Source organism: Mustelus asterias, chromosome 22, assembly GCF_964213995.1.
Source record: "Mustelus asterias chromosome 22, sMusAst1.hap1.1, whole genome shotgun sequence".
NCBI lineage: Eukaryota > Metazoa > Chordata > Chondrichthyes > Carcharhiniformes > Triakidae > Mustelus > Mustelus asterias.
In genome coordinates, this window is record NC_135822.1 from 7,315,048 (window position 1) to 7,387,136 (window position 72,089).

Consider the following 72,089-nt stretch of genomic DNA (forward strand, 5'->3'; position numbering starts at 1 on the left):
TATTGTCAGGACAGTAATTACAGTAGATTGCGCACAAGATCTCTATACAACAAACATGTGGCGTCAGTAATTCCAAAACTGACAGTAGGCACTAATGGCAGGTCCCCCAAAACCTGGACTGTTCCACAACCAGGACTGTCAGAATCAGACTGAAGATAATCTCTTCGAGTGTAACTTGCTGTTTTTTGTCCTTTTGCAATGGCATCTCCTTCATTTCAAAAGCAACTACAAAAGGTCGCGAATGTAGCCCAATCCATCACGCAAACCAGCCTCCCATCCATTGACTCTGTCTACACTTCCCGCTGCCTCGGCAAAGCAGCCAGCATAATTAAGGACCTCATGCGCCCCGGACATTCTCTCTTCCACCTTCTTCCATCGGGAAAAAGGTACAAAAGTCAGAGGTCATGTACCAACTGACTCAAGAACGGCTTCTTCCCTGCTGCCGTCAGACTTTTGAATGGACCTACCTTGCATTAAGTTGATCGTTCTCTACACCCTAGCTATGACTGTAACACTACATTCTGCACTCTCTCGTTTCCATCTCTATGAATGGTATGCTTTGTCGTATAGCGCGCAAGAAACAATGTAGAAATCAGTATAGAGAAAGATCAACTTAGAGCAAGGTAGGTCCATTCAAAAGTCTGACGGCAGCAGGGAAGAAGCTGTTCTTGAGTCGGTTGGTACTTGACCTCAGGCTTTTGTACCTTTTTCCCCCGAGGGAAGAAGGTGGAAGAGAGAATGTCCGGGGTGCATGAGGTCCTTAATTATGCTGGCTGCTTTGCTGAGGCAGCGGGAAGTGTAGACAGAGTCAATGGATGGGAGGCTGGTTTGCGTGGTGGATTGGGCTACATTCGCGACCTTTTGTAGTTCTGAGGTCATATTTTCACCTAGGCAGAGGTAAGATTACTGAATTGTACAATTCAGAACTGAAAATGCAGCACAGATTAAGGACTGAGTGATTTAAGATCCTATAAAAGTTAAGTTCAGAGCTCCAAATTGTTCATTTACAAGACAGGAATGGATAGGGTTGGCGCGGTGGCACAGTGGTTAGCACTGATGTCTCACAGTGCCAGGGACCCGGGTTCAATTCCGGCCTCAGATCACCATATGAGTGGAGTTGCACATTCTCCCCGTGTCTGCGTGGGTTTCCTCCCACAGTCCAAAGATGTGCAGGTTAGGTTGATTGGCCATGCTAAATTGACCCTTAGTGTCAAGGGGATTAGGAGGGCAAATGTGTGGGGTTACGGAAACAGGGCCTGGGTGGGATTGGGGTCGGTGTAGACTCGATGGGCTGAATGGCTCCTTTCTGCACTGTAGGTATTCTATGATTCTATAGTGAGCAATAAAGGACCAGGTGGATACATTTGCATTCAGATCACATGTTAGAAAATCATTAAATCCCTACAGTGCAGAAGAGGTAATTTGACCAATTGATATTGCACTGACTCTGACAGAGTATCTTACCCAAACCTTCTACCCCTGCCCTATCCCTGCAACCCTGTACCATGGCTAATTCCCCTAACTGAATCTTGGGACACCGAGGGGCAATTTAGCATGGCCAATCCACCTAACCTGCACATCTTTGGACTGTGGGAGGAAACTGGAGAACCCGGAGGAAACCCACGCAGACACGGGGAGAACGCGCAAATTCCACACAGACAGTGACCCAAGCCGGGAATCGAACCTGGGACCCTAGCACTGCGAGGCAGCAGTGTTAACCACTGTGCCATCCATGTCAGCCGTAGCCAAGTGGTAGCACACTGTCACCTCCGAGTCTGGAGGTTGTGGGTTTAAAAGGTCCCACTTCAAAGAGTTGAGTACAGAATGCAGGCTGCCATTCTACTGCAGCACGTTAGATCGTGGGTCTTGCCAGCATTCCTGGTGGCAGGCTTATAAGATACCTTGGGACAATTTTGAAGAGGAGAGGGGCCATAGTTAACGTTTACACCTTAATCATTATCGCAAAACAGATCATCTGAAAAGTGTTTAAGACGAGTTTGCCTTGCATAAATTGGCTGCCACATATCCTATAACGCAAAGGTTAGTACACTTTAAGATGCTTCATCGATTGTGAAGTGCTTTCGGATATCCTGAGGTCATGAAAGGCGCCATATAAATGCAAGTTAAAGGCAAATTAGTGCGGATGCTGGAATCTGAAACCAAAAGAGAAAATGCTGGAGAATCTCAGCAGGTGTGACAGCATCTGTGGGGCAAGAACAGAGTCAGTTTCAAGTCAAGCGTCCTGACTCAAAATGCTAGCTCTATTCTCTCTCCACAGGCGCAGTCAGACCTGCAGAGATTTTCCAGAATTTTCTGTCTCTGATAATAAATGCAAGTCATTGTCTCTCTCAGCCATGTCTCAAAACATTTCACCTGCAGTTGTTAAACTTGCATGTTGCATAAGCAAATGCAGCAGCTTACACCCGGCTTAGAGAACCAAAGGCCCATTCAGTTTTAACATTTAAAAGCCTGGAAACTTCTCTTCACCACGTCCTATTCAGGGATGAATCACCTGGCACTGAGAGAAAGTCAACCCAAAGTGTATTATACATGTACGATAAGTGAATAATCCAGGGTCGAGGTTAACTGGGCACGACACAAAAGCAAAAGATTCCAAATCAGGAACAAAACTAGACAATAGCAATGTCCCAACACAATTTCATATGGACAAAACACACATGACCAGATTGGCAACTTGTATACATCCTTCCCTCTGCTGGAGAAATATCCATCCTGTTCATGTTACTGACACAGTATGTTAGTTGTATTCTTCATTAAAATATGGCTCAGGGAACTGAACTGTTATCCTCCAAGATCAGATATAAATTGGCAGTTTCCGTGCCTCTATAACATTCAGTGCAAAGTTAGAATGCTTGGACAGCAAGTCTTGCTCAACAGGCCAATTTCAAACCCTGTGCTAAATCATCTGCCCTAAATATGAAATACTAAAGCTGAGTCAGCGTAGCTGTATGGTAATCGTATATTAATTATCTGTCGGTGATGGACGTGAACATAAATAGACGCAGACTGAAGCTGTTGTTGTTAGGAGGTGTGTGCTTGTAGCATGTAACTTGGTAAATAAAGATAAAACTGCCTAAGGATTGGCTCCAGTTCTGTCCAGCTGCCTTTCCAGAGTGGAACACTGCCCCCTATGTGGGTCAGTGATAGGGCTGTAACCCCCAAGGCAAACGCCCTGTGTCTGTATCCAGCATGTTTCCTTGCGAGCACAGGGGGGTTTCCTCCCCCCATTTCCTGAGATCTGCACTACATTTTGGCTCAAATAAATTTCCAGCGTTGAGTGCACAAACCACAATTCTGTGACAGCTAAGGCCACAAAGATTAAGTTGGTAATTTCGGTGGAGATGTTTAGGGCCTTTGCCAAAGTCCGCCGGAAGCACTGAGGGTCGGACAAAAAAACCCAGTGTGTTTTCTCTGTATTTTGTAACTTGGATTTATCTGTTTCTTCCCTTATCATTGCAGCGATGGTTAAATGTCTCTGGCTTCTGTTCAAAAAAAGGTATCCAAGTAAGAAGGCACATGGGTGACATTCATGTTCCTCTAATCCTGGTTAAATGTTCGGGACCAACTGGTTTGCAAAAAAAGCATCATGCTTAATTTATAGAAGGGGTACCATCACCAGAAATCTGAACCGCAAACACAGCTGGCCACCCGACGCTTCAATCATTCTTACACATGAAGATGGCGCCCATTTGAAGATTTAATAAAACACAGAAAAGGTTGTGGATTCATCGCTACCTGAGAGAGATTTCTGGTTTCACCACCTGGGTGTAGGGATTTGGTGAAAAGGACTATCAGCCTGCTATGAAGCGGACTCGAGTTTCACTCAATCAGGATCAAGAGAATGGAAATCAAGTGGGTTCCACAGCAAGCATTAATCTTTGCGAAGATAAAAATTGTACCCCAATCTATTTATTTGCTTGTAAAGTTATACTTAAAATTGTTTGCCAACCTGATGGTTATGCCCAGAATTAACACCCCACACACCACCAGAAAAATTAAAAATATCACTTCATTTGACAAAGAGTAACTTCAGAAAATTTGTTACACCAGGAGATTTGAACTTTGGAGGATAGGGCAGTGAAGATCCATCTTGTGAACCTTGGTCAACCAAACAGTGCATCATAGTCAATAAACCAAACCAGTTTACCATCTGAGGGCTGGACCATTGTAATGGGCCATCTCTGAGGTTTCTCCACCTCTTTACTCATTTTACTGACAATTGGATGCTTGCTCTTCCCGGTTATTAAGACGGCAACGTTTTTTGCTTTGTTTATCGCAGTTAAAGAGAGGGTCATCCTCTGGTGAGGCTTCTCTGAACTCTCTGAAAACAGCACCAGTGCGCCATCTGAGGTTAGAGCCTGGCTCTTTGGAAACAGCGAGGCCGTGTGGCCATCAGCACCCATCCCCAGTAAAACATAATCAAAACTCGTGCCATTGACCAACATCCTGATCTCATTTGCGTAGAGGTCTGCGCCATGGTCCTCCTCCACGCACAGCCTCTGGTTCATGTGAACAGGCATGGGGTGAATGTTGACGTAGGGAATCTTGAAGTGCTGCAGGAGGTGGTCGTGCAAGCTTCGGAAATTCGACTTGGGGTCATTGAGTGGGACGCACCGTTCGTCCACCATCCAAAAGTGGGTGCGTTTCCAAGGGAACGTGTGGTGGCGGGCGGCCAGCCTCTGGAACAGACTGATGGGGCTGGAGCCTCCCGAGACGGCCAGGTGGAACTTGCCAAATTCCTGTGTGGTGGCTTCAGCTGCTCGGTGCAGGTGGGAAGCCAGTTTGGTGATGAGCTCCTCTGTCTTGGCAGAGACCAACGCATTCCCTCGAAAGTTCGACTCCGTCACCTTGTAGTCGCCTATGTTTTGATGGCTCGGGTCCTGTGGTATGATCTGCACAGGGTTTGCCCTGCTAAACAATACCACCCTCCCGGCAACGGTGAAGTCCAGTAGGTCTCCATTCTGAGCCCCCCCAGGGTAAATGCGTGGGCTCACACTGGAATACTCTTTAAGTAGGGGCGTCCAGACTTTCCACGATGCTAAAAGATCCTCAGTGTTGACAAATGAGTCCCGTTTAGCCTGGAGAATTTGTGGTATCAACACCGCGTAGGCATCCTTTTGCATCGCAGGGGTGTAGATATAATAGTCCGACAATGGAAGGCCAAACATCTGGATATCTGGAAATTCCGTCACTTGTTTCCAGCCTGATGTTTTCATCACCGGTTTGAAGAGATTCTTAGTGACCAAAATAGCTGGAAAATTCAAGTCTCCGTGACCGACATAAAAGATGATTTGTCTTTGCTTGCACTGACTAGATTCAGCTTTTCTCGTTGACTCGTTCTGGAGGCAGAAGGCTTGGTTTTTGAACACAATTCGAGTGTAGCCAACTCTCTCATCCAGAGCCTTCCCAGCAGTCAGGATAAAAGGCACATTATCCCACTGAGGGCTGCCTAGGAACATCGCTATACCTGAAACACAAGACAGAAAATTGACAAAGTCACTACATACTGATGACAAAAGATATCTGTGAAAACAAGTGACATCATACACAGTGCCTCTCCTGATCCAATAATGTAATCAGTCCCGTTCATGGCCACAGGATGTCCCAAAGCACTTTACCATTTGTGATGAAGTTTTAAAGGGGGGTCCGTTTAGCTCAGTTGGCTGGACGGCTGGTTAGTGATGCAGAGTAAAGCCAACAGCGAGGGTTCAATTCCTGTACCAGATGAGGTTATTCATGCCTTCTCAACCTTGCCCCTCGCCTGAGGTAGGGTGACCCTCAGGCATAATTGCCACCAGTCAACCTATAGTCACCTGGAACTATGGCCACTTTGCACTTTACTTTTCACACAATGATGGGTAGCCTAGGCTAGTGAGTGGCCCTCCTTCATCTCAGTGGGCCGCAAGATTGAAATCGGGCTTGGTCACCACCTGTGACTCCATGGATAAGATTAAATACATTTAATACACGCCGAATATTTCATGACGAGTTATAGAAATTGCTGAATCATTTATATATTCATAGAACTCTCATCAATTACAAATGGTAAAAACCAAAGAAATATTGACGCTTTGGACACAGAGGGAGCGCACAGCTCTCACACTCAGTGTTGTGAGCGATCAGCTCACTCGCCCTTGCTTTACGTACGAATCACTTCACTTACACCGAAAGGAAAAAAACAACGCGGGTGGAAATCAGCGGAATGTGGCAACCCTGTGCATGGCCAACATTCAACAAAATGTCTGGTGGGGCTGCACTCAGGATCCAGATACGCCACATGTGGCCCCAGGGCTGTAGGTTGCTGTTTTATAGAATAGTCATTGATGCAATGTGGGCAACACAGCAGCCAATTGACGCACATAAAGAAATATGGTTAAATAGGAGCAGGAGGCGGCCATTCAGCCCCTCCAGCCCTGCTCCATCGCTCTATCACAGCCAACTTTCTATCTCAACTCCACATTCCCGCCCATTCCCCTTCAGGACAAAATCCATCCATTCCAGCCTTGAATGTACCCAGTGATGAAACATGAAAAGAAAATGAGTCAGCTAAAATGCAAGGCAGGAATGTAGATTACCACGCAGTAGCATGCCCACCGAGTGAGTGACTGAACATGTAATCCTGTAGGTAACAACGCACTGGCCATCTAAGATAAACAGCTAGCTCCCATAAACGACAATGTGATGCTGATGGGACAATCTGTCTTTGTGTTGCTGATTAAGGGCGATACGGTTCCACAGTGGTTAGCACCGCTGCCTCACAGAGCCAGGGACCCGGGTTCAATTCCTGCTTTGGGTCACTGTCTGTGTGGAGTTTGCACATTCTCCCCGTTTCTGCGTGGGTTTCCTCCGGGTGCTCCGATTTCCCCCCCACAGTCTGAAAGATGTGCTGGTTAGGTGCATTGGCCGTGCTAAATTCTCCCTCAGTGTACCCGAACAGGCGCCGGAATGTGGCGACTAGGGGATTCTCACAGTAACTTCATTGCAGTGTTAATGTAAGCCTGCTTGTGACAATAATAAATAAACTTAATGAACCGACCTTAGGGTTAGATGTAGCAAAGCTAACAGATCATTTTCCCCATCTCCATTTATCCGAGTTACTCCACACCCCACCCTCACAGCATCCTTTGATGGTTTTCACATACTGTACTATACACAAGACCAATGCAGTTAACATCACTCTTCACTTGATGAAATGTTCCCCAAGATCTACCCTGAACTTTGTGCCTATGCCGCACTGTGGTGTTGAAGTTTACACTTGTGGCTGTGCTTTGGGTGATTTTTATTCTCTCTATCCATAACCGGAGGTATTGTGGAGCTGCCTTCCAGAGCAACATCTACCAGCAGACACCCCTTGGATGAGGGAATGGGAAACGAGGGAAGTCACTAACAAGCTTATTGTGACAAACACCCATGTGTCGAAGGGCAGGCTTTGAACTCCCACAGCGAGAGTAGGCCTTGCTGAACAGGTTCAGGACAAGACAGGACCCCTGTACAGCCAACCACCACCACTGCAGCCTCAGTACAAATCACCAATGCATTGGTGCAGAGACACAAACAATGCTGCACGGTTACCAAGGAGAGCTCCCCCACCTTAAACTCAGCAAATGGTGAGGCTGTTTCTCTCCTTCAAGAGATTTTCACTTACTAAATATAAATGAAAAGGCTGGAAAGTTCCTAAATGTTTCTTCCAATTCATTCTCCTGACATGAAGAGTCTCAATTTTAACTCGAGTGGCAGTAGTGTGAGTAGAGGGACCGAGGCTGAGAGTGGACCATCCCAAAATCACTAGCTTGAGGTGTAGCGCCAAAGCCTGGTGGAGCTGCCGTTGGGGCTGTGGGAGAAGGCAAGATATTGGGCGGCAGGTAATGAAGGGGACACACCTGGCACTCAGGAGTGTTTGGGAGAGTTTCGGAGAGCGGAATTGGCAGGGGGAGGGGAAGGGGAAGGGGGAGGGGGAGGCCCGTCTCAGGGTTAGAAGCCAAACATTTAAGATTGAGAAGAGGAGAAATGGTGGCACAGTGCTTAGCACTGCTGCCTCACAGCACCAGGGTCCCGGGTTCAATTCCGGCTCGGGTCAGTGTCTGTGTTGAGTTTGCATGTTGGTCCCGTGTCTGCGTGGGTTTCCTCCGGGTGCTCCAGTTTCCTCCCACAGTCCGAAGATGTGTGGGTTAGGTTGATTGGCCATGCTAAATTGCTCCTTAGTGTCAGGGCGAGGTAAATATGTGGGGATTATAGGAATAGGGTTTGTGGTCGGTGCACTCAATGGGCCGAGTGGCCTCCTTCTGCACTGTACTATGATGATGAAATGACATTGAAAGGATTTTGAATCTCTGGAATTCTCTACCCCAGAGGGTTCCGGCTCCCATTGTTGGAGACATTTAAGGCTGGGATGGGTGGATATTTTGGAGCCTTGGGGAAGCAAAGGATCTGAAGAATGAGCAGGAAAGTGGAGTTAAAGCCCAGGATCAGCCGAGAGTGTATTGAATGGCGGAGCAGGAGCGATGGGCCGAATGGTCTATTCCTGCTCGGATCTCTTATGCTCTTGTGCGGATAAGGCTGAAAACTTCCTTGCCAATTGCTACATTCCGGCCTGCAGGCTGCCTGTTGGACACACCAGCTCCACATGTCATAGAATCCCAACAGTGCAGAAGGAGGCCACTCGGCCTATCGAGTCTGCACTGACCACAATCCCACCCAGGCCCTATCCCCATAACCCCACATTTTTACCTTGCTAATCCTCCTGACACTAGGGAGAATTTGGCACGGCCAATCAACCTAACCAACACACCTTTGGAGTGTGAGAGGAAACCGGAGCACCCGGAGGAAACCCACGCACACACGGGGGAGAATGCGCAATTTAGCCCATTGAGTCAGCACCGACTCTCCAAGCATCTTACCCAGACACTATCCCTGTAACCCGATGATGTATTTACCCCCTGACCTACACAAATTTGGGACACTAAGGGACAATTTATCATGGCCAATCCAGCTGAGCTGCACATTTTTGGACTGTGGGAAGAAACCGGAGCACCCGGAGGAAACCCACGCAGATACGGGGGAGGGGGGGGGGGGAGGGGGGTACTGTGCAAACTCCACACAGACAGTGACCTGAGGCTGGAATTGAACCCGGGTCCCTGGCGCTGTGAGGCAGCAGCGCTGACCACTGTGCCACCCAATAAATGCTCACTTAACTCTGGGCTCAGTGTCAACGTAAGGAAAGATCATGACAGGAAAGGGATATTTGATCCATTAAACCTCACCACTTCCATCCTCTTGATCTACCAGACGAGCATCCAACTGCACTTTGAACAGCCTAATGTAATTTAATCGATTAATCTGCCTGGCATTTACAAGCCTTGAGTAATGACATTTCTTCTCATCGTTTTACTCATTGAAATTCATGTCTTCCAGCTCAACCAGATTAGTTTAATGTGAAAGACTATTATTGTTTCACCCTGTCCATAACATTTAATACTCTTCAGTGAGGTATTCACTTAACCCTTTAAGCTGCAGTCCTCCAGGTATCTCTCTCTGACCATTGGCGCACCACCTGCCTTCTGTACTGCCAGTTGGTCACTGAAGCAAACTTTATCTCAGTCGAGGATCATTTGCTTCCTTGCTGAGTTGGCCTCCTCCCTGCGTACTCCGTGTAGTGTTCAACACTGTAGCATTTATGTTTCTAATCAGTTTGCTCATCAATCCCACCCCCCCAGCCCAAGACTAAGGAAATTTGGCATGTCCTCTACGACGCTCACCAACTTTTACAGATGCACCATAGAAAGCATCCTTTCTGGTTGTATCACAGCGTGGTATGGCTCCTGCTCTGCCCAAGAGCACAAGGAACTACAAAAGGTTGCCTCCCATCCATTGACTCTGTCTACACTTCCCGATGCCTCGGCAAAGCAACCAGCATAATTAAGGACCCCGCGCACCCTGGACATTCTCTCTTCCACCTTCTTCCATCGGGAAAAAGATACAAAAGTCTGAGGTCACGTACCAACCGACTCAAGAACAGCTTCTTCCCTGCTGCTGTCAGAATTTTGAATGGACCTACCTCACACTAAGTTGATCTTTCTCTACACCCCTAGCTATGACTGTAACACTACATTCTGCGCTCTCTCTTTTCCTTCTCTATGAACGGTATGCTTTGTCTGTATAGCACGCAAAAAACAATACTTTTCACTGTATGCTAATACATGTGACAATAATAAATCAAATCAAAAGCCCTTTCCTGTTGTGGATTTGCTAACTGTATGGAAATACTCGGACATGACTTTTGAATTTAAATGCCAATGGCTTTTCTGTGAACAGACGGAAAACACGGGGAGGCGATGGCCTAGTGGTATTATCGCTAGACTATTAATCCAGAAACTCAGCTAATGTTCTGGGGACCCAGGTTCAAATCCTGCCACGGCAGATGGTGGAATTTGAATTCAAATAAACAAATCTGGAATTAAGAATCTACTGATGACCATGAAACCATTGTCGATTGTCGGAAAAATCCATCTGGTTCACTAATGTCCCTTTAGGGAAGGGAATCTGCCGTCCTTACCCGGTCTGGCCTACATGTGACTCCAGAGCCACAGCAATGTGGTTGACTCTCAACTGCCCTCCAATGGCAACTAGGGATGGGCAATAAATGCTGGCCAGCCGGCGACGCCCATGTCCCATGAATGAATTAAAAACAAATCATGATAAATAAGTTTACGGGTGACACGAAGATTGGCAGGGTAGTTAATCGTGAGGAGTTTTTAAAGTTTATTTATTAGTGTCACAAGTAGGCTTACATTAACACTGAAATGAAGTTACTGTGAAAATCCCCTAAATCCAGCGCCTGTTCGGGTACACTGAGGGAGAATTTAGCATGGACAATGCACCTAACCAGCACGTCCTTTGGACTGTGGGAGGAAACTGGAGCACCCGGAAGAAACCCACACAGACACGGGGAGAACGTGCAAACTCCACATAGACAGTGACCCAAGCTGGGAATGGAACCCGGATCTCAGGCACTGCAGTGCTAACCAATGTGCCACCCATGGAAGAAGGTCTTAGGTTGCAGGAAGATATAGACGGGTTGGTCAGATGGGCAGAACGGTGGCAAATGAAATTTAACCCTGAAAAGTGCAAGGTGATGCACTTTGGAAGGAGTAACAAGACAAGGGAGCATTCAGTGAATGGAAGGATACTGGGAAGCTCAGAGAAACAGAGGGATCAGTGGGTGCTTGTCCACAGATCCCTGTAGGCGCAGGACCGGTTAATATGGTATTTAAGGCGGCAAATGGGACACTTGCCTTTAGATTATAAGAGATGGGAGGTTATGTTGAAGCTGTATAGAATGTTGGTTAGGCCACAGATGGAGTAGTGTGTGCAGTTCCTGCTCACCTCACTATAGGAAGGATGGGATTGCACTGGAGGGGGTGCAGAGGAGATTCACCAGGACGCTGCCGGGGATGGAGCATTTGAGCTATGAAAAGAGGCAGGATAGGCTTGGCTGAGGGGGGACCTGATTGATGTGTGGAAGATTATGAGGGGTATAGACAGGAGGACAGGAAGCAGCTGTTCCCCTTAGTTGAATGGTCAATAACAAGAGGGCATATATTTTGAGAGGGGCAGGAGGTTTAGATGGGATTTGAGGAAATTATTTTTCACCCAGAGGGTGGTGGGAGCTTGGAGTGCACTGCCTGGGAGGGTCACTGAGGCGGAAACCTTCGCAACCTTTAAAAGGTACTTGGATGATTCTGGGTTCGATTCCCGGCTTGGGTCACTGTCTGTGTGGAGTCTGCACATTCTCCCCGCGTCTGCATGGGTTTCCTCCGGGTGCTCCGGTTTCCTCCCACACTCCGAAGATGTGCGGGTTAGGTGGATTGGCCATGCTAAATCATCACTTAGTGTTAGGGGCACTAGCTAGGGTGAATGCATGGGGTTACGAGGATAAGGCCTGGGTGGGACTGTGGTCGGTACAGACTCAATGGGCCGAATGGCCTCCTCCTGCACTGTAGAGATTCTATAACAATGGGTTAATGCCAGAGGATTTTTAACCAAGGCAGCATGTTGCACAGTTGTTGAGGCAGCAGAGTGCTTTTATGCACATTTCCCATGACACAGATTCCTTTTAATCGACAGGCATGCAGGGTTTGATGCACGCTCGCACTGATTTTATGACAGATGTTCGAAGGGAAGATTGTGGTGACTGGCACAATACAAAGGAGCTTAATGCATTAGAACATAGAACATAGAACAGTACAGCACAGAACAGGCCCTTCGGCCCACGATGTTGTGCCGACCTTCATCTGAAACCAAGATCAAGCTATCCCACTCCCTACCATCCTGGTGTGCTCCATGTGCCTATCCAATAACCGCTTAAATGTTCCTAAAGTGTCTGACTCCACTATCACTGCAGGCAGTCCATTCCACACCCCAACCACTCTCTGCGTGAAGAACCTACCTCTGATATCCTTCCTATATCTCCCACCACGAACCCTATAGTTATGCCCCCTTGTAATAGCTCCATCCACCCGAGGAAATAGTCTTTGAACGTTCACTCGATCTATCCCCTTCATCATTTTATAAACCTCTATTAAGTCTCCCCTCAATCTCCTCCGCTCCAGAGAGAACAGCCCCAGCTCCCTCAACCTTTCCTCATAAGACCGACACTCCAAACCAGGCAGCATCCTGGTAAATCTCCTCTGCACTCTTTCCAGCGCTTCCACATCCTTCTTATAGTGAGGTGACCAGAACTGCACGCAATATTCCAAATGCGGTCTCACCAAGGTCCTGTACAGTTGCAGCATAACCCCACGGCTCTTAAACTCCAACCCCCTGTTAATAAAAGCTAACACACTATATGCCTTCTTCACAGCTCTATCCACTTGAGTGGCAACCTTTAGAGATCTGTGGATATGTGTGAATTATACATTATTACATTGGATTAGCACATGCAAACAGGACATTCAGCCTGACTGGCCGGTGCCTGTGACTTTCTTTATTATTTCATGTGATGTGGCGTCGCTGGCAAGGCCAGCATTTGTTGCCCATCCCTCGATCCTTTAAACCCACCTCACGGGCAGCTAAGAGTCTGTCACATTGACATGAGTCAGGAATCACCTGTAGGCCAGACCAGGTAAAATTTGGCAGATTTCCTTCCCTAAAGGGCATTAATGAACAGGGTGAGTTTTACATTAATTGAGAGTTGTCATGGTCACCATTACTGAGACTAGTTTTATAGAATCATAGAATCCCCACAGTGCAGAAGGAGGCCTTTCGGCCCATCAATCCTGCACCAACCACAATCCCACCCAGGCCCTATCCCCCTAACCCTCGCTAGACCCCCTGACACTATGGGGCAGTTTAGCATGGCCAATCCATCTAACCCGCACATCTTTGGACTGTGTGAGGAAACTGGAGCAGCTGGAGGAAACCCACGCAGACATGGGGAGAATGTGCAGACTCCACACAGACAGTGACCCGAGGCTGGAATTGAACCCGGGTCCCTGGCGCTGTGAGGCAGCAGTGCTAACCACTGTGCCACCGCACCACCTCCAATACCACCCTTTATACTCCTGTTTTATTAGTTAATTTTTAAATTCCACCAACTGCCGCAGTGGATTTGAACCCATGTCTCCAGAGTATTACCCTTGCCTCTGGATTACTAGTCCAGAGACATTATCACTACGCCACCATCTCCCTCTACAAGCTCCACATGAGCCTCCTCCCACCATATCTCACTGAACCCCAATCATCGTATTCTTTTAGTCCTTTCTCCCTCACGTACTTTGCTACCTTCCCCTTCAATACAGCTGTGCTACGTCCCTCAACTAAAGTTTAAAAAAGTTGATTGATTAGTCGCAAGTAGGCTTACATTAACACTGCAATGAAATTACTGTGAAAATCCCCTAATCCCCTGTTTGGGTACACGGAGAGAAAATTTAGTATGGCCAATGCACCTAAGCAGCACGTCTTTGAGTGTCGGAGGAAACCTACGCAGACGGGGAGAATGCGCAGACTCTGCACAGACAGTGACCCAAGCCGGGAATCCGACCCAGATTCCTGGCGCTGTGAGGCAGCAGTGCTAACCACTGTGCCACCGTGCTGCCCCAGGGCCAACTATTCCAGGGCCAGAATTTTAACCCCCACCCCACCCGGTGGGTAGGTCTCAGGCGGAAAGCTGCACCAATTAAGACCCTTAAGGGCCTTTACCCACCCAGCCTTAATCTTTAGGTTGGCAGATCAGGGGCAAACCCAGGACTGAACAAACTCTGATCTCAGGCGGGAAGTGTAGGTCAAAGAGAAAGGGAACATTGAGATTTAGAGCTGAATTGAGTGAATTCTTCCTAATGATTTCACGGTGTGTGTTGAGTATGCTGGATTGTCAATGTGCCTTTTGGAGCTCTCTATTGTGGACCAACGTTGGGCTTAATTATACGAGGCACAGAATTCTGCTAAAAAGTTGAGGGCAACCTGCCATCAACTGACCGTCAACAAGCTGGAGGCGGGATTTCCACCCTTATGGACCAGGAAGTCTCGCCTCAGAGATCGGCCGGCCAATCAGAGGCCAGCAGCTCTGCAGCACTTTGCGACAGAGGCTTGCGGCCAATTAAGTGAATTGTTTGGGGAATCCCAGCTCAGTGCCAAGCTGGCAAGGCAGGGCTGCTCACTCGCTGTGGGCCTCTCTCTTTAACCGCCGGTTAAATCCCGATGGCGGCATGACGAGGCCCACTGGTGGTTGGCCTGCCCGATACCACCCCCACCGGTGGCATAGTTGCGGTGGGTCACAAGAGGGAAAGCAAGTAAGTGGTGGGCAGACACCCGCTGGATTTCACAAGCCACCCGCCCCGCCATCAAACCTACCGGCGGGAGAGCGTTAAACCCAGCCCCTGGTTACCAAACACATCTCAGAGTCAGCTGTTTCAGCATTCCAATTCTTTTATTCTTTCATGGAATGTGGGCATCGCTGGCAAAACAGCACTTGCTGCCCATCCTTAAACTCTCCCGAGAAGGTGGTGGTGAGCGCCATCTTGAAGGAATCTGATTGGTTTCTTTGAAGGCGGCCTCCCATAGTCCAAAGGTGATGTGGAGTTGCCGGCGTTGGACTGGGGTGGGCACAGTAAGAAGCCGGGTTAAAGTCCAACAGGTTTATCTGGCCGGATAAGCTTTCGGAACACTGCTCCTTCATCAGGTGAGCCACTCACCTGATGAAGGGGCAGCGCTCCGAAAGTTCATGCTACCAGATAAACCTGTTGGACTTTAGCCTGGTGTTGTGAGACTTCTTACAGTCCAAAGATGTGTAGGTTAGGTGGATTGGCCATGCTAAATTGTCCCTTAATGTCCCGGGATGCGTAGGTTAGAGGGATTAACGGGGTAAAAATTGCCAGCATAGAGCCTGAGTGGGATTGTGGTCGGTGCAGACTCGATGGGCCGAATGGCCTCCTCCTGCACTGTAGGGATTCTATGATTCTATATTCGCACAGGCAAGGACATGTGCAACCTATAAGACTTTTATTTCCACAAATCAACTGACCTAAATTCTGGGAAACGCAGCACAACTCCCGCTGAAGATTGATGCGCGGAAGAATTTACCACTCTATCAGTAACACTGACATCATCTTCCAGATTCCCCAGTCCATTTCAGCCAATCCCGTGTACACAATAAGCGTCCAACCAGTAACTGCTTTGTAAGCTGGTGGGGTAATCAACAATCACCCCAGCAAACCTGGAAGTAATTTCCAGATGAAATGATAAATGGTAAATAATGATGAGTCTACGTGTAGTGATGGGTTAGGGCATTGTGTCTCCTCCGCCTGCAATCAAACTCAGCAGCACACCGCTGGGAGCAGTCAGCAAGTTCTGGAAATAATGATGACAGACAACCCGTCTCTTGGTGAAGAGCTCAGTGTTGGAGAGGCAGCCACCACCTTAGGTCAACCAGCAAAAGTGACACGCCAAGAGGTCGATCTACAAGGTTTCTATCCTCAGCAGGTAGCCCCGTGCCCAGTGAAGCTGCCATTTATAAAGCTCGATGAAAGGGCATGTCACATTCTTGTGATGTAGGCCCAAAGTGTTCTCTTGACAATCGCATACACTTTCACATTAATAGTCATAGAATCATACAGTGGTTCGCACTGCTGCCCTCTTTTTAGGTCAAACCAAACCAAGTAAACAAACTCAGATTAAATCAGGACAAAGTAAAAGGGGCAGCTCCCCAAAAAGGAGGGGGAACAGCCCGAACAGAAATCAAAGTACAAAGGAAACTTAAAAACATCAAATTAAAATGTGATTATTGGGGTCAATGATGCACCCCAACCCCTGCGGTGCCCAGCGGGCGCGGAAAGCGTCAACCTCGCCCGTGGACACCGCATGCTCCCTCTCCAGGGACACCTGGCCACGAACGTAGCCGCGGTAGAGGGGCAGACAGTCAGGATGGACGGCCCCCTCGATCGCCCGCAGCCTGGACCGGTAAATGGCGCGTTTCGCCAGGCCCAGGAGCAGGTTCACGAGGAGGTCGCCATCCCGACCCTCCCCTCTCCGCACCGGGTGTCCGTAGATCAGGAGCGTGGGACTGAAGTGCAGACAAAACATCAACAAAAGGTTCTTCAGGAAAACATAAAGGGAGTGCAGCCTAGCACCAGGGACCCGGGTTTGATTCCCGGCTTGGGTGACTGTCTGTGTGGAGTCTGCACGTTCTCCCCGTGTCTGCGTGGGTTTCCTCCGGGTGCTCCTGTTCCCTCCCACAGTTTGAAAGACGTGCTGGTTAGGTGCATTGTCCGTGCTAAATTCTCCCTCAGTGTACCCGAACAGGCGCCGGAGTGTGGCGACTGGGGGATTTTCACAGTAACTTCATTGCAGTGTTAATGTAAGCCTATTTGTGATACTAATAAATAAACTTTCAGACTTTGTACAATTCTGATTGGGGAGAGACAGTGAGACTCTACCATTTGATCAAATAATCCATCCCACATGAATGTTAACCTACACAGAGGTCCAATAACTGTTCATCCACATGTCAGCACAACGCAGCCAGCAGTAGTGTCCCAGTTCCTCAGGATTTATTTAACTCATGCAGTAACTGGTGAGCTTGTGCAGAAGTAACTTGGGTGGCACAGTGGTTAGCACTGCTGCCTCACAGCGCCAGGGATCCTGGTTCAATTCCGGCCTCGGGTCACTGTCTGTGTGGAGTTTGCACGTTCTCCCCGTGTCTGCGTGGGTTTCCTCCGGGTGCTCCGGTTTCCTCCCACAGTCCAAAGATGTGTGGGTTAGGTGGACTGGCCATGCTAAATTGCCCCTTAGTGTCAGGGCATTAGTGGAGTAAAGGTGTGGGGTTACGAGGATAGGGCCTGGTTGGGATTGTGGTCGGTGCAGACTCGATGGGCCGAATGTCCTCCTCCTGCACTGTAGGGATTCTATGATCATCTGGCTTCACTAATGCTCATGTGGAAGGGTGGTGGCTGGGAAGAAACATGTGCCTCTTTTATCTGGGTCCATTCTAAGTGAAGGGATGACTCTGCCAGCTCCAGCTCCCCCTGGTTCTGCCTCAGTCGCATACCCACTCTCACCAACTGCAGCAGCCCTGGCACAGGAAGTGAGCTGATACCTTGGCTTGCCGGTGATGGGTATCAGCGTCGCCCTGAGGGATCACTCGGAAAGGCATTCCATCACTCTCTCTGACAAGCTGCTGTAAGGAGGTCGCTGTAGGGTTTCACTGGCTCCGTGTGCTACTTTCCACGAAATCATGCAGTAGAAATTTAAAGTGAGTGCATTAACCAGTGCCTAACGTCTGGAGCTCAGTAGAAAGTAAACTGCTCCGTCCAGGGCTCTTGAGGCTGAGTCACTTCTGCGTTTACGAACAGTTTGCCAGGATGTTGCCTGGCATGGAGGGCATTAGCTATGAGGAGAGGTTGGAGAAACTTGGTTTGTTCTCACTGGAACGACGGAGGTTGAAGGGCGACCTGATAGAAGTCTACAAGATTATGAGGGGCATGAACAGAGTGGATAGTCAGAAGCTTTTTCCCCGGGTGGAAGAGTCAATTACTAGGGGGCATAGGTTTAAGGTGCGAGGGGAAAGGTTTAAAGGAAATGTACGAGGCAGGTTTTTTACACAGAGGGCGGTGGGTGCCTGGAACGCGCTGCCGGGGGAGGGAGTGGAAGCGGATTTAGTGACTTTTAAGGGCGGCTGGACAAATACATGAATAGGATGGGAACAGAGGGATATGGCCCCCGGAAGGGTAGGGGGTTTTAGTTAAGTCGGGCAGCATGTTCGGTGCAGGCTTGGAGGGCCGAAGGGCCTGTTCCTGTGCTGTAATTTGCTTTGTACACTGGCAACCCCCAAACCCCATTTCAGCTCTTGCGCTTCATCTTCTGGCGATGTCACAACTTATGTACCCCAAACCTTCCAGGCAGGAGTTTGTTTTTTTTGATGGGAGCATTATGGGCGGGCATGGCGGCACAGTGATTAGCACTGCTGCCTCCCAGGGCCAGGGACTCGGGTTCGATTCCGGCCTTCAGTGACTGACTATGTGGAGTTTGCACATTCTCCCCGTGTCTGCATGGGGGTTTCCTCCCACAGTCCAAAGATGTGCAATTTAGGTGGATTTACCTTGCAAAATTGACCCTTAATGTCCAAAGATGTGTAGGTTAGGGGGATTATCAGTGTAAATATCTGGGGTTACGGGAATAGGGCAGGGGGATGGGCCTGGTTGTGACAATCTGTTGGACAGTCAGTGTAGATTCGATGGGCAGAATGGCCTCCTTCTGCACTGTAGGCTACCCTGTAGGAATTCAATGATTTTATCATTTAAAATATTTGTTACTTCGCAAAAGTTTGCTCTTTGGGACTGATTTATGGGACATGGGCGTCGCTGGCTGCCCAGCATTTATTGCCCATCCCTAGTTGCCCTTGGAGGGCAGTTGAGAGTCAACTACACTCCTGTGGCTCTGGAGTCACATATAGGCCAGACCGGGTGAGGACGGCAGATTTCCTTCCCTAAAGGACATTAGTGAACCAGATGGGTTTTTCCGACAATTGACAATGAATTCATGGTCATCAGTAGATTCTTCATTCCAGATTTTTTTTTATCGAATTCAAATTCCACCATCTGCCGTGGTGGGATTTGAACCCGGGTCCCCAGAGCATTAGCAGAGTTTCTGGATTAACAGTCTAGTGATAATACCACTAGGCCACCATCTCCCCATTGATGACCATGCATTCGGCTGCCTAGGTCCCGGGCTGTGGAATGCTCTCCCAAAACCTCCTCTCTCTCCACTCATTTAGATCTCTCCTTGAAGCACATCTCGGGGGTGGGGTGGGAGCCTCATTATTACGTACCTTCCTCTTAGACACGTAACAAACCCTAGGCTTCCCTTCCGATGGTGTTACAATGGATTTGGAAGAGCGATCTCCGCAGTTTAACAACCGGCTTCATTCAGCCTTCTGTTTCACTTTGTGTTGACTCAACTCAGAGTCACCCTGTCTAACAGTGGGAGAGTCAGCAGCTAGTGCCCACAGATTGGACAGAATTGGCCAGAGAATTGAGGGGAGTGGAGGAGAATTATTTTTGAATGCAGCAAGTTGTTGAGATCTGGAATGCGCTGCCAGGAATATACACAGATTCAACAGGAACTTTCAAAAGGGAAGTGTTTAGATACTTGAACTGGGAAAATTTCAGAGCTGTGGGAAATGAGGACGGTCTGGCTCTTCACTGAGCTTCAGATCACCTGCTCTAATATCTTCTTCATTACTGTTAACCTTTATCAGATGAAGCTCTTTGTGAAGAGCCCGGTGATGGTTTTGCTGGATTAAGGCACTATATAAATGCAAGTTGGTGTTGTTGTTAACTTTGATCTGCTTCTGCCCCGCAGTCCTGGCTCTGCAGATTGGGTCTGACAACAAGGGCAGCTGGGTACAGGAAGCCACCATCATCAGTACTGCAGCAAACTGGGCGTAATAATGCTGGAATGCGAGCAACTCTATGTCCCCAAGGTCAGCAGCATATCCAGGTATGACGATACTGTGCCTTTAAGAAATGTATTTATTTTGGCAGTTTGTTGTATTATCAATGACGTTTTGTCTGCATCTGGCAGCCCCTGTTGATACTGCAGCAGCATAATTGTTCCTAATTACTTGAATGTTTGTTTTAATCTGGACTATTGCATAGTTGTTATTTTAGTCTTTTCCCCTGGGAATTTTAGTGTTTTCCCCTGGGGTTTTTCAGAGTTGGGTTTGATGAGATCACAGAGAAACCCAATTAAGTTACTGTTTGGGATCTTTAGAGAGAAGTAGCTCTTTCTCTCTCTGAATCTGGAAACTGGGATCTGCCAGAAACTAGATCTCTTTCTGTGAAGGTCTGCTGCTTGAAGGTAAATCTCTCTCTGGAGACTGCTGTATGGGAGTCAGAATATAGGTGTCTTTCTGTATCTGTCCAGAGGGGTTAAAAGGCTGGAAATCTAGCATCCACATGAACATATCTGTTTTTGGTGTTAACTGATTCTGAAGTAGGATATATGTCTATGGGGATAGTGTTTAAATTGGAGCTACAGCAATAGATAGCTAGCAGTTAAAAATTATACGTTGTCACATTTAAGTATTTTAATTGGTAAAAGTTATGCAAATTCATTTTGTTATATTCTAACTGTGTTGTTAAATAAAGTTTGTTTTAATAAATGCTTCCTAGTGGGTTAATATGGTTAGGTGCATTGGCCATGCTAAATTCTCCCTCCGTGTACCTGAACAGGTGCTGGAGTGTGGCGACTAGGGGATTTTTGCAGTAACTTCATTGCTGTATTGTTCTTTGTTCTTTGCAGTGTTAATGTAAGCCTACTTATGATACTAATAAATAAACTTTAAACTTTAGAATCACACCTGAGAGAAACACCTTACGCTCACCCTAATGCCAAAATCGAATAAAGGTTGGGGTTTAGGCTAACTTCGTAACCAACCTTGGGGTTTCTGATCTGATCCCTAACAGCAGCAAGAGAGTTGATGCATCCCACTTGTGTGCTGTGTTAGTCAGTGAGGTGGGGGTAGGTTCAGGGGTGAGCAAATAATACAATTACCAGCAAAGGTCGGGACGTTGCTTGTGTAGTCAGCTGGCTTCTTGAGCTCGTGCCTGACCTCAGCGTTGTACGCTTGATACTGGCCAGTGACTGCGCTCCTCCCGTCTAGCTTTTCCAAGCTGGCGTACACCTTCATTTTGTTGCGGTGAATCTCTTCCGAGTCGCTGATGTTCACCGGGGTCCCCATGGCGACAAAAGTCAGAATTTCGGTCAGGTGGTTCTGAATAACGTCACAAATGACGCCGTACTGCTCGTAAAAGCTGGTGCGACCTGGAGGAAGGGAGCAAGGCCAGACATTAATGATCCGCAATTAGACAGCTGCCAATTTACAATTAAGATACTGCCCCACTCGTGGCATTCGCGATTCGCTGCTTTGGAATCTGTTGTTGGGCGGTGACAAAAAATCTACTCAACAGCTCACGTCAACTTTGAGTCCAGAACTAGGGGGTCATAGTTAATAATATAATAGGATCATCTCTGTGATGACTTCAGCCAGGCTAATGAGGTTGGCTTGATAGAGTATGAACTGCCTGATGAGTCTTATTTGATGGTTAAATCAGGGAGCCTCATGCTTCCTATTTAAAGCAGGTGTGTCAGATACCCAGCCTGCATTCAGCAGGGAATCTGGAGAGCTGGCTGTGTACAGATGTATGGTGTAAATAAAGTAACTTGGTGACAGGACTTTCGCCTCCGTGGAGCTATTACCTCTCATTTGTTTAAACTCCAATGGGTACAGACTATAAAATACGGACTTTATGGTCATTATCACATCGTTGTGTGTTGGGTTGGCTGTGTGCAAATTTCTACACTACAACGGTGACTACATGTAAAAAAATATTTCAGCGGCTGTAAACCTGAGGCCATGCAGGTGCTATAAAAATAGAATCACAGAATCCCTACAGTGCAGAAGGAGGCCATTCGGCCCATCGAGTCTGCACCGACCACAATCCCACCCAGGTCCTATCCCCACAACCCCATGCATTTACCCTAGCTGGTCCCCCTGACACTAAGGGGCAATTTAGCATGGCCAATCCACCTAACCCATACACCTTTGGACTTAAATGTTTGCTTGACACCAACATTCCAGCTATATTCTAACCGTACCACACGCCAAGCAATCGGTTTGGGACAAAGAGCTTGGGGTTTAAAAAAGGAATTGTATTGACACGAGTTCCAGGTTTTCAACCTCCAAACCAAAGATTCCTTTAGAGATTTATTTTCTTGATGAGAATTTGAAATTGTCCCAGTTTATCCTCATCTTCTGGATGCCAGAGAGATTATTGTAATTTAGTAATTTATTAGCGGAATATTTATAGTACTAATTTTCTGAGGCGGATCAGGTAGAATAATTCATGATAATAAATTGCATTTGATTAAGATTCTGAAGGTATGATTCAAGCAATTTATTGGTGCTTAGTGATACAGGAGTATTTATGAAATGATTCATTTAGTAACAGGATAGTTATGTGGGAATATTTATTGAGTTAAGGTCAAAGCCATTAACCTTTGAAGGAAATGGAGGAAGTGTTCACTTATTGGAATAGACCAACCAATAATTTATTGGTGGGGTAGGGGGCGGGGGGGGATATAAGGTTTGCGTGAATCATTTTCCTTGCAGTTGGGAGAGTTGTAGAACAGGAAGTGTCGATGTCGGACCTGGCACTGAGCTGAAATGCAACCGGCTATCGGGGTGTCAACTGTGCTCAGAGCTACCACTCACGCCTTTCAGCCAGATGGATGTACACTTGAACCCCGCTGCAGAGATTAGAATGGATACTCTGTCACTGACACTTCTATGCGGTACTGAGGGTGTGCCGCAGTGCCGTGTGTGCGCCCCTTCAGATAAGTCACTGAAACACAGATTCTATCGGTCACTTGCGTGGACACAATGTGACATTATGAAATGGCCAAGCAAGCCACTCAGTTCAAGGGCAATTAGGGATGGGCAATGAATGCTGACACAGTCAGCGACGCCCACATCCCCTGAATGAATAAAAAAAATTCAGAGGAAAACAGAGGACGTCTCCTGGTAACCAGAATCTCATTTATTCCCCTGAGCAGCCGGCAATGGTCTAGTGGTATTATGATAATAGAACCATAGGATCCCTACAGTGCAGAAGGAGGCCATTTGGCCCATCAACTTTGCACCAACCACAATCCCACCCAGGCCCTATCCCCATAACCCCACGCACTTACCGTAGCTAGTCCCCCAGACACTAAGGGACTATTTATCATGGCCAATCAACCTAACCCACACATCGTTGGAGTGTGGGAGGAAACCGGAGCACCCGGAGGAAACCCACGCAGACACGGGGAGAACGTGCAGACTCCACACAGAGAGAGTGACCCAAGCCAGGAATCGAACCCCGGTCTCTGGTGCTGTGAGGCAGCAATGCTAACCACTGTGCCACCGTGACTATTAATCCAGAAACTCAGCTAATACCTTGGGAACCCGTGTTCAAATCCCGCCATGGCCGATGGTGAAATTTGAATTTAATAAAAAATATCTGGAATCAAGAATCTACTGATGACCATGAAACCATTGTCGATTGTCGGAAAAATCCATCTGGTTCACTAATGCCCTTTAGGGAAGGAAATCTGCTGTCCTTACCGAGTCCTTTTTTTTATTCATCCATAGGACATGGGCGACGCTGGCTGGGCCAGCATTTATTGCCCATTCCTAGTTGCCATTGGAGGGCAGTTGAGAGTCAACCACATTGCTGTGGCTCTGGAGTCACATGTAGGCCAGACCGGGTAAGGACGGCAGATTTCCTTCCCTAAAGGACATTAGTGAACCAGATGGGTTTTTCCGACAATTGTTTCATGGTCAATCAGTAGATTCTTAATTCCAGATATTTTCTTTATTGAATTCAAATTCCACCATCTGCCATGGTGGGATTCGAACCCGGGTCCCCTGAACATTGGCTGAGTTTCTGGATTAATAGTCTAGTGATAATACTACTAGGCCATTGCCTCCCCATTTGTAGGTCTGGCCGACATGTGACTCCAGAGCCACAGCAATGTGGTTGACTCTCAAATGCCCTCTGAACCAGGGCAACTAGGGATGGCCCAGCCAGCGACGCCAATGTCCCACGAATGAATAGAAAAAAAATATTTAGGTAGGTGTTTTGTTTGTGGGAGCTTGCTGTGCACAAGTTGGCTGTGCCATTTCCCACATTACAACCGGGACTGCACTTTATTGGCCGTGAAGCGCTTTGGGATATCCTAGGGTTAGGTGCTATATAAATGCAAGTTCTTTCCTTTAATTCAGCAAGTAAACGCGAATGGTTGGGAGAGCGTTACAGCCTAATTAGGGTTTATCACAGCCAAAATACAGTGGCAGCTTGGGTAATAATCACCAATTGAGCACATTAGCGCTGTTAATCACAGGATAGTCTGTTTGCCAAACAGGCAGTGATGATCACCTGAGTTCCTCATTCGGAAAAGATCCAAGAAAGTGTTGAACTGAGTTAGAAAATTAACAATGGCGAGGGGAGATGGATTCTACAAAGTGGAACAGTGCAGATTCACACCACAGGGACAGGAGGTCAACAGGATGCCAAGAACATGCGAGTAGTGTCTTTATTGTATCGAACAGGACAAAGCAGCACACTTGATTGGCAGAAAATCCACCACCTCAAACATTCACCATTCCCCACACCACCAGCACACAGTGACAGCAGTGTGTAACAAGATACACTGCAGCATCGACTGCACCTTCCAAACCCCACAGACGCTACCACCTGGAATGACAACAGCTTTTTTATTCATTCATGGCACATGGACGTCACTGGCTGGGTCAGCATTTATTGCCCATCCCAACTTACCCTTGGAGGGCTGTTGAGAGTCAACCACATTGCTGTGGCTCTGGAATCACATGTAGGCCAGACCAGGTGAGGATGGCAGATTTCCTTCCCTAAATGATATTACTGAACCAGATGGGTTTTTCCGACAATCGTCAATGGTTTCATGGTCATCGGTAGATTCTTAATTCCAGATTTTTTTTACTGAATTCAAATTCCATCATCTGCTGTGGTGGGATTCGAACCCGGGTCCCCAGAACATTAGCTGAGTTTCTGGATTAACAGTCTAGCCATAATACCACTAGGCGTCGCCTCTCCAGTAACACCACCGCTTCCAAGTGACACCATCCTGACTTGGAAATATATTGTTGCTCCTTCACTGCCACCGTGTCAAAATCCTGGAACCTATCCTCACGGCTCTAGGATGTACCGACATCACATGGAAGGAAGCGGTTCAAGGAAGTGGCTTTCCATCACCTTCTCAAGGCCAATTAAGGATGGGCAATGAATTCTTCCCCACAAGGTCCTGTTTTCTCAAGCCTCAAATAGCCAGTGTTCCAGGAGAGGATAAAGAAAATGCTTCAAAGACACACTGAAGCTCTCCGAAGTGTGGCAGCGTTGATGTTAATGACTCGCTAACAATAGTTCAGAATGTCCATCAAGCTGCCTCACTATCGAGTCCCGATGTCTTCATGACAAGGCAGAGCAGCGGCAGAGAGGGAAAGACAAGGAAGCGGATCCTATGCTCTGAATCCCACTGCGTCATGGGGCATCCTACCCCCTGTGCCCAAAGGTCGAGAATCGGGTGAATCACACAAAGACCTCGCGCAGAAACCCGCTACTGAGGTGAGGAGAAATTTCTTTACCCAGAGGGTGGTGAATGTGTGGAATTCACTACCATAGAAAGTAGTTGAGGCCAAAACATTGTCTGATTTCAAGAAGAAATTAAATATAGCTCTTGGGGCTGAAGGGAATCAAAGGATATGGGAGGAAGGTGGGATCAAGATATTGAATTTGAGATCAGCCATGATCAAAATGAATGGCGGAGCAGGCTTGATGGGCCGAAAGGCCTCCTCCTGCATCTAGTTTCTATGTTTGTATGCCATCCAGAGCAGATGTCATCCTTGTACTGAGGGAGAGCCGACAATGACTATGACGAACAGGCCATGTCTGGGGTAGTCAGGTCATTCATGGCTGCCTATCCAGGGCCACTCGAGATGCTGACCTATAGGTTGGTCAAAGGGTCGGTTATATCAGAGTTTGCCGGGAAACCAAAATATAGGCTGGAAATCTCGGCCCTGCCAAGGTCAGGGATGGAGGTGAACTGGACAAGTGATAAGACTGTTCACTGTGCCGGTTTCCAAGCTGTGTTCCCATTGTTGGCCATTTTGGCTGATACAGGTTCAGGGCCCAGCAAGGCCGCCCACCCCTACAAGCCGGAAAGGCATTTGGCTTCATTAAGAGTCTCATCGAGGGCTGGACATAAAGTAAAGTTTATTTATTAGTCACAAGTAGACTTACATTAACACTGTAATTAAGTTACTGTGAAAATCCCTTAGTTACCACACTCCGGCGCCTGCTTGGGTACACGGAGGGAAAATTTGGCATGGCCAATGCACCCTAACCAGCACATCTTTCGGACTGCGGGAGTAAAACCGGGGCACCCGGAGGAAACCCACGCAGACATGGGGAGAACATGCAGACTCCACACAGACAGTGACCCAAGCCGGGAATTGAACCCGGGTCCCTGGCGCTATGAGGCAGCAGTGCTAACCACTGCTAACCCCAGCTTAACTAACCCAGAAGCTAGGGCTGTTCTCCTCGGAGAGAAGGCTAAGAGGAGATTTGATAGAGGCATTCAAAATCGTGAAGGATCGAGGCAAGAGTAGATCGCTGGGGGAAGGGTCAAAGCCAGAGGATGCCGATTCAAGGTGATCGGCTAAAGAACCAGAGGGAACATGAAAACTTTTTTACACAGTGATTGGTTATGATCTGAATTGTACTACCTGAAAAGATGGTGGAGGCAGATTCAAGCTTTTAGGTGTTCAGATCGCCAACAACCTGTCCTGGTCCCCCCATGCCGACGCTATAGTTAAGAAAGCCCACCAATGCCTCTACTTTCTCAGGAGACTAAGGAAATTTGGCATGTTAGCTACGACTCTCACCAACTTTTACAGATGCACCATAGAAAGCATTCTTTCTGGTTGTATCACAGCTTGGTATGGCCCCTGCTCTGCCCAAGACCGCAAGGGACTACAAAGGGTCGTGAATGAAGCCCAGTCCACGCAAACCAGCCTCCCATCCATTGACTTAGTCTACACTTCCTGCTGCCTCGGAAAAGCAGACAGCATAATCAAGAACCCACACATCCCGGACATTCTCTCTTCCACCTTCTCCCATCGGGAAAAAGATACAAAAGTCTGAGGTCGCGTACCAATTGACTCAAAAACAGCTTCTTCCCTGCTGCCATCAGACTTTTGAATGGACCTACCTCGCATTAAGTTGATCTTTCTCTACATCCTAGCTATGACTGTAACACTACATTCTGCACTCTCCCCTTTCCTTCTCTATGAATGGTATGCTTTGTCTGTACAGTGCGCAAGAAACAATACTTTTCACTGTATGTTAATACATGTGACAATAATAAATCAAATCAAATCAAAAAAGAAAATCAATTGTGGAAACTTAGAGGGAATTAGATCAGTACTTGAAAGGAAAATAAATTGCAGAGGCTATGGAGGTGGTCAGCTGGATTGCTCTTGCGGACAGCTGGCATAGGATCAATGGGCTGAATGGCCTCTACGGTGCTGTAAGCGTTCTATGATTCTATATTTTATTTCACATCAAGTGCTGGTAAATGGGATTAGAATAAATAAGGGCTTGATGGCTAGTGCAGATCCGATGGGCTGAAGGGCCTCTTTTCATGCTGTAAAATTATTTATCTGTAAATGGTTTATTCCACAAGGCGCTCCTTGCATTTTGATATTTCCATCGTTCCAGCTAAACTGATGATGCTGCGTAATCCCACGTAAACTGCAATTGGCAATTTAACACATTGATTGTTAGGCCAGGATTTTGCGGGCAATTTCAAGGTTGTACCTTCTGAGAAGTACAGATGGGAAGTGATTTGCTCACAGGAAGCTGTGTGCTACCCAGTGAAAGGGAATATGATAAGTTTAAAGGCAACATGTAGGAACGGCTCTGCTGAGAGAACAACTTCTTAACACAAATCAATATTCACCCAGCCAATGTCTGATAATGAAAGCCCATCAACACTATATTTTGCACCCTCTCCTTTACCTTTATCCCTGTGTACTCTATGAACAGTATGATTTATCTGTATAGTGCACAATCATAGGACACGATCTGAAAGATTTTTTAAAGTTTTAAAAGTTTAAAGTTTATTCATTAGTGTCACAGGTAGGCTTAGATTAACACTGCAATGAAGTGACTGTGAAAATCCCCTGGTCGCCACACTCCGGCACTTGTTTGGAAACACTGAGGGAGAATTTAGCATGGCCAATCCACCTAACCCGCACATCTTTGGAGTGTGGGAGGAAACCGGAGCACCCGGAGGAAACCCACGCAGACACGGGGAGAACATGCAAACTTCACACAGACAGTGACCCAAGCCGGGAATCGAACCTGGGTCCCCGGCGCTGTGAGGCAGCAGTGCTAACCACTGTGCCACCGTGCTGCACCCTGAATACTAAGAAAAGTCTCTGTCACAGGGTCCTGCGACAACACATTCAGGTGAATAATCTACTTCCCACCGGAATAGATTTCTTAATCAAGGGTTCAGAGTTGATTTGATTTATTATTGTCACATGTATTGGGATACAGTGAAAAGTATTGTTTCTTGCGCGCTATACAGACAAAGCATACCGTTCGTAGAGTAGATAGGGGAAAAGGTAGAGGAGAGGGGGCAGAATATAGTGTTGCAGTTACAAGTAGAGTGAAGAAAAAAATCAGCTCAATATATAATAGGCCCATTCAAAAGTCTGATGGCAGCAGGGAAGAAGCTGTTCTTGAGTTGGTTGGTACGTGACCTCAGACTTTTGTATCTTTTTCCTGACGGAAGAAAGTATGTGAATGTTATCAGCAAATTTGTTAAGTTGTGTCTTGTAACGGGAATGTTTTCCGGAAAGATAAACATCTTCCATGCTGCTATTACTATGGTTTGTGTTGGGAAATAGCAAAAAGGTTAAACAGAAAGCAATGGAGAGTTCTGGGTTCGAAACAGAGCAATCCAGTCAAGAAATGTTCACTTCCCTCGGGCCAGCAGCTGACATAATTCGCCCGCCTGGATTGAACTGAATTCATGTGAGGTCTTAACTTTGGACAATATGTTTTTCAGAGCGAGTTTGATTATCTGTATTCCCCGTGGACAGCTGCCCATTCTGACGAATGGTGCATGGCGAGGACATTCTCACGTCCACTCCAATTTCCAATCAACATTCGTCCTCTTGAGCCATAACTGCTCATAAAGAACTGCCCTGGAAAATTGAATCCACCGAGTGTGTTCATGTGTAACTGCTTCCTCCCTGAACCTGTCTGAGGAACATAACCGGCACTCGGAGGCAAAGTGCACTGGACAAGTTAATGATTGTCCTAAACATTGGTAACAGCTCCTCGCTGCCTTCTTTCTGTCAGTTTTAAGACGCTGTTGAATCTCAAGCAATGGTTCCCAACCTGTGGCCCACGATGATACCATAATGGGTTGTTGGAAAAAAATCATCAGCCTTCTCCAGGAACCCGGTTCAATTCCCGGCTTGGGTCAGTGTGTGTGTGTGGAGTCTGCACGTTCTCCCAGTGTCTGCGTGGGTTTTCTCCGGGTGCTCCGGTTTCCTCCCACAGTCCAAAAGATGTGTGGGTTAGGTGCATTGGCTATGCTAAATTGTCCCTTTGTGTCAGGGGGACTAGCTAGGGTAAATGTATGGGGATAGGGCCTGGGTGGAATTGTGGTCGGTGCAGACTTGATGGGCTGAATGGCCTCCTTCTGCACTGTAGGGATTCTATGATTCTATAGCGAGCAAAAAAGGACCAAGTGGATACATTTGTATTCAGATCGCACTTGTGACACTAATAAATAAACAAACTCTACCCAGACCTTTCCGCATTCTGCAAGTTTCAATGAGTATTGGGAGTAGGTTTCCATTGCTTGACCCAGTTCCCATCTGTTGACTCCAATATCAGGATGTACATCAATGAGCAACACCATCTCTGGTTGGTTTTCACCCCTGCATTCCCAAACCCCCCCCGCCTACCCACTCAGAGGCACTGAGGCCAATTCCAGTGCCAAGACTGAAACCGTTTTTAAAGAATTGGATCTCTGTTTAACGTCTGCTAAAAACAAATGTGGAGCGAGTAATCCCACAACATTTACCCTCGCGTTAGTCGTTATCTTTAAGAGGTTTGCCGACCACCCAGTTTTTCTGGACTCGGTTCACCTTGAGAGAATCAGAAGTCACGACTTATTACTGTGTGGCTAATCGCAAACTCCACACTGATTCACAACATCCATGGCTTCACTAAAGTGCCTTCATTTCCAATTCAACATTTGTGCTTGCACTGTAACCTTACTGTAACCTTCTGTACTGAACAGAACAGAGTGCCATTTATCATGGGAGACCTTTCTCTGAAATCTGGAAAATACCTCTTTCACCTTTCCTCAGAGACAGAGAAACATATTCCTGATGCTACAAATGTCCGATTGGAATCATCACCTTGATCCATGATGTTCGAGTTCTGTCTTATTGTGGGATGTGGGTGTCGTGGCAAGACCAGCATTTATTGCCAATCCCTAACTGCCCTTGAACGGAGTGGCTTGCTGGACCATTTAAAAAAATATTCATTCATGAGACATGTGTGTCGCTGGCTGGGCCAGCATTTATTGCCCATCCCTAGTTGCCATTGGAGGGGAGTTGAAAGTCAACCACATTGCTGTGGCTCTGGAGTCACATGTAGGCCAGACCAGGTAAGGACAGCAGATTTCCTTCCCTAAAGGACACTAGTGAACCAGATGGGTTTTTCCGACAGTTGACAATGGTTTCATGGTCATCAGTAGATTCTTAATTCCAGATATATTTTACTGAATTCAAATTTCACCATCTGCCGTGGTGGGATTCGAACCTGGGACTGCAGAGCATTAGCTGAGTTTCTGGATAATAGTCTAGCAATGATAACCACTAGGACATCGCCTCCCCATGAGATATTTCAGAGGGCAGTTAAGAATCAATCATGTTGCTTTGGGTCTGGAGTCGCATGTAGGCCAGACTGGGTAAGGATGGCAGATTTCCCTCCCTAGGGACACAGGTGAACCAGATGGATTTTTGTACCAACTGATGATAGTTTCGTGGTCACCATTACTGTGACGAGCTTGGCAATTTCACAGCTGTTAGCGGAGTTTAAATTCCACCAGCTGTCATGGTGGGATTTGAACCCGTGTCCCAAAGTATTAGCACAGGCCTCTGGATTACTAGCCTTTTTTTTAATTCATTCGTGGGACATGGGCATTACTGGCTGGTCAGCATTCATTGCCCATCCCTAGTTGCTCTTGAGGTGGTGGTGGTGAGCTGTATTCTTGAATGGCTGCAGTCCACCTTTGACATTGCCACTACTCCATCATCTCCCAGCTACATCATATCCCACCCTCCAACATATCCTGTTGGTGTTCCTCTCTGCTCCTTGGTGTCCCACTACTATAGTCTCTGTTTTGAGCAGTCTGTTTTGGGGTGGGCACGGCGGCACAGTGGTTAGCACTGCTGCCTCACAGCACCAGGGACCCAAGTTCAATTCCAGCCTCGGGTCACTGTCTGTGTGGAGTTTGCACATTCTCCCTGTGTCTGCGTGGGTTTCCTCCGGGTGCTCTGGTTTCCTCCCACAGTCCAAAGATGTGCGGGTTAGGTTGATTGGCCCTAGTGTCAGGGGGATCAGCACGGTAAATATGTGGGGTTATGGGAATAGGTCCTGGATGGGATTGTGGTCGGTGCAGACCCAATCAGTCGAATGGCCTCCTTCTGCACTGTCGGGATTCTATGGAATCATTAATGAATAGACAGGATAAGTTGGCTGGGTCAAAACCTCTCCTACTAGCAAGGTGCAAAGGCTCTGTTGATGGCTCATCCAGTTTATCTAGTGATCAACACATGCTGGAAAAAGCCCTTCTTTCAATCTTTGATATGCACTGAGGTGGATGATCTCAGCTGAAGCAACAATAGGGGAGTCACAATTAGCCTCAGCACTTATAGGACAGGAAAAATCAGCATGATTGCAGCTCTTGAAAGTGTAGACATTCGATGAGGGAAGGACCGAGTTTGAATATAACGCTCAGTTCAATGCCTCCATGCCTGGCTGTGTCACAGATGAATATTGGATACTTGGCACAGATACCAGAGGACAGCTGGTGCTTTCAGAACTGAAGTCCATCGAGGATCAGTGTCTATCAAGAATAGTCGGAAGAAAGAAGGGCTGGAGGAGGAGGAAGGGATGTCAGCCTCCATATTTTGGTCATGGGACCATCAGTTCCTCAGTGTAAACTGGCTCTGTCTAGTCTGTCTCAAAATGAAGAAGCTGCATGGAAAATTACTCAGCAAATCTATTCAGGGAACAAGAGAAACAAAAGACTTTGATCCACCACCGCAGTTCATGCCAACAGCAAATTGATGCAACCTGTATCAATATGTTGTGCATTTGCCAAGCAACTTACAATGTATGTGCCAAACATTTCCTCCGAATAATGGCACTTTAATGTCCCCGGTTCATGGCCAATCTATTTCATTGCTCCTCCTATAAAAAAGCAATTTCCATAGGCAAGCCCACATGGTCTTCAATCTGGAACTTCATCTCATGTGTTCAGGGGAGATAGTTCCACCTGGGAAAACAATCCTTTTTATCATGGCAGAGTAGCACAGTGGTTAGCACTGCTGCCTCACAGCGCCAGGGTCCCGGGTTCGATTCCCGGCTTGGGTCACTGTCTGTGTGGAGTTTGCACGTTCTCCCCGTGTCTGCGTGGGTTTCCTCCAGGTGCTCCGGTTTCCTCCCACAGTCTGAAGATGTGCGGGTTAGGTGGATTGGCCAAGCTAAATTGCCCCCTAGTGTTAGGGGGACTAACTAGGGTAAATGCATGGGGATAGGGCCTGGGTGGGATTGTGGTCGGTGCAGACTTGATGGGCCGAATGGCCTCCTGCTGCACTGTAGGACTCTTTGATTATAGAGTAAAGATGTCATATTTCACTGTCTCACCACTGGGTACCTGTTGCAACAAACTAAACTACTCAAGTTTATTCCTGCAGGAAATTCTCAGAAATTCTCATTTTGACCAATTGGGCCAGTGGACTGACGAATGGCAGATGGAGTTTAATTTCGATAAGTGTGAGGTGATGCATTTTAGTAGATTGAACCAGGGCAGGACTTACTCAGTTAATGGTAAGGTGTTGGGGAGAGTTACAGAACAAAGAGATCTCGGGGTACATGTTCATAGCTCCTTGAAAGTGGAGTCACAGGCGGACAGAGTGGTGAAGGCGGCATTCAGCATGCTTGGTTTCATCGGTCAGAACATTGAATACAGGAGTTGGGACGTCTTGTTAAAATTGTACAAGACATTGGTAAGGCCACAGTTGGAATACTGTGTACAGTTCTGGTCACCCTATTATATAAAGGATATTATTAAACTAGGAAGAGTGCAGAAGAGGTTTACTAGGATGCTACCGGGACCTGATGGTTTGAGTTATAAGGAGAGGCTGGATAGACTGGGACTTTTTTCTCTGGAGCGTAGAAGGCTGAGGGGTGACCTTATAGAGGTCTATAAAATAATGAGGGGCACAGATCAGTAGATAGTCAATATCTTTTCCCAAAGGTGGGGGAGTCTAAAACTAGAAGGCATGGGTTTAAGGTGAGAGGGGAGAGATACAAAAGTGTCCAGAGGCAATTTTTTCACAGAGGGTGGTGAGTGTCTGGAACAAGCTGCCAGAGGTAGTAGTAGAGGCGGGTACAATTTTGTCTTTTGAAAAGCATTTAGACAGTTACATGGGTAAGATGGGTATAGAGGGATATGGGCCAAATGCGGGCGATTGGGACTAACTTCGGGGTTTAAAAAAAAAGGGTGGCATGGACAAGTTGGGCTGAAGGGCCTGTTTCCATGCTGTAAACCTCTATGGCTCTAAGTGAGCAGCAGTGGAAAAGGGAAATACTCCACCAATACTGTACAATCTCTGAGGTTAATCGGTGTGCGGTCTCAGAGTTCTTCTTGCAGAACCTCAGCTGAAGTAATTCCATGAAAGGACACATAGCTCAGTGGTACTGGATACAATCTCAATATGAGTTACAAGTGTTAAGGTTACAGTGTTCAATTCGTCACAACTAAAGGAAGCAGCTATGTCGGAGTCGGCAGTTTTGTAACATTTACTCCCAGGAACTGCCTCCGATTTGAGAGAGTTTTATTCCTAGGAACTGCCTCTGAGTTAAGAGAGTTTCCTTGTTCTCAGATTGCAATTGCCTGCTCTGAATTGGCAAATTCAGTCGATGGGCGATTCATCCAAATAGTTAGCAGGAAATAAATTGGTGATGCGTTAACTCGGAATACTTTGCTATTTAAAAACAAAACCTCAAAATAATTCATCCTCTTTAAAGAGGATCTGTGGCAGTAACACAAATATCTTGGGGCTGATTAGTGTCCCAGAATTGTGGCTGTGAGGACCATGTACAAGTATTGTGTGCAGATAACTGCAATTATCTAACTCATTGCTACACAGGCTGGCTGATTTGCAGGAAGTGATCTCTGCGCACAGGATAGGAAATCCACCCAGTCAGCAACTTTTAAAAAGCTGATCTGCACAATGAAAGATGAGCTTCACATTTTTTTTCCCCCGCTTCTGGGTCTTCCGAGGATCACTCGAGTGAGGCAGCAAAGGAGTGTGGGAGGAACAGGACTGCTGCTGTTGAGAATGATGTGGAGATGCCGGCGTTGGACTGGGGTGGGGCACAGTAAGAGGTCTCACAGCACCAGGTTAAAGTCCAACAGGTTTATTTGGAATCACGAGCTTTCGGAGAGCGCTGCTCCTTCATCAGGTGGGTCACTCAATGAAGGAGCAGCGCTCCGAAAGCTCGTGACTCCAAATAAACCTGGTGTTGTGAGACTTCTTACAGTTGAGAATGGTGTTGCTGCAGGAGGGTTTACAAAGGAGGGCTGCCTTTTTCAGAATTTCGTGGGTGGAAGCCTCGGCGTGAGTCACTGGGGTATCGCCCTCCCTCGGAGGGATATAAGATATAAGACATCGCGGAGGCTGCATGCACAACAGCATTCAAAAATCGAGGCTGGCACTCCAGCGCAGTACCGAGGGAGTGCTGCATCGTCTGAGGTGCTGTCTTTTGGATGAGGATTGAAACGAGGCCTCAATTGTCTGCTCGGGTAGATGTAAAAGGCCCCATCACTCCCACCAAGTGTAAACCTTCACATCCGTAAATCACCTCCAAGCATTCATTTCCGAAGATTCCAGAAACTTTTGCCAAAATGCCAAGGAGGAAGTGTGTCCTAAGTTACATTCTGCCGAAAGTGACCCAGTTTAAACAATGCGCGATTCCCACACTATCTAAATTACACTTAAGCACCATTTCATAGAGAAGCAGGCAACTTCTCCCTAGTGTTCTGGCCAATATTTATCCCTCAATCAACTCTCAAAAAAGAACCAGATGATCTGGTCATTATCACATCTCTCCTTTGTGGGATCTTGCTGTGCACAGATTGGCTGTCACGTTTTCTGCACTACAAGAGGGACTTTACCACAGAAAGTACTCCACTGGCTGTAGGGCGGCACAGTGGCACAGTGGTTAGCACTGCTGCCTCACAGCACCAGGGGCCCGGGTTCAATTCCGGCCTCGGATCACTGTGTGGAGTCTGCACGTTCTCCCCGTGTCTGCGTGGGTTTCCTCCGGGTGCTCCAGTTTCCTCCCACAGTCCAAAAATGTGCGGATTAGTTTGATTGGCCATGCTAAATTGACCCTAGTGTTGGGTGGGGGGGGGGGGTATTGGCAGGGTAAATATGTGGGGTTATGGGGATAGGGCCTGGGTGGGATTGTTGTCAGTGCAGGCTCGATGGGCCGAATGGCCTCCTTCTACACTGTAGAGATTCTATAAAGCACTTTGCGCTGAACTGTGGTCATGAAAATGCTGAATATATGCAAGCTTTTCCTTTCCGTTGACAAGTTCCCAGTCCAAGCCACTGGGTGAAAGGTGTGGACAAGGGGGACCCTATCTTGGTTCTGGGAGGGGTGGGGTGCAGGAAATGGGTCAGTCATGGTCGAGCACTCTAATGGAGCAGAAACCTAGTGGCTGGCTTAAATCGTATTCATCTGATAAACCCAAAGAATGGACACTGCCCTATAAGAGTTCTATGTCCAGAGAGTTAACCTGTTTCAAGTGGTCATGAGACAGCTTTAGCACGTCCAGGTCAATGGACACACAAAATGGCAGCAACACATCCAGTAAGAAAAGTACGATCATTATCTGCTCAGAAATAACACCGAGAGGTGCTCTGTGAGAAATGGGCTCACTCGATAATACAAGCCACCTCTTTGCCCAGTTAACGTACCTCTACCAGCCTGTCCAATCACATAACTTATCTCCCAGCAAATATGCTACGAAGGAAGTAAAAACTCGAGGGGTCAATGATAAAGTGGTCATTTTCAACCACAGGTTGCTCTTTAAGAGAACCCTGGGACAAGTTGTTATGGACTGCTTGACTGATTCACAAAGTACGCACACAAGAGGCAGAAAACACCAAGTGTAATCGTCATGATTGCAGCGACACCACCAATTGTAAACTTTCACATCCGTAAATCACCTCCAAGCATTCCTTTCCGAAGACTTCAGAAACCTTTGCCAAAATGCCAAGGAGGAAATATGTCCCCAGTTACGTTCTGCCGAAAGTGACCCAGTTTAAACAACGCGCGATTCCCACACTATCTAAATTACATTCAACCACACAGCAAGACTCCCTGAAAAATTCTTTCAATTGAGGGTGAGGAAGAGCTGAGAAAGCTTCAGGCTAAAAATGCCCAAAATAGATCCCACGGTTCTCGTCTCGACCTTCTGTTCAACGAAACTGAAGGCCTTGATAAAGTGTGGGCAACTGCCCTCCGGACCTGGGTACACTGAACTAGTGACTGGGGTGGCACGGTGACACAGTGGTTAGTACGGCTGCCTCACAGCGCCAGGGACCCGGGTTCAATTCCCGACTTGGGTCACTGTCTGTGTGGAATCTGCACGTTCTCCCCGTGTCTGCGTGGGTTTTTCCAGGTGCTCCGGTTTCCTCTCTCAGTCCGAAAGACGTGCTGGTTAGGGTGCATTGACCCGAACAGGTGCCGTTGTGTGGCGACTAGGGGAATTTCACAGTAACTTCATTGCAGTGTTAATGTAAGCCTTACTTGTGACTAATAAATAAACTTTTTACTTTAAGTGGCTGGTTTTGAATGAGACAGCGGTGGGCAACTCGTGCCCCAGTGGACAAACGCAGCCGATCAGGGTTCTGAGTGCGGCCCACAAGACATTTTGTTGACCACTGCCCACGCATAGAGTTGCCACATTCCACTGATTTCCACCTGCGTAACTTCTTTCCTGCAGGTGTGACTGAAGCGATTCCCATGTAAAATAAAGACGTGTGAAGTGAGGTGGGTGCTGATTGCTCACAACACTGACTGTGAGTGACCCAAGACTGTGTCCAAAGTGTCAATATATCACTTGTTTTTACCATTTAAAGTTGATCACAGTTCTATTAATATATAAATGATGAAGCATTTTCCGTAACTTGTGAAATATTCAGCGTGCATTAAATTATTTATTATTCATGAGTCATACTTTAGGCAAAATTTTATTGGCATGTCCGCCCGAGGTTCGTACGATCCTGCCCGAGGCCGACGGAGAATGCCGGAATCGGGACGGCGTGCCGGTAAAATTCCAGCCTCAATGTCCGATTTCAATCTTGGGGCCCAATGAGATGAAGGAGAGCCACTCGTGCAGCCCACTCGCTAGCCTAGGTTGCCCCATCACTGGGATAAAATTTAATCCCTGGAGTGGCAGGGGATAAAAGCTGGCTGTAGAGAGGGTGATGCCAGAGGCACCTCCCCAGCCAGTGGACACAGTGTTCCAGCCGTGGCTCTGAAGGCCTCATGTCGCTTTAGGGAGGGGACAGGGTGTCAGTGGGAAAATGCCCTTGTGCCTCTGGGGCAGGCAGAGCTTTCTAAGCCGGTTTGCAGCCACAGAGGCTGGGGAGCACCTGCCCATTGTCTCATTTGGTGTGAGGCCAAGGGACTGGACTGGACTGGACTGGACAGCACACACACACACACACACACAGCAATAATGAATTTTTCTGGCCCAGTTCTATGAAGTTCCCACTGTGCAGCAACACTGATGTATCACTCGTTTATCTACTAATGGGTTCTGAGAAAGGGAAATAGAGGTCAGCTCCACTCGGAACCGGCAATTTCTAACTCGGGGGAAGAATCGGAGATTGGCTGCGTGGTCAAGGACAGGGTTGAAGGAGCACTCTGGGAAAGTGCATTAACAGGGGTGTCCGTACATCACACTCAGTGACAGCGAACCGGACAGGTCAACAGAGCTGCGTGGCTCTGCAAGCGGGACTGCTGATACGGTGCCTCCTGCACTCTGCTCATTCACGTCAGCAGTCTGTGCTGCTTCCGTGTCACGGTCAATGCCTGAAAGACTAATTAAATTAATCAATACTGCGGATCCTCCAGTGCAGGCTGATTAGACACAGAGAGACTGACTCAGCACTGACACAGCCAGCCAAGCTGAACTTCCAGTGTTCAATGTGTCCCCTGAAGTAAGGCAGTGCACAATGTGCTTCCCGAGAAGCCGTTTTAATGGAAAGTGTGATTATCCTGTGTTCGACTTCAAGGACACAACTTGTAATTTTATTTTAGTACATTTTGATACTCCAGGGACCCAGAACATTTCTCAATGATACCGGACTCATTATAGAATCCCTGCAGTGCAGAAAGAGGCCATTCAGCCCATCGAGCCTGCACCGACAACAATCCCAGCCAGGCCCTATCCCTGGAACCGCACACATTTACCCTAGCTAGTCCCCCTGACACTAGGGGGCAATTTAGCATGGCTAATCTAGCTAACCCGCGCATAGAATCCCTACAGTGCAGAAAGAGGCCATTTGGCCCATCGAGCCTGCACCGACCACAATCCCACCCAGACCCCTACATATTAACCCGCTAATCCCTCAAACCTACACATCTCAGTACACTAAGGGGCAATTTTAGCATGGCCAATCAACCTAACCCGCACATCTTTGGACTGTGGGAGGAAACCGGAGCACCCAGAGGAAACGCACGCAGACACGAGGAGAATGTGCAAACTTCACACAGACAGTGACCCAAGCCGGGAATCGAACCCAGGTCCCTGGAGCTGTGAAGCAGCAGTGCTAACCACTGTGCTACTGTGCCGCATCTTCAGACTGTGGGAGGAAACCGGAGCATCCGGAGGAAACCCACGCAGACACGGGGAGAACGTGCAGACACCGCACAGATAGTGACCCGAGGCCGGAATTGAACCCGGGTCCCTGGCGCTGTGAGACAGCAGTGCTAACCACTGTGCCACCGTGCCGCCCTGTGCAAATCACAAGTGAAGCAAAAAGGGCTGAATTTTTATTTCCACGTCTCCAAGTTACCAGAATCGGAGGCAAGATGTCAGGTAACTGCTACCGAGTGGTTTGAAGCTCTGTCAAGGGTTCCATTACCTACCCAGTCCCTATCACCAACATCCGTGACTCCATCCCGCCCGAGGTCAGTGGACCTTTGCATGGTCAACCTCCCCCCACCGCAAACCCCCTTCCTGAGGATTCCCGTGACGGACGAGCGGGATGGGAGAATTCCGGCCTATGGGTGGAATTCGCCCAAAGCTTTTCCAAGTGACAGAAGGGCGAGGATAATGGAGTGATCCGCGGCGGCCTCTCAGGATCGCTCGGCAACGCAATCCTCCCACTCTCAGTCACTTTTCTGCATTCGGGATTCCAGTGCCGGGATTGGCGAGGCCTAAACACACCAGTGAGCCCAGCTTCAGAGCGCTCGGATGCCCGGACCTCACAGTGCACTGGGAGACACCCCCAGCCCCCTACAGACATTTGGACCCCCCCTCACCCTATGGACATTTGGACCACCCCCCCTCACCCCACAGACTTATGGACCCCCCCTCACCCCACAGACTTATGGACCCCCCCTTACCCCACAGACTTATGGACCCCCCCTCACCCCACAGACTTATGGACCCCCCCTCACCCCACAGACGTATGGACCACCCTCTTACTCCATGGACATTTGGACACCCCCCCCCCGCATCAGTGGCATGCCCACCCACCCTCTCCCTTACTCAGGTCGCTGGGGCCCTCCTGATGGGTCCCCCTGCCCAACCCCCAACATGCCCTCTCATCAGGACCCTCGACATGTTCCACCTCTGCATTACCCCTCCCATCATCGCCTCCCCCCCCCCCCCCCCCCCCCCCATGTCATAGCCACCTCCCCGCATTATAGCCCCCACAGGCCCCATCCTCCTGTCACTGCCCCGGCAAACTGGCAGTGCCCAACTGGCACTGCGGAGGAGTCCAGTGGCCACTGCCAGAGTGCCATGTGGGCACCGTCAGGGTGCCAGGTGGTCACTGCTCAGTCATCCACCAGCCCCACCAACCCACCCATCATGCTGGGTCTCTGCTTGTGGAGACCAGGAGTGATTCTTGCCTTTATCATGCCACACCCGAAGGCCGGTGAATTGCGTGCGTTGGGATTTGAACGGGCTCTGTATATTTCATCGCTACGTTAACATGCTAATTGGGAAAGGACGCGAGTCGGTTCGCACCATTCGGAAGGGGCTGGGAAACTCGCAAACTATTTGGCGCCGAGTGCGAGAGAGAAGTTTAGCCCACACATTATTCCCCGGGACCCGGTGCGAGCTAATAACTCCACACTGAGGTCGGAAAATCCCCCCCCCCCCTCCCCCCAATCCCTTCTGCTTCCTGCTCTCCCCCTGGATCTGTACAATTTCCTAAAACAAGCATCCCGTCCTCTAAATATGCAAATGAGGGGCCTGTCACCTGTTTTGGGCCATTTCCAGAGACATTGGAGAAAAACAGCCCAACAAGATTTCTGATTGGATGTTTTTTTGGCCGTCCTCAGGATGCAGGATGTTGATCCCTGAAATTGGGCTGCATTTTACACCAATAAAACAGGCACCGCATGGTCCCATTTCAACCTCATTGCCCCTTGGAATCTAACACTGTTCCTGTGAAACACTATTACCATTGTCCTATGCAGCCCTCTGACCTGGATATTAACACGGACACCTTTGGACCTTAACTGCAGCTCCACTTTGGTAGGAAGTCCTCCTACGTTGGATGGACGTGGCATAGTCGCTGAGGATTAGGAGAACGGTCGAATCAGGTTGGTACTTGTGGTGAGGGGGCCCGATGTAGGAACACTGTGTTGCCCCTGGAGAGAAAGCAGTCAAGCTCACATTTTTGGAGCCCAGATTGGGAGATGTGAATAATGAACAGGATTTGAAAAAGCAAGGGGAATGACATTGTGGGGGCTGGAGTGGAGGAAGGGAGCACAATGAGGAAAAGGATTCGAATTACCAGTAATGTGCTTAGGTAATGGATAGGGGATGATTATCAGGCTGAAGAGACCAGCATGAGGAAGTAGGATGCATAATGATAGAAATTATTGAGATATATGTGAGATGCAGAGTGAGTGCAGATGTCTGAAAGGGCAGGGATCAGCAAGTGGAAACGGGTCATATTGAGAAACTGCTTCAGTGGACAAGTAGCCTGGGGTGACATAGTGGCACAGTGGTTAGCACTGCTGCCTCACAGCGCCAGGGACCTGGGTTCGATTCCCGGCTCGGGTCACTGTCTGTGTGGATTCTGCACGTTCTCCCCGTGTCTGCGTGGGTTTCCTCCGGGTGCTCCGGTTTCCTCCCACAGTCCAAAGATGTGCGGGTTAGGTGCAGTGGCCATGCTAAATTGTCCCTTAGTGTTAGGGGGACTAGCTAGGGTAAATGCATGGGGTAATGGGTGAGATTGTGGTCAGTGCAGACTCGATGGGCCGAATGGCCTCCTTCTGCACTGTAGGGATTCTATGATTCTTCACAGAGGCTAACACTTGCTGATTTTCACCAGTACTTTGGTCCTTGTTTATTCCTGTTTAGATTGCTTTATCCGTTTGTAGTCGTAAGCTGAGCTAATTGACTTATGAACAGTCTGTACATTGAGCAGTTAATTTTAGGCTGAGGCCAAGCAACATTGATCATCTTGTCTTCAGAAACAATGAAAGGTGTTTCTTTACACACACACGTACGCACACATTATTCAGAGCGTGGCGACTTCTTGCAAGCTGTGCCCAGCATACCTTCTAATTCTATCTTTTACTCTCGTTCTACGCTTCTAAAACTTTATTCTAACTCTTTTCAACTCTCCAACAATGCTTTACTTACCTTGCATTAAGTCGATCTTTCTCTACACCCTAGCTATGACTGTAACACTACATTCTGCACTCTCTCCTTTCCTTCTCTATGAACGGTATGCTTTGTCTGTTTAGCGCGCAAGAAACAATATTTTTCACTCTATGTTAATACATGTGACAATAATAAATCAAATCAAAATCAGTGTGGAAGCAATTCCATTCTCACATCCACTTGGCTTCTCATAAACAAATTTTTAAAATTCATTTGTGGGACATGGGCGTCGCTGACTGGTCAGCATTTATTGCCCATCCCTAGTTGCCCTTGGCTTACCATTTCAGAGGGCAGTTGGGAGTCAACCACATTACTGTGGCTCTGGAGTCACATATAGGCCAGACCCGCTAAGGATGGCAGATTTCCTTCCCTAAAGGACATTAGTGAACCAGATGGGTTTTTCTGACAATCGACAATGGTTTCATGGTCATCAGTAGATTCTTAATTCCAGATATTATTTATTGAATTCAAATTTCACCATCTGCCGTGGTGGGATTCGAACCCAGGTCTCCAGAACATGATCTGAGTTTTTGAATTAACAGTCTAGCGATAATACCACTAGGCCATTGCTCCCCCACCCCCCCCAAAAAATTCCTAACATTACCTAACATTCCTTCATTACCCAGCAGCCTCTAATGCTCAACTCCTCGTCTCTTTCAATCTGCATGAATTTTGTTCCTAATATCTCCCATCTTATAAAAGGTTGAAAGTTTGGGTTGATGCTTGAGACATATCCATGGGCCTGGGAACTGTCTGTCTGCCACCAGGGTGGCACGGTGGTTAACACTTCTGCCTCACAGCACCAGGGACCTGGGTTCGATTCCTGGCTTGGGTCACTGTCTGTGCGGAGTCTGCATGTTCCCCCCGTGTCTGCGTGGGTTTCCTCCTCCCACAGTCCAAAAGACATGCTGGTCAGGTGCATTGGCCATGCTAAATTCTCCCTCAGTGTACCCGAACACACGCCGGAGTGTGGCGACTAGGGGATTTTCACAGTAACTTCATTGCGGTGTTAATGTAAGCCTACTTGTGACACTAATAAAATAAACTGAACTAAGCTGGGCAGTTCAAGATGATGGACATGGATCTCATATCAACTTATTGCATACAGCTACACAGAGCACAGGATAGGAACACATCACCGGTCCATGTCATTGTTTATATGTGCCACACAAATCCCGTCCTGTAGTGTTTTGAAAAGTGCAATGTGAGATCAAGCTAGGAATTTAGGGGAGGCGATGGCCTAGTGGTATTATCGCTAGACTATTAATCCAGAAACTCAGCTAATGTTCTGTGGACCCGGGTTCGAATCCCACCATGGTGGAATTTGAATTCAATAAAAAATATCTGGAATTAAGAAATCATTCATAGACACCCTACAGTACAGAAAGAGGCCATTCGGCCCATCGAGTCTGCACCGACCACAATCCCACCCAGGCCCTACCCCCATATTCCTACACATTTTACCCACTAATCCCTCTAATCTACGCACCCCAGGACACTAAGGGGCAATTTTAGCATGGCCAATCAACCTAACCCGCACATCTTTGGACTGTGGGAGGAAACCGGAGCACCTGGAGGAAACCCACGCAGACACGAGGAAAATGTGCAAACTCCACACAGACAGTGACCCAAGCCGGGAATCGAACCCAGGTCCCTGGAGCTGTGAAGCAGCAGTGCTAACCACTGTGCTACCGTGCCGCCCAAACACACTACTGTGTTTGAACCTACTGATGACCATGAAACCATTGTCGATTGTCAAAAAAATCCATCTGGCTCACTAATGTCCTTTAGGGAAGGAAATCTGCCGTCCTTACCTGGTCTGGCCTACATGAGACTCCAGAGCCACAGCAATGCGGTTGACTCTCAACTGCCCTCTGAAATAGCCTTGCCAAGGACAACTAGGGATGGGCAATGTTGTTCAGTTGAAGTTGCCATACAGAATGGTACCAGCAGAGGGAGCCTGCACACCGAAGCAGAGGGTATGGAGATGATGGGTGGAATTTTCCCATCAGGAATCGTAGCAGGCAGGGGCGGACCATGCAAAGGTCTGTTGGCCTCAGCACCTTCTCAAGGGCAACTAGTGATTGGCAATAAATGCCAGCCAGCCAGTGACGGCCATGTCCCATAAATGAATAAAAATAAAAAAACCCACTGACTGTTGGATACAGGAGACATGTTTGATCATCACTTTGAATTCTGACTTATCTCGTGCTATTTGAAGCCCCAAGAACTTCACCACCTCCATCAGCATAACCTTCTCATTCTTCCTGCTTCATAGAATCCCTACAGTGCAGAAGGAGGCCATTCGGCCCATCGAGTCTCCACTGACCACAATCCCACCCAGACCCTATTCCCGTAACCCCACATATTTACCCTGCTAATCCCCTTGACACTGGGGTCAATTTAGCATGGCCATGCGTGTCCTTCTCTAGCCTCCCATTAAGCACATCTTTTGCCATCCACCTCAACTACACATGAGTAACAGCCACTTCTACATTCTAACCACTCTCTAGATAACAGAGGGACATGAAACAGGAACAGGCGATGACTGTTCCACCATTCACTGTTCAATCCCACTACCTCATAGTGATGTTGAAGATGCAGATGGCCCTCCTAACACGCTGATATGGTGAGGTGAAATTAAGCTGGAGATGGGCATGGGCTAAGTGGCCTATTTCTACACTGTAATTTCTAGGTAAATCTATCCTTGGCAACCCAAGGGATACAGGATTTGAAGTTAAGCTTTTTTTGAAGGACAAGGTGAAAGATTTATTGGAGAATTGAAATTAATACGGTCAAAGAGACGGACTGAAGCCTTCAAACACACTGGCAAAGATTAAATATTAAAACAGAAAGGTTTTTTTCACGAGCAAACAGCAAGTCTCGACATCCACATGGCATCGAGATTTTCCAATCATCCTCTCGGTAGGGTTCCTGCAATGATTGAGATTTCTTTTTTTTTCACTGAATGGAATGGAATAAAATAAAAGCCTGCCTGTCAGATAATTCTGCCGTAAGCTGTGGAGAGTTAGAATGTCCTAGATATTGTCATAGCAATTCCAGCACAGTTGGAGCCCATTGTGACTGTATTAGCTCGACATCACAGCTACCTACTCTGATACCATGTCAGCGTCCTTATACCTTTTAATACTCATCTTCAAATATTTCTCTCATTTCCTCTTAAATATTCTAATGGATGAGGCTTCAATGCCCTTTCTACTCTCACAACCCTTGAAACGAGAGCCTTTCTTCTAACCTACCCCTTTCTGCTCTCGTGTTCATTCGACATTATGTCCCTTTCTCACTGAGAGTAATTTTGCACTGTATCAGGAGGCCCAGCGGCCGAATCATAGAATCCTACAGTGCAAAAGGAGGCCATTCAGCCCATCGAGTCTGCACCGACCACAATCCCACCCAGGCCCTATCCCCATTACCCCATGCATTTACCCTAGCTAGTCCCTCTGACCCATCGAATCGACACCGATCACAATCTGACCCAGATCTTATTCCCGTAACCCTTTACCCTGCTAATCCCCCTGACACTAGGGTCAATTTAGCGTGGCCAATCATGCCCTTATCTAGCCTCCCATTAAGCACATCTTTTGCCATCCACCTCAACTACACTTGAGTAATAGCCACTTCTACATTCTAACCACTCTCTAGATAACAGAGGGACATGAAACAGGAACAGGCGATGACTGTTCCACCATTCACTGTTCAATCCCACCAGCTCATGGCGATGTTGTAGATGCAGATAGCCCTCCTAACACGCTGATATGGGGAGGTGAAATTAAGCTGGAGTTGGGCATGGACTAAGTGGCCTGACACTAAGGGGCTAATCCACCTAATCCTCAGTCCAACGACTGTGGGAGGAAACTGGAGCACCCGGAGGAAACCCACGCAGACACGGGGAGAACGTGCAGACTCCACACCGACGGTCACCAAGCCGGGAATCAAACCTGGGTCCCTGGCGCTGTGAGGCAGCAGTGCTAACCGCTGTGCCACCAATGGCTTACTCCTGCCCTAATTTGTATGTTCATATTTCCCCTCTCAACCAGATCCAAATTTCAGTACTACTAGAGATTCCATGTGAATTTTGGCTGGGAATTTGCAGCAGTAATGATGATGAAACTGTCAGTGTTCACCCCTGTTGCCACTCTGAAACTAACAAGAACTTGCCCTGTTACTTAGCTCAGTGGTAAGACGTCAGATGTAGAATAAAACTCTCGATTTGCACCAACAACATGGCCAGAGCAATCAAGACCACTGGGGTGGCGGGGTGGCACAGTGGTTAGCACTGCTGCCTCACAGCGCCTGGGACCAGGATTCGATTCCCGGCTTGGATCACTGACTGTGTGGAGTTTGCACATTCCCCCCATGTCCACATAGGTTTCATAAGAACATAAGAAATAGGAGCAGGAGTAGGCCATCTAGCCCCTTGAGCCTGCCCCGCCATTCAATAAGATCATGGCTGATCTGATAGTGGTTTAGTTCCACTTACCCGCCTGCTCCCCAAAACCCTTAATTCCCTTATTGATCAGAAATCTATCTACCTGTGACTTAAACATATTTAACCAGGTAGCATCCACTGCTTCAATGGGCAGAGAATTCCAGAGATTCACTACCCTCTGAGAGAAGAAGTTCCTCCTCAACTCTGTCCTAAACTGACTCCCCCTTATTTTGAGGCTGTGTCCTCTAGTTCTTGTTTCCTTTCTAAGTGGAAAGAATCTCTCTGCCTAGCCCCTTCATTATCTTATATGTCTCTATAAGATCTCCCCTCAGCCTTCTAAACTCCAACGAGTACAGGCCCAATCTACTCAATCTCTCCTCATAAGCTAACCCCCTCATCTCCGGTATCAACCTGGTGAACCTTCTCTGTACTCCCTCCAAGGCCAATATATCCTTCCGCAAATAAGGGGACCAAAATTGCACACATTACTCTAGTTGCCTCCAGGTGCTCCGGTTTCCTTCCACCCAAAGATGTGCGGGTTAGGTGGATTGGCCTGATAAATTGCCCTTTAGTGTCAGGGGGGCTAGCTAAGGTAAATGCATGGTGTTGTGGGGATAGGGCCTGGGTGGGATTGTGGTTGGTGCAGACTCGATGGGCCGACTGGCCTCATTCTGCACTGTAGGGATTCTATGATGATTCTATGATGAGCAACTCTGAATGAGGTTAGTAAATGATGATTAGTTCTGTGTTGTGGACGCAGCAGGAAACACAACGAGACATGACTGTTTTCAGGTGAAGTAATTTCACTCGGCAAAGCTTTCCAAGACAACTTGGGGTGGCATTGAGAACTGACCAAGCGGGATGTCCATACGTTCAGAACAATTTCTTGGTACGATCCTTACCTTTGGAGTCTAGGGTCTCTTTCATGACAATTTCTACTCTTTCGATGTGATGTTGGTTCCAGATGGGATCCAGGGAATGTCGATTATCATGCCGGAACGGTAAAATATGGGCAATTGCCTGAAACCATGATTGAGAAAGAGAAAAAGTCACGGAGAGAAATATTGAGGCATACAAACGCTGTCAATTTCTTTTCCCACCCCCAGGTATTCCAGCTTTTTTTATCACTCACATAATACACGGCCCTCTGCCTGATTTGGTAAGTGGGAAAACAATTCTGACCCGGTGCTGGTGATGGAACGGCCGATATGTTTCCAAGTCAGGCTGGTGTGCGACTTGTAGGGGAACTTGCATGTGGTGGCATTCCCATTTGTCTACTGTCCCTGTCTTTCTCACAACACCAGGTTAAAGTCCAACAGGTTTATTTGGAATCACGAGCTCTCGGAGCGCCACTCCTTCATCAGGCGAGTGGAGGTAGGTTCACAAACACGGCATATATAGGCAAAGACACAATTACGAGATAATTACAGATTGGAATGTGAAGAATGATTGGAATCCGAGTCTTTAGAGGTACAGACAGTGCGAGTGGAGAGAGGGATAATCACAGGTTCATAAGTTCAAAAGATATTGGAGCAGAATTAGGCCATTCGGCCCATCGAGTCCACTCTGCCATTCGATCATGGCTGATATGCTCCTCATCCCCATTTTCCTGCCTTCTCCCCGTAACCCTTCAGCCCATTACCAATTAAAAATCTGTCTAACTCCTCCGTAAATTTACTCACTGTCCCAGCATCCACCGCACTTTGGGGTAGTGAATTCCCCAGATTCACAACCCTTTGGGAGAAGTAGTTTAAAGAGGGTAAAGAGGTGTGAATCGTCTCAAGCAAGGACAGTTAGTAGGATTGTGCAAACCCAGGCAGTATGGTGGGGGTTATATGTCGGGTGGCATGAACCCAAGACCGTTTGAGGCCGTCCTCATGTGTGCGGAACTTGGCTATCAGTTTCTGCTCGGCGATTCTGCGTTATCGTGAGTCTTGAAGGCCGCCTTGGAGAACACTTACCCAAGGATATGCCGTGTTTGGGAACCTACCTCCACTCACCTGATGAAGGAGCAGCGCTCCGAAAGCTCCCGATTCCAAATAAACCTGTTGGACTTTAACCTGGTGTTGTGAGACTTCTTACTGTGCCCCACCCCAGTCCAACGCCGGCATCTCCACATCTCTTTCTGGGTGGTTTGTTTCCATCAATCTCCCATTTAAATTGTTAATGAAAGTAATCACCTGCGATAGGGGTTCCAATATGGAGGCTAGAGCAACTCTACCTGTGATCAGCTCTCCCCTGATGAATAACAAAGCCCTGTTTCTGAGATTTTAGTTGAATATCCAACCAACATAATATGTCATCGAATTTGTTGTGTAATTTAGTGGTTATCTATGTCTGCGCCTTATCCAGTCCCTTTTGGGATTCAAGGTATACACATCAGTAGCACTACAATCATCCATCATTCTACTCACTTCCTCGTAAAGTAAAGTGTATAAAATTATTAGTGACTTAGATAGAGTGCACAGGAAGGACCCATTTCTCTGCAGGGATAGATTTAAAGCCATTGATGGAAGAATTAGAGGAGATTTTTTTTCATCCGGCTGCGGCTCTGAAACTCACCGCCTGAAAGGGGCTGGAGGAAGAAACCCCCACTGCACACTTAGAAAATTACTCTGATGTGCACTCGGGTCACTGTCTGTGTGGAGTCTGCATGTTCTCCCCATGTCTGCGTGGGTTTCCTCCGGGTGCTCCGGTTTCCTCCCACAGATGTGTGGGTTAGGTGGATTGGCCATGCTAAATTGACTCTAGTGTCAAGGGGACTAGCAGGGTAAATATGAGGGGTTACAGGGATAGGGCGTGGGTGAGATTGTGGTCGGTACAGACTATGGGCCGAATAGCCTCCTTCTGCATTGTAGGGATTCTATGATATCATAAACTACAGGGTCACAGGTCAGGAGCTGGAAAGTGGGAATAGACTGGCTTGCTCGACAGGATGTCGAGAAGCTGGCATTGGACTGGGGTGGGCACAGTAAGAAGTCTCACCACACCAGGTTAAAGTCCCTGCTCCTTCCTCAGCTGAGTGGAGAGGTGGGTTCACAAACAGGGCATATATAGGCAGAGACACAACTGCAAGATAATGGTTGGAATGCGAGTCTTTACAGGTACAGACAGCGCGAGTGGAGAGAGGGATAATCACAGGTTAAATTGTCTCAAGCCTTCTTTGACAGTATAGACAGAATGGGCCAAATGGCCTCCTTCTGTGATGTGCATTTGCCCTGACTTGATGAATTGAGTCAGGTTAGTGAGGTGGAATCCAGGTTTCCTGAAGTCACTGTGGGAGTCCCAACTGACCCCCTTAACTCTCCAATGAATGAATGGCACCTTGTAGAATATTAAAATATGGGTGGCACAGTGGTTAGCACTGCTGCCTCATAGCACCAGGGACCCGGGTTCAATTCCAGCCTTAGGGTGTCACTGGCTGTGTAGAGTCTGCACATTCTCCTCGTGTCTGCGTGAAAGACCTCGCACCCGAATGGGATCCATTGTTCTGGTCCTGGAAACAAGTTTGTGATGAATGGTTTGTCTGGATTTTGTGTCTCTGTATGCCCTGTTTGAGAGCAGATATCCACTCCATCTGACGAAGGAGCAGCGCTCCGAAAGCTAGTGGCGTTTGCTACCAAATAAACCTGTTGGACTTTAACCTGGTGTTGTTAAAACTCTTATTGTCTGGAGCAAGGCAGGAACCAGGCTAAAAGAGATTAAAAGGTGCCTAGCACTGACCATCCAAACTCGGATGTCTCCAGAAATATGCTTTAGATCTTTTTGATAAAGTTTTGCAATTAAAAGGCTGAGACCCCCAGGTGAGTCTTACACTGTGGCCACGAAGGAGAGTCAGGTATGGTCACCCTGACTCATGTACCTACAGCACGCACCAGGAGGACCAACCATGTGGAAAGCTGTAAATATCAGCCCGACCAGAGGAATACGAGGTTGAGGTTAAGATTATTTAAGGGCAGCAATTAAATCCTGAAGGGGTTTGAGTTGAGGTAGAACCATAGAATCTCTGCACTGCAGAAGGAGGCCATTCGGGCCATTGAGTCTACACCGGCCACAATCCCACCCAGGCCCTATCCCCGCAACCCCACATATTTACCCTGCTAATCCCCCTGACACTAGGGTCAATTTAGCATGGCCAATCATCCTAGCCCGCACATCTTCGGACTGTGGGAGGAAACCGGAGCACCCAGCGGAAACCCACGCAGACACGGGGAGAATGTGCAAACTCCACACAGACTGTGACCCAAGGTGGGAATCGAACCCGGGTCCCTGGCACTGTGAGGCAGCAGTGCTAACCCACTGTGCCATCCAGTCTGAATCTGAAACAAAAACAGAAAATGCTGCGAAATCTCAGCAGGTCTGACAGCATCTGTGGAGAGAGAATCGAGCCAACGAGTTGAGTCTGGGTGACCCTTCATCAGAGCAACTTAGTAGTTTTATGGTCACCATTACTGATACTGACTTTTTAATTCCAGATTTATTTAATTAACTGCGGATTTGAACTTGCATCTCTGTATTATTAATCCAGGGCCGGAATTCTCCGACCTCGCCCGCGGCTGGGATTATCCGGTCCCGCTGCTGGGAGCGAAGATTTGGCTGAGTTCCAAATACTCTGTTCTCGCTGGCAGAGGTAGCGGGGTGTGCGAGACCGGAGAATTGCGGCCCAGGTCTCTGAATTACTAGTCCAGTTAACATAATCACCAAGCTACTATACCTAATGCATAGTGCTGTTCCATAAATCACTCATTTCAAAAGAAAAATAGACAAATTAAAAAGTAGCAGCTCACGAACCTATCCACATGGCTGCAAGAAGTGATTTGCAATGCGCTTGTTTGATAACGGGAGCCAGAATGGAGACGAATGACAAATGAAGCTTGGGGAGGCGATGGCCTAGTGGTATTATCACTAGACTATTGATCCAGAAACTCAGCTAATGTTCTGTGGACCCAGGTTCAAATCCCGCCACAGCAGATGGTGAAATCTGAATTCAATAAAAAATATCTCTACCTTTTATTTCTTTATTGTTTTGCTTTATTTTTCTCTCCCCCCGCCCTCAGTCTTTCCCCCTATTTTATCCTCCCTTGCTTCCCTTTTCCTCAATTTTACCTCTCTCCCATCTCCCCCCTCACCCCCATATCTTCATCTGTCACAGTTTACCCTCTGATCTCAGCTTCTCTGCCGTTTGGCCATTCACACCTTCTATTCTCTCTATCGGCTGCCATTAGCAGCCTCTTCCCCTGGTTTCTGTGGCTATGGCTCATCTTTCATTCCCTCCCCCTGCAGTATAAATACCTCCCACTTTCTATGGGCTTTTAGTTTTGACAGAGGGTCATCTGGACTCGAAACGCCAGCTCTTTTCTCTCTTTACAGATGCTGCCAGACCTGCTGAGATTTTCCAGCATTTTCTCTTTTAGTTTCAGATTCCAGCATCCGCAGTAATTTGCTTTTATCTGGAATTAAGAATCTACAGATGAACATGAAACTAATGTCTGAAAAACCCATCTGGTTCACTCATGCCCTTGAGGGAAGGAAGGCTGTGGAGTCACATGTAGGCCAGACTAGATAACGACGGCCTACCTTCTGGCCTACACGTGACTCCAGAGCCACAGCAATGTGGTTGACTCTCAACTGCCCTCCAGGGCAACTAGGGATGGGCAATAAGTGCTGTCCAGCCCGCGACACCCACGTCCCATGAATAAATAAGTAGAAAGACTCACCTGTTTACCAAGGTAATGGTCGATTCGATACATCTCTTCCTCTCGGAGTACCTTCTGCAGTTCCTCGGCTAGCTGCTGAGCTGAGTTAAGGTCGTGTCCAAAGGGTTTTTCTAGAACAACACGTAACCAGGATCCCGTCCTGGGGCGGCAGGTGGCGTTGACTTTGGTTGCTATGTTAGCGTAGGCAAAAGCAGGAACAGAAAGGTAAAAAAGACGGCCGCCCTCTTCGAGCCCTTCTTGCGCCAGCAGTTCCTTAATCTTCTTATCCAGGGCGGAGTAGTCTTCCTGGGTGTCCAGCTGATGGTACTGGGTCAATTTGAGAAACTGATCCTTGAGCAGCGCACACCTGACTGACGGCACGTTTGGCAAACACGTCAGGCCTTTCAGTATCTCGTACATTGCCGGTGAGCCTTCGGAGGAGCGGAGTCGAGTGCCACCATAAAAACTCAGGCTGTGTGCGCCCCCATCCTGCTCCACGTAGGACTGAAATAAACCCTGCCACAGGTACTTCCGAGCCAGGTCGCCGGTGGCCCCCACTAAGATAACAGAAATGTGGGACTTGGATTCTGTAGTAAGCACCTGCAGTAACGCACAGAGGAGCAGTCCGTATACAACGGAGATCATTGTTACAGCGGGGGGGAGAGTCGTCCGGGCAGCTTAAAGAAACATAAAAACAAATGGTTTACCATCCCAGCTCTGACCAAAATGAAGAAAACCTTTCATCTCTGCGACACCTAATGACAATATGCAGGAAATTTGAATTTCCTTTCATTCTTAAGTGCTTATTTTAAATTTGTGTCTCTTGTTATCATCCGATTGGCAACATTGCACTTTGTACCTCATCGTGGTCCTTTATATCACGGGCGGCACCGTGGCAAGCACTGCTGCCTCACAGTTCCAGGGACCCAGGTTCAATTCCAGCCTCGGGTCACTGTCTGTGTGGAGTTTGCACATTTTCCCCCCCCCCCGTGTCGGCGTGGGTTTCCTCCGGGTGCTCCGGTTTCCTCCCACATTCCAAAGACATATGGGGTAGGTGGATTGGCCACGCTGAATTGCCCCTTAGTGTCCAAAGGTGTGCAGGTTAGATGGATTAGCTATGGTGAATGTGTGGGGTTACGGGAATACAGCCTGGGTAAGATGCTCTGTAGGTTAGATGGATTAGCTATGGTAAATGTGTGGGGTTATAAGGATAGGGCCTGGGTAAGATGCTCTGTCTAGAGAGTCGATGCAGACTCGATGGACGGAATGGCCTCTTCTGCACTGTCGTAACTCTATGATTCTATGAAATGTCATTTATTCAGTGAAGGCAAAATAGAGATGCTGGAAATCTCAAATAAAAGAAAGTGTGGGTAGTATTCAGCAAGTATTATTCTGCTATTTACACTCAGTCTGGGCAAATGCTTTATTACAACCATTATCACTCCCTTTGCCCCATAACATCTTTGGCATTTAAACTCTCCTGCCCTCTACCCTATCCCAGATCTTCCCTTTTGCTCATCCTTCCCGTTTCAATAGCGTAAATCCATCACATTTCTACCTAATGAACGGCTCTGACGAAGGGTCATCCAGACTCGAAACGTTGGCTCGATTCTCTCTCCACAGATGCTGCCAGACCCGCTGAGGTTTTCCAGCATTTTCTGTTTACATTTCTATCTACCTTCAGTTGTGATGATGTCTTATTTGATGTGAAACATTCACACTGTTGTTCCCTCTCCACAGGAGCTGCCATACATGCTGAGTATTTCCAGAACTTTGTCATTCACACAGCGTCTCATCATAACCTCAGCAGCAAATGTAATTATTTACATTTGAAGTTCAGTCGCTGTCATGTGAACAAACCTGGCAGCCAATCTGAGCCTGGTGAGACCCCACAAACAGCAAAGGAGTTGAATGACTAGCTAATCTGGTTTTATACTAATCAGTTCAGGGACGACTGTTGACTAGGAAACCTGAGAGAACCCTGTCTTCTTCAGGATAGTGCCATAAAGGCCAGGTGGCACAGTGGTTAGCATTGCTGCCTCAGTGCCAGGGACCGAGGTTCGATTCCAGCCTCAGGTCACTGTGTGCGCGGAGTCTGCGCATTCTCCCCGTGTCTGCGTGGGTTTCCTTTGGGTTCTCCAGTTTCCTCCCACACTCCAAAGATGTGCGGGGTTAGGTGATTAGCTATGCTAAATTGACCCTTAGTGTCAGGGGATTAGCAGGGTAACTACATGGGGTTACGGTGGTAGGGCCTGGGTGGGATTGTTGTCAGTGCAGGCTCGATGGGCTGAATGGCCTCCTTCTGCACTGTAGGGATTCTAAGATCTCCAATGGCTGCCTTACCAGGGGAACAGGGCACTAGCAGTCACCTCGTCCGCGGCTGGGATCATCCGATTCCGCTCTTGCGAATGAAGATTCGGCTGAGCTCCAAATACTCCGTTCTTGTTGGCAGCGGTAATAGGGCAAGCGAGACCGCAGAATTGCGGCCCAGGTCTCTGAATTACTAGTCAAGATAATCACTAAGCTACCGTACCTAATACATAGTGGTGTTCCATAAATCATTCAGTTAAAAGAAAAACAGACAAATTAAAAAGTAGCAGTTCTTGAGCCTATCCCATGTGGCTCCAAGTGATTTGCAATCCATTTGAATGATGAACAAAGTTTTGATCATTTCCATCCTTCCCCAGACGTTTCATAACTCGGATCTCTTTAGCACTGGGCTAGGAAACTATGTCAATACAATGAAGTGCATTTTACACTTGTATCTATCAATAATACATTGGCAATCATCATATCAGTGCTAAATGCTCTTTAAGCAAGAGCTAAAAAGAAATATCCCATCAGGAGGGTTGATTGGTGCTGATATACCAGAGAAATTTGGCACACTGCACCATCCAAATTAATCCGACAAACTCACAGCACTGGATAAAAAGATCTAAATCAAAGCCTAGGCTTCAATGAGAGGCTTAGGCCTTCAAATAAAAACTTCAATAGAGGAATTATAACACGCGAAAAACAATCCGGACGTGCAGTTACTCCTGTCATTACATGAAAAACATCAATTGCTTTGTCTCTAAACCTTTCATTTGGACATTGGAAATTTCATTGACGGAAAAGAAATCGGAATCGACAACCTGGAATGATTTGTGGGAATTCAGTAACTAGATTGTGCGATCGTTATGGTGTTATCATAGAATCAGAGAAACCCTATGGTGCAGAAAGGGGCCATTCGGCCCATCGAGCCTGCACTGACAACAATCCCACCCACCCTAACCCCATGCATTCACTCTCCTAATCCCCCTGACAGTAAGGGTCAATTTAGCATGGCCAATCCACCTAATCCACACACCTTTGGACTGTGGGAGGAAACCGGAGCACCCGGAGGAAACCCAGGTAGACATGGGGAGAACGTGCAAACTCCACACAACACAGTCACCAGAGGCCGGAATTGAACCCGGGTCCCTGGCGCTGTGAGGCAGCAGTGCTAACCACTATGACACTGTGCTGTCTTACTCATAAATAGCCACTAGGGGCAGAATCTTATGGAGGTGACAGGGGTCTTGGCCGCAGGCTGGATAGCTAGCCAAACCATGCGTCCCTTCTTTCGGAGAAGATCGGTCATATCTTGTGCCACTCAGTCATCTGAAAGGCAGCGGAACATTCCGTGGGATCAAGGACCCAGAAGTTCCACCCACGAAAAGCTGCCACCCATTTTGCACTCAGCAGCGCCACTGTGGAGGAGGAGGCCACTGCCAGTACTACAACTACCTGAAGCCCAAGGGTCCAAGAGGGTCGGTCCCAGGCAACTGTAGGGGAGTGGTGGTGGCGGGGGAGGGGTGTTGAGGGGGCTCTCAGCAGGACCCTCCCCATTCCCATCGATCAGGCACCGAATGCCTTAAAACAAGGGACCCTATCCCCATCCACACCTCACATGCAAACAAGCTCGGTCAAGCCAGCAGTGGTAGGGCAAGGAGGTCATCACAGGCCTTCCCGCCACTGAATTTATCAGGGTGTTCCCACCTGTCTCCTTCCTACCTGATTAACTGCATTCCCCCCCCACCCACCCCACCCTCACACCCCCAACCCCGAGTGAGGGCACAAGATTCCACCTTCTGTCTGTCACGCAGTGTGACACATAATGAAAAGGCAGACCACAGCACCACCCAGAGGCGAAACAGGTTTGCCACTGAAACACCTTCCCCGCAAAGCAATCAAATCTCCCACTGCGTTGCACAGAGAACATGGTCTCTTTTACCCGCCTCGCCTGCCTTTGTGTTTTTTCCCCTTTTTATCCTGCCCCGTTCTCTCTCCCTCTCATCATAGAATTAAATCATAGAATCAACAGTGCAGAAGGAGGCCATTTGGCCCATCGAGGCTGCACCGACAACAATCCCACCCAGGTCCTATCCCCGTAACCCCCACATATTTACCCTCCTAATTCCCCTGACATTAAAGGGCAATTTAGCCATGGCCAATCCACCTAACCCGCATATTTTTGGACTGTGGGAGGAAGCCGGAGCACCCGGAGGAAACCCACGCAGACACGGGGAGAATGTGCAAACTCCACACAGACAGTGACCTGAGGCCGGAATTGAACCCGGGTCCCTGGTGCTCTGGGGCAGCAGTGCTAACCACTGTGCCACTCCCCTTCTGCTTTTCTGTCCTCTTACTGTCCCCACTGTGGTTTTGGGGTGGGAGATGGTGGATGACACAGTGGACTGTGGAGATAAAAGAATTTAGTAACAGCAGGCTCCGCTCATGGGGGAGAACTTAAAGGAAAAGGTAACCCTCATGGCTCCCTTCCCATGCTTTCCCTGAATGTTTCACACTTTCCTCCTCTCGACCTTCCTATTATCATGGTGCCCCCACCCCCCCCGTCAATGTCACAGGTGCCCCACCCCCTGTCAAGATTGCAGTAGGTGCATACTTTGGCAATTGCATTCTTAAAGGCTGGTGATGATTTTTGGATCAATCTCCAAAAGAGTATCATGGACACAGCTGGAACACCTGGTGTGGGGGAATCCATAAGGAGCTTGTACCTTCACTGAGCTGTGTGTAGAATAAACTTGCTGAAGGTAAAAGACAAACTGCTGTATTATTTCCCCATCGTATACGGACATTGAAATTAACACCTCCCAACCCACTAATCCCCTCCTTTGTGGCTCCCAACATTACCCCTATTCTCTCTTTGAACTTTCCGCTGAACCCCTGTAATCCTCCCCAGCTCGATCATCAATTATCTCATCTTTAATCCTTCATTTACTCCCATATCCAATGACTTTACACCCAAAAGGTGAGAGGTCAGAGATTCCCTTACTTTTTCTTCAAAAACGCCAATTTCTGTGGAGAAGGAATCAATTTAGAATGAGGAAAGAAACTGCTGATCTGGTCACCTTTCTCTTGGGTCTGTCCATGTATCCCTTGTGTGGTGGCTGGTGCGATAGTTGGTTTCTGCTGTTCCATAGTCAATGACTTCACTTGCAGTTTTAATACACTCTGCTAAATCAGAATCTCGCTCCAACGCGCCACCTTCACAAATCATTTGCTGCCACCTAACAAACTCTACGGTTTCACTGGCTGATTAGCTGTCACCATCAGAGTAACATTCACTCCCGATGTTAACAAGCAAATGTAATATCAACATTCTGAATGTATAATCAGAACTAAAAACTCAAGGTTTATTGTTGGATATAATGCACAATTGAATATGTAATGCCTAATCCTCTATGAACGTACCAGACATGGATATTCCAATTGAAGAACAAAGAAAATTACAGCACAAGAACAGGCCCTTCGGCCCTCCAAGCCTGCACCGACCATGCTGCCCGACTGAACTAAAACCCCCTACCCTTCCGGGCACCATATCCCTCTTCATGTATTTGTCAAGACGCCCCTTAAAAGTCACCATCATATCTGCTTCCACTACCACCCCCGGCAGCGAGTTCTAGGCACCCACCACCCTCTGTGTAAAAATACTTGCCTCATACATCTCCTTTAAACTTTGCCCCTCGCACCTTAAACCTGTGCCCCCTAGAATTGACTCTTTCACCCTGGGAAAAACCTTCTGACTATCCACTCTGTCCATGCCCCTCATAATCTTGTAGACTTCGATCAGGTCGCCCCTCAACCTGCGTCATTCCAGTGAGAACAAACCAAGTTTCTCCAACTTGTGCCCCCTCCCCTCAAACCATGGCAACCTGTCCTCCTCTCTCTCTCCTTTGCCTTTGAGTCAGTGTGGATTCAAGTTCCACTCCAAAATCTAATCTGACCATCCAGTACAGTACTGAGGGAGTGCCGCACTGTTGGGGGTGCTAGCTTCCTGCTGGGATGTTAAACCAACGGTGACCTCTCTCAGATGGATATAAACAATCCCATGAACTATGTTGGAAAAGAGCGGGGGAGTTACCTCCAATGTCCTGGCCAATATTTATTCCTCAATTATCAGATTACCCGCTATTGCTGTTTGTGGGATCTTGCTGTGTGACAACTGGCTGCTGTGTTTCCTACAATGACCACACCTCTAACGTACTTCACTGGTTGCAAAGCTTGGGGTGGTTTGAGGTTGTGAGAGGCACTATATGAAGGCAAGACTTTCTTTATCTTCCTTATCGAAGGCTGGGCAATTTGGTTCTGAAAACATATTCCCACTCAGGGGGGGCTCTGTTAGAATGCAATGGGTTTGGAGATTTGTAATCACTGCTGGTGCCTCTGGGATGGATAGATTCCAACCCAGAACACCAAGATCTTTCCGTATCAGTAACTGATTTGATTTATTATTGTCACATGTATTAGTATACAGTGAAAAGTATTGTTTCTTGCGCGCTATACAAAGCATGCCAAACATAGAGAAGGAAAGGAAAGGGTGCAGAATGTAGTGTTACAGTCATAGCTAGGGTGTAGAGAAAGATCAACTTAATGAAAGGTAGGTCCATTCAAAAGTCTGACAGCAGCAGGGAAGAAGCTGTTCTTGAGTCGGTTGATACGTGACCTCAGACTTTTGTATCTTTTTCCTGACGGAAGAAGATGGAAGAGAGAATGTCTGGGGTGCGTGGGGTCCTTAATTATGTCGGCTGCTTTGCCAAGGCAGCGGGAAGTGTAGACAGAGTCAATGGGTTGGAGATCCGTACAAATGAGAAGTTGCATTGCACTGACCCGCCCTTCTGCCCGTCCCGTCTCCGAGACCTCACAGTCCATGACGACAAGAGAAGCTTGGACTCCCTGTCCAATAGCATCCCACAACTTTGCCACTCAATACTAAATTTCTTTTGCAACTTCACCGCAGAGGAAGACTCCTTAAAGTCATTGGACTGACACAGCAATCTCACCTCCCACATCGTCTAAAAACATTCAAAGGTTTTCAAGAACAGGTTTATGGAAAGGCCACTGTAACTTCCAAAATATAAACGTGGCAATATTATTCCGCTGAGCAAAAAAAAAAGTGACACAAATACTCTCGCTGAAGGCGAGGCGGGGGGCTAACATTATACTCACGCAAATAACAAAGTAAGTAGTCTCACAACACCAGGTTAAAGTCCAACAGGTATATTTGGTAGCACAAGCTTTCGGATAAACTCAATAAAAGCAAATTACCGCGGATGCTGGAATCTGAAACCAAAAGAGAAAATACTGGAAAATCTCAGCAGGTCTGGGCAGCATCTGTAAGGAGAGAAAAGAGCTGACGTTTCGAGTCCAGATGACCCTTTGTCAAAGGTAAAAGGTATAGAAAGTGGGAGATATTTATACTGCAGGGGGAGGGAATGAAAGATGAGTCATAGCCACAAAAACAGTTTTTTTTATTAATGTCACAAGTCGGATTAGGATAACACTGCAGTGAAGTTGCTGTGAAAATCCCCTAGTCACCACACTCCAGCGCCTGTTCGGATACACTGAGGGAGAATTTAGCACGGCCAATGCACCTAACCAGCACGTCTTTCAGACTGTGGGAGGAAAACCACGCAGACACGGAGAGAACATGCGGACTCCGCACAGGCAATGACCCAAGCCGGGAATCAAACCCGGGTCCGTGGCGCTGTGAAGCAGCAGTGCTAACCACTGTGCCACCGTGCTGCCCGGGGAAAGGCTGCTAATGGCAGTCCATAGAGAGAATAGAAGGTGTGAATGGCCAAACGCAGAGAAGCTGAAATCAGAGGGTAAGCAGTGACAAACTCAATGTTGAGTCCTTGAGGGTTGTAAGGTGCCTCATCAGAAGATGAGGTGCTGCTCCTCCAGTTTGTGTTGGGTTTCACGGGAGCATTGCAGCAGGACAAGGATGGACATGCGGACATGACATCAAGTTGCTGGGTTAAAATGGCAAGCGACAAGAAGGTCGGAGGTCACACTTCGGACTGGGCGAAGGAGTTCCTTGGTTAAGGAAAATGGCAGACATGTCAGAAGCGCCATTTTCAAAGTTGGCATCATTGGAACAGATAGAATCCCTACAATGTCAAAGGAAGCCATTCGGCCCATCAAGCCTGCACTGACAACAATCCCACTCAGGCCCTGTGCGCTGGAAGGCAGAGAAACTGGTAGAATGGGCTGGAGTCCTTACAGGAAGCAGGACGTGAGGAACTGTGGGAGTTGGTGGCTTCGTAATGAATATTGGTGGTCAGTTTATCACCGGAAATGGAGACAGAGGGGTCAGGGAAGGGAAGTGTCGGAGTTGGACCATGTGAGGATAAGAGGGGTGGAAATTGGAGACACTACATGAGTCACTCATTCAGAGAACTGGTGCAGACACGATGGGCAGAATGGCCTCCTTCTGCACCATAATAATTCTGTGATTCTATGACAAAGGATATAAAGGTTACCTGGGGTAGAGAATCATAGAATCCCTGCAGTGTAGAACGAGGCTATTTGGCCCATCAGGTCCACACCGACACTCCAACAGAGCACGTTACCCAGGCCCTCTCCCCCACCTTATCCCCATAACCCCATACATTTCCCATGGCTAATCCAACTACACATCTTGGGATACTAAGGGGCAATTTAGCACGGCCAATCCATCTAACCCGCACATCTTTGGAGTGTGGGAGAAAACCAGAGCTCCCGGAGGAAACCCACGCAGACACGGGGAGAATGTGCAAACTCCACACAGACAGTGACCCAAGGCCGGAATCGAACCTGGGTCCCTGGCGCTGTGAGGCAGCAGCACTAACCACTGTGCCGAAGGATAGTGGACTTGAGGCCACAATCAGGTCAACCGTGATCTTTGTGAATGGTGAAGCAGGGCTCGAGGGGCCGAATGGCTGACTTCTGGTCCTAATTGGTCTGTTTGTGAACTCTGAAATTCCCTCCCGAAACCTCTCTGACTCTCTCTCGACCTTTAATATCCTCACTGAAATCTGCTTCATTGACCAAGCATCAATCCTCCTGGTGCTGCTGCCTTTGACTTGGTGTCAACTGTTACTTGATTCCACTTTTGTGAAGGGCTTTGGGTTTTCTTTCTCTGTTACGTGTGCTAAATAAATTAATTCAAGTGGCGCCAGGTACTGAAGGATGACATTAATTAGACTTTTAAAAAATCCTAAATCTTGTCAGTTGCCTGTGCACGAATTATTTCAGAAGCTTCCTCCAGGATTTCGCTAGCACCATATTTTACCCTTTCATTCAGTCTCATCACGCAAACCAGCCTCCCATCCATTGACTCTGTCTACACTTCCCGCTGCCTTGGAAAAGCAGCCAGCATAATTAAAGACCCCACGCACCCCGGACATTCTCTCTTCCACCTTCTTCCTTCGGGAAAAAGATACAAAAATCTGAGGTCACGTGCCAACCGACATAAGAACAGCTGCTTCCCTGCTGCTGTCAGACATTTGAATGGACCTACCTCGCATTAAGTTGATCTTTCTCTGCACCCTAGCTATGGCTGTAACACTACATTCTACACCCTCTCCTTTCCTTCTCTATGAATGGTATGCCTTGTCTGTGTAGCGTGACAATAATAAATCAAATCAAAAGGTCTCAGGTCCAGCATAGTCCCCTGGGTGGTTTACAAACTGATGCTGAAGAGTTGCTCACTCTAACTGCCCAGGGCACAGAAGCAGTTCCAGATACAAGAGGATGTGATCAGGGATCATCAAACAAGGCAGCCTTCCTTCCATTCCTAATCAGCTAGCCAATTCATTCTGAAGTAGATGTATAATTTTGGCCTGATGTCCATCACAACCAAGGCGATGATGAGCCTGGCCACCCAAATTCACCACAAACAATTGAGATGTCTGTAGTCTGGCAAACTGGCACAGATCCCCACAATGCAGAAGGAGTCCATTCGGCCCATCAAGTCTGCACTGACTCAGCATCTCACCCAGGCCCACCCCAGCCCCATTCCCATTACTCCATGTATTTACCCTGTTAATCCACCTAACCTGCACATCTTTGGGCACGAAGGGGCAATTTAGCATGGCCAATCCACCTAACCTACACATCTTTGGACACTAAGGGGCAATTTAGCATGGCCAATCCACCCAACAGTATCTTTGAATCCACCTTTGAACAGTAAAGGAATTAAGGGTTATGGTGAGCGGGCGGGTAAGTGGAGCTGAGTCCACGGAAAGATCAGCCATGATCTTATTGAATGGCGGAGCAGGCTCGAAGGGCCAGATGGCCTACTCCTGCTCCTAGTTCTTATGTTCTTAACCTGCTCATCTTTGGACTGTCGGAGGAAACCGAAGCACCCAGAGGAAACCCACACAGACATGGGGAGAACGTGTAAACTTCACACAGACAGTCACCCAAGGCTGAAATTGATCCCGGGTCCCTGGTGCTATGAGGCAGCAGTGCTAACCACTGTGCCGCCGTGCCGATATAGCTGAGCTAAACACATACCTTCAGCGCTACCAGTTCCTGTGGCAGGAAAGATGGTATAAGATGGGATGGAGTTGCTACAGGTGATTGTGTGAGATGAGGGGAGAATGAGAGGGAGAGAGATGGGCCCAGGGAACAGGAGGGGGGAAAGAGAGGGGAGGAAATGGAGGGGGAGAGGTGGGCAGAAGGAAAACAAAAGGGCAGAGAGGATGGGAGAGGAAAAAGAGAGAGGGAGGGGGGGAAAGGCTTGGGAGGGAAGAGAGAGGCTGAATGAATGGCAAAAGAAAGGAGGAGGAAGCAAAAGGAAGAGTTTGGGGGGAGAGAGAGAGAGAGAAGAGGGGGGAGTAGATGTGAGAGAAAGCAGGCAGAAGACAGAGAGAGAAAGACAGGAAAAGAGGAATAGAGATTACACAATGACACAGACAGAGCATGAGACAGGGAGACACAGAGAAAGACAGAGACCACACAAGAAGGGGTGTGAAACTCAAGAGCTACAGAAAAGGGGAATATGAGACAGGAACCTATAACAAAGGAGAAGGAAGAAATGCACTAAAATTAGAGAATGGGGCAGAAAGATTACTGACAGGGTGAGGCAGGAATGCAATGCTTGAATCCAGATTTCAAATAAAAACAATGTTTTCTGCGTTAAAAGGTATGGGCTTGGTGCCAAAGGTTTTGAGAATATCACCGAGTTACAACATTCAGTGCAGTCTGATTTCCTTGACTGGCAAAGTCAGTCACCCTGGCTCCAGAACAGAACCTGCACTTGCCCGACCACATAAAATTAAATTGCACGCTTACCCTCCAGTGCTGAGGAGCTGCAAACCCAAAGCAACAAACTCCCCTCTCAGCAACAACAGCATTTAACCACTCACCTGCGACCTTTCACCCTTGTCTTGTCTGCTTTCCTGCTGCACCAGATACACGCCCCCTTAAAACCAATCTTAGACTGGATACCTAATTACCTCTGGTCAAAGTTCAGGTAATCCAACTATACGATTAAAAATGGACAACAGTATAAGAAACAACGTCAGCGCCTGAAACAGGAAGGCAGATTTTTGTTTGCATAAACATTCCCATCCATATAGAAACCCTACAGTGCAGAAGGAGGCCATTCGGCCCATCGAGTTTGCACCGACCACAATCCCACCCAGGCCCTACCCCCATATCTCTACATATTTACCCGCTAATCCCTCTAACCTACACATCTCAGGACACCAAGGGGCAATTTTAGCATGGCCAATCAACCTAACCCGCATATCTTTGGACTGTGGGAGGAAACCCACGCAGACACGAGGAGAATGAGCAAACTCCACACAGACAGTGACCCAAGCCGGGAATCGAACCCAGGTCCCTGGAGCTGTGAAGCAGCAGTGCTAATCACTGTGCTACCACGCTGCCCAATATGGCACTCAGATCATTCCTCTGCCTCTTGCTCTATAGCTCTTGGGGCTAAAGGAAGCAAGGGATATGCAGGGGAAGGCAGGATAAGAGTATTTAATTTGATGACCAGCCATGATCAAAATGAATGGCAGAACAGACGCAAACGGCCGAATAGCCTTTTCCTGCTTCTATTTTCTATGTTACTACCTCTCCCTATAGCATGACAGCCATTGTAATCATACCCAACTACCAATTCAACATCAAACTCTGGATGTGTCAAATCTTTTCCAATTAGGAAAAGTCTATCTATCCCCTTCAGCCTGAGCAGCAACCATAAGCCCCAGCCTTGTATCCAATACATTCTCCGGCCATCGTCTCAGCCCTAGCCCAGAGATTCAGTCCTGGCAGCTCAATCTCTTTCCCAAAGTCCCATCAATCACTAAGATCACTTTTCTGCATCTCCGCTTCCAATTCTCCTCTTCCGGCGAAAAAAAATCCTTATCCGTGAATGTATCAACACACAACCAGATTAGAATCATAGAATCCCTACAATGCAGAAGGAGGCCATTCAGCCCATCGAGTCTGCGCCAACAACAATCCCACCCAGGCCCTATTCCTGTAACCCCACAGATTTATCCCACTAACCTACGCATCCTGGGACATTAAGGGGCAATTTAGCATGGCCAATCCACCTAACTCGCACATCTTTGGAGCGTGGGAGGAAACCGGAGCACCTGGAGGAAACCCACGCAGACACGGGGAGAACGTGCAGACTCCACGCAGATGGTGACACAAACCAGGTATGGAACCCGGGTCCCTGGAGCTGTGAGACAGCAGTGCTAACCACTGGGGCCAAAAGAGAAAATGCTGGAAAATCTCAGCAGGTCTGGCAGCATCTGTTAGGAGAGAAAAGAGCTGACGTTTCGAATCCGGATGACCCCTTGTCAAAGCTGGAGCCTTTGTCCAGAGCTTTGACAAAGGGTCATCCGGACTCGAAACGTCAGCTCTTTCCTCTCCTTACAGATGCTGCCAGACCTGCTGAGATTTTCCAGCATTTTCTCTTTTGGTTTCAGATTCCAGCATCCGCAGTATTTTGCTTCTAACCACCGGGCCACCCATTTGTCACCTTCCTGTTTCTTGTAGCAGAAGCCACATGTGAATTAGAATATACCACCTCCTGCCTTCACCCATACCAAGTTCTGCAACCCAAAGCCCCTGTCCTAGCAACGCTCCCAAACAAACAATTTAAAGATTCCCATCCTCATCTGCCAACCCTTCCATGGCCAGCAGCTATTATCACCTCCGGTCCTTTGCTCTGTAGAAAACCCTGGGTCCTCCAACACCAGTCTGTTTCTCATTCCCCCATCCCCTCAATTCTAACATTGGAAAACCAGCTCCTGCCATTGTCTACAGCCACCCCACCCATCTCTGCCTTGCCATCTCCCTCCAGATGGCCACTCAGATCCATTCCAGGATATCCAGCTTCAGCAGGGTTACAAACACAGAGATGGGGGCACTGCATCATCAAATTACTAAACGCTTGCGAACGATGTTTATCTGTTCCAGAGCTGACACTTCCTGTAGCTGAATTTTCTCCAAGTCAAGAGTCACTGAGGTCAAAAGTAGCCTCCAACATTCTGCTCACAAGATCAGCGCAGCCCACAAACTGAACGGATTGCCTCGTGATTGGTAACAGCTCCACACCACGCCAATTCATGTGTTGAGTGGCTCTTAAAAGTGGCTTTAAAAGCCAAAATATTTTCCACCACATTGTGGCAGAGTCTGTAGATCATAGACTCTTCAGCCAGCTCAGAACTAGGCAGCAGAAGCAAGTCAATATCAATCCCAATGGACTGCCGCAGACAGAAGAACTTGGGTCACTGTCTGTGCGGAGTCTGCATGTTCTACCCGTGTTTTTCGTGAGTGTCTGTGCGGACTCTGCATGTTCTACCCGTGTTTGCATGGGTGTCTGTGCAGACTCTGCATATTCTACCCGTGTTTGCGTGGGTGTCTGTGCGGACTCTGCATGTTCTACCCGTGTTTGCGTGGGTTTTCCTCCGGGTGCTCCGGTTTCCTCCCACAGTCCAAAAGACGTGCTGGTTCGGTGCATTGGCCGTGCTAAATTCTCCCTCAGTGTACCTATAACAGGCGAGTGGGGGATTTTCACAGTAACTTCAATGCAGTGTTAATGTAAGCCTACTTGTGACACTAATAAATAAACTTAAATAAACTCTATCCAGGCCTTTCAGTATTTTGTGAGTTTCAATGAGTATTGGGAGGCTATTCAATTGGGCAATTAGGGGATTTTCGCAGTAACTTCATTGCAATGTTAATATAAGTCTACTTGTGACACTTAAACTTTAAACAGGATTTGCATTGTGCAGCAACACTTTGCACTGTTAAGACTCTTGTCAGTTTTGGCAAAAGAAATTGCCCAACTAAAAAGGTGCAGGAATACGCAGGGTTATGGGGAGGAGGTGGGGAAATGGCATGAGAAAAAATGCTCATTCAGAGAGCCAGTACAGACACAAAGGGCCGAATGGCCTCCTTCTGCACTGTAACAATTCTGCGATTCAATTAACCCAGCACAAAAACATCTTTAAAAAAAAAAGCAAACCCTGGAGAAATATAATACTGGAGCAATCCTAAACCCCGCAGTTTCTGAAAGTAATTCACACACAATTTTCTGACCCAGCAAACATGCCAGTGAAATCAATGCATGCATCATGTGTGAACTAGAGAGCAATTTAAACTTTGCAAGATCCATGTTTTTCAAATTTAAACTTGCGTCAGTATTGTACAAACAGTGGCACATCAGTCCCAGATAGGATCTTTAGACAACTTGTATCAGTGTAGTTGCTTCAGTGAGCTCTCCAAGAACTTTCTCGGAGACAGAACAGTCGTAAAATAATGAGAAGACCAAAGGCATTGCTGAAGAAATGTGTTCCGAGGAAGATGTTGAAGATAAGATAGAAGCAGGGAAGTTGTTTCCACTGGCGGGTGAAACTAGAACTAGGGGGCATGGCCTCAAAATAAGGGGAAGCAGATTTAGGATCGAGTTGAGGAGGAACTTCTTCACACAAAGGGTTGTGAATCTGTGGAATTCCCTGCCCAGTGAAGCAGCTGAGGCTACCTCATTAAATGTTTTTAAGGCAAGGTTAGATAAATTTTTGAACAGTAAAAGAATTAAGGGTTATGGTGAGCGGGCGGGTAAGTGGAGCTGAGTCCACAAAAAGATCAGCCATGATCTTATTGAGTGACGGAGCAGGCTCGAGGGGCCAGATGGCCTACTCCAGCTCCTAGCTCTTATTAAGATGGGGAAAAGGGGCAGGAAGGTTTAGACTGAATACTCCAGAAAATATGACTTGCTAGCCAAGGACAATGGTACCATAAGACTATACAATACAGGAGCAAAATTAGGCCATCTGGCCCATCGAGTCTGCTCCGCCATTCAGTCATGGCTGATATGATTCTCATCCCCATTCTCCTGCCTTCTCCCCGTAACCCTTTCATCCCCTTATTGGTCAAGAACCTATCTATCTCTGTCTTAAATACACTCAATGACCTGGCCTCCACACCCCTCTGTGACAATGAGTTCCACAGATTCACCACCCTCTGGCTGAAGAAATTCCTCCTCATCTCAGTTTTGACCATGAAGGGTTTTACTGCCAATCACACAAAGGCTAGGGTCAGAAAAGAGGGGAGGACACTTAGATCTCGGGGTAAGGCCAAGGAGGGATCTGTTAACAAGGGCCTTGAATCCATTACATTGTGGGCGGATCATGGAGCCAATGAATGTTGGCCAAGGGGAGGTATTAGGGGCAAGGAACAATTAGTCAATGTCCACGCCTGGTCACTCCCACTATCATCCCCATTGAAAACCTTGTCCAGGCCTTCATGTGGATCAGGGTGTTTGTGCAGCTGACATATGGCGAAGCAGAGTGAAGCAAGCTGCAGAATGTTGGGGAAGCAATGAATACACGGGAGAGGATTTCAGTGATGCTAAGGTGGGGATAGGATCCCGAGATCCGTCTACACTTTCCCGTTGCCTTGGGAAAGCAGCCAGCACAATCAAGGACCCCACGCACTCCTGACATACTGGGTGGGATTTTACAGTCTCACTCAGGTGAGACAGGAAACTCCTGCCCGAGGTTACCGGAGATTTCCATTGTCGGACCCTTGACCACGTTGATTCCATGGCAGGCAAGGTGGTAGCGTTCTGGCCATTCTCTTCCACCAAGAAAAAGATACAAAAGTCTGAGGTCACATACCAAATGACTCGGAATAACTAATTCTCTGCTGCCATCAGACTTTTGAATGGGCCTACCTTGTATTAAGTTGATCTTTCTCTACACCCTAGCTATGACTGGGGCAGCACGGTGGCACTGTGGTTAACATTGCTGCCTCACAGCGCTAGGGACCCAGGTTCGATTCCTGGCTTGGGTGACGGTCTGTGTGGAGCTTGCACATTCTCCCCATGTCCGCGTGGGTTTCCTCCGGGTACTCTGGTTTCCTCCCACAGTCCAAAAATGTGTGCGTTAGGAGGATTGGCCATGTTAAAATTGCCCCTTAGTGCCAGGGGAATTAGCTGGGGTAAATGCATGGGATTATGGGGTAATGGGGATAGGGCCTGGGTGGGATTGTGGTGGGTGCAGACTCGATGGGACGAATGGCCTCCTTCTGCATTGTAGGATTCTATGATTTCTACGTAACACTACATTCTGCACCCTCTCCTTTCCTTCTCCCCCATATACTCTATGAATGGTAGGTTTTGTCTGTATAGTGCACAAGAAACAATACCTTTCACTGTATCCCAATACATGTGACAATAATAAACCAAAGATTAGGAATGTATAGCTCTCACTACATCTAAAAGGACAGGAGAGGTTCCTCTGTGCACACAGAAATATCTCACACAGGGACAAACTTGGATTAAGAGTTTGACAATTTCAGTCGCATCCACGTGTGTGTAGGTTTTTTTTAAAGTACTCTCGCGTGATCATTAACATTCCTTCCCTCTTACACGTTAAAAAACGTGAAACAAAAGCAGTAAAGGTTAGAAACATTCAGATCCATGGTCAGAAAAGACATGTTTAACATGTCTGATACATCCTGTTCTGTTGGCACGGTCACGCCTGCAAGGTAAACACCCCCACGTCTCCTGCAGCCAGGTTTCAGAGAAATTCAAACCTTGGATGAATTTGAATTGAATCCCTTACAAGTGCACCGCAATGCTGCAAACCCCAGTCCAAAAGCACAGCAGAAAGTACCTGCTACATTGTATGGTTACTGTATCCCTGCCCCAATTGATTGCAATTTCCAACACAGGTCCCGTTGCTTTGCATTAACAGTCGCTCTAAGCCTTTCGCCCTACAACATCTGGAAAGGTGTCACCCACTCCTCCCGAGAATGACCTCCCAAAACGCAAGGACAATTAAAGCTACAGTTTTGCACCAACCTGCTAAATGTTGCACTTCCTTATCCGTGTAACACTTGCCAGGGATTGGTGGGAGGGGAAATGCCATCTGATTACTGCTTCCGGCCAATAGGGGAAACAGAGAGCCTGCCTCTGACTGAATGTTGCATTTATCAAGTGTTTGACTTTCACACATCGGGTTATGTGGCTATTTGCGCCTCTGCTTATGTGGACTGGACATTTACACTCAGGTTTCCGCTATTCTAGCTGAGTGGAATCATTCTTTAGACCCTCAACACCTCTCTCTCTTTTTTCCCAGAGATTACAGAGTTCAAACAATTTACAGTGCAAGAGGCTGCTATTTCTAGAATTGCAATACTTTTATAGACTGTCTTTGTCCAGTCTTCAAGATTCATCCAAAATACTTCACAAACATTGATGCCATCCAGCCTGTGCACAGCAAGATCCCACAGAAAATGTCCTGAGCCATTAGTTTATCTGTCCTGGGTACGATTGGTGCATTGTTGGCCAGGTTGCAAGGATCCCAGGCTTATTATGAATCAATGTCTTAAGATCCTTCATTCTCAACAGATTTTCTTGAGTTGGGTGTTTCCTAGGGTATAGAATCCTACAGTGCAGAAGGAGGCCATTCGGCCCATTGAGTCTGCACCGACCACAATCCCACCCAGCCCCTAACCCCATGCATTTATTTACCCTAGCTAGTCCCCCTGACCCTAAGGATCAATTTAGCATGGCCAATCCACCTAACCTCTACATCTTTGGACACTTTGGAGCAACTTACCATGGCCAATGCACCTAACCTGCACATCTTTAGACTGTGGGAGGAAACTGGAGCACCCGGAGGAAACCCATGGAGACACGGGGAGAATGTGCAAACTCCACACAGACATTGACCCAAGCTGGGAATCAAACCCAGGTCTCTGGCGCTGTGAGGCAGCAGTGCTAGCCACCGTGCCGCCCTTCACTCACATATCTTTTTTAAAAATTTACCTTCTTAGAAAGACTTGCATCTCTGTAGCACCTTTCATAACTTCAGGTTGTTGCAAAGTGCTCTCCAGCCAATGAAGTGCTTGTGAATTTGTCTTTCTGATACAAGTGAATTTCTTCAATAATCAGTGGTTCATAAATTGAAGTCAATCATTGCCTGAACAAGCTAATCCATCCAAAGCTGTGCAGATAGATGGGTTGGCCATGGGTTGACCATGCTAAATTGTCCCTTAGTGTCCAATGATGTGTAGATTAGGTGGATTAGCCATGCTAATTTGCCCCTTAGTGTCTCAAGATGAGTAGGTTAGATGGATTGGCCATGCTAAGTTGGCCCTTAGTGTCTCAAGATGAGTAGGTTAGATGGATTGGCCATGCTTAATTGCCCCTTAGTGTCCAAAAATGTGCAGGTTAGGTGGATTGGCCATGCTAAATTGCCCCTTAGTGTCCAATGATGTGTAGGTTAGGTGGATTGGCCAGGCTAAATTGCCCATTGGTGTCCAAAGATGTGTTGATTAGATGGATGGTAAATGTGTGGAGTTATGGGAATAGGGCAGGGAAGAGGGTCTGGGAAAGATGCTCTGTCAGAGAGTTGGTGCAGATGTGATGGGCCAAATGGCCTCTTCTGCACTGTAGGGGTTCCCTGAATCTAGAAGCTAACTGCCCAATATCATTAGTCTTGTAATCTGATCTAGCATGTGCCACTTCCATGGTAATGTTTTGTCTGTGGTGAGTATAACACTTCCTCTAAACCTAACGTAAACCTAAATAATATTAGCAACTAGCATTTATACAGCAACTTTACTGAAGTGAAACATTCCAGGAACATCATCAAATAAAATTTGATACTGAGCTGCATATGAGGACAGGTAACCAAATATTGATCAAAGAGGTGTGCTTTAAGGAACGGAAGTATGTCAGGAGATAATTTTTA

General features: G+C 47.6%; 1 protein-coding gene across 1 annotated transcript; it reads right to left on the reverse strand.

The window, feature by feature from the left end:
- Window positions 1–793: 793 nt before the first annotated feature.
- Window positions 794–53,204, reverse strand: h6pd (hexose-6-phosphate dehydrogenase (glucose 1-dehydrogenase)). Its single transcript, XM_078238697.1, has 4 exons — window positions 52,570–53,204; window positions 47,755–47,872; window positions 21,067–21,336; window positions 794–5,488 (listed from the first exon to the last, which is right to left on the reverse strand). The coding sequence occupies exons 1-4, from the start codon at window positions 53,191–53,193 to the stop codon at window positions 4,125–4,127; spliced, it is 2,376 nt and encodes a 791-aa protein (XP_078094823.1). The 5' UTR covers window positions 53,194–53,204; the 3' UTR covers window positions 794–4,124.
- Window positions 53,205–72,089: the final 18,885 nt, after the last annotated feature.

Coding starts and splice junctions, on each gene's coding strand:
- h6pd (XM_078238697.1), bottom strand. CDS start 53,193: ATGATCTCCGTTGTATACGGACTGCTCCTCTGTGCGTTACTGCAGGTG. Junction 47,873..52,569: donor ACCATTACCTTGGTAAACAG/GTGAGTCTTTCT, acceptor TCATGGTTTCAG/GCAATTGCCCATATTTTACC. Junction 5,489..21,066: donor CAACGTCCCGACCTTTGCTG/GTAATTGTATTA, acceptor CTTGTGTTTCAG/GTATAGCGATGTTCCTAGGC.